This window comes from Oryctolagus cuniculus, chromosome 6, assembly GCF_051225735.1.
Source record: "Oryctolagus cuniculus isolate XC-2025 breed Fujian yellow rabbit chromosome 6, ASM5122573v1, whole genome shotgun sequence".
NCBI lineage: Eukaryota > Metazoa > Chordata > Mammalia > Lagomorpha > Leporidae > Oryctolagus > Oryctolagus cuniculus.
In genome coordinates, this window is record NC_142872.1 from 104,538,627 (window position 1) to 104,610,715 (window position 72,089).

Sequence of the window (72,089 nt, forward strand, 5' to 3'; positions counted from 1 at the left end):
ATTGAACTAGTAAGAGAATTAACTTATATGAAACTAATGCATGTGATTAAAGTATTAAATTCATTCCAATTGAAATGAGTTGAAATTGTCATACCACAGTGCATTAATGCAGCCATTCCAAGAAACACTAACTGGGAATGCTACAATGGCTCATGGACACTAACTCAGACTGTAGGTTCAGAACTTCTGTTTTGAACAAAGATCAGAAAAAGGTGCTGTTGGGCTGCCATATCATAATGAAGCAAGTTAAGCCATTATTTGTAACACTTGCATCCCGAACTGGAGTGCCAATTCCAATCCTGGCTACTCGGCTTCCAACCCAACTTCCTGCTAACGGACCTTGGAAGGCAAGTATTTAGGTCCCTGTCACCCATATGAGAGACCAGATAGATTTCCCAGCTCCTAGCTTTGGCCCAGGCCAGCCCTGGTTGTTGAAAACATTTGTACAATGAGCCAACAGATGTAAAAAAAAATTTCTTGGTCTCCTCTCGCCCTCTTTCTCTCTCATTATGCCTTTCAAATAAACTTAATAAATAAATCTTTCTTTTATAAAAAGCTATTGAATTCAATAAAATACTGTCATTTTAACTCCAACTTGGTAAATATTTTAATACATAGCATAAACCAGAACTCCAAAGTTCTTCTATTATTTTCCCAAAGGCACTAAGTGTCAGATAATATTTATGACATTCTTTATAATAAAATAAAAGTAAATATATTTAAATGTATCTGTAGGCTATTAAATTAGTAGGCAGATTTTTTTTATATTGCTGGTCACATATCAATTAATTACAAATAAATAATAATAAAACTGTGCAAGGAAGTTCTAACATAGTATCTATATTAGTCATCAGTTAATTTTGAAAGCACACAGCTATGAAATACAAAAATTCTTTGGAAAACAAGAGTATATATATATATATGTGTGTGTGTGTATATATATATATACACACACATATATATTTGTATATTAGCCAAGCATCCTCTGCCTTAGTAGAAAGACACTTTTAGCTACTGATAACTAATACGTACACAGGCACTCATTCTATATATATATATTTGGATTCTGACAGTAAAAATGTGTTACCAAAAAAATAGAACTCAGTCCAGATGATGGATAATTGTCCTGAATAAACTGGACAAAATATAGATATAAGTATTGTGCTTCTATTATTGCATTTGTGCTTTATTTATTTTTAGACAATAAACATCAATAAAGACACATGTGTCCAGACTCCCATGAGGCTGTTACCAAGTTACTAGAGAGTAGTTTTTCTGCCTTTCAGTTCCCATAATAACATTATTCAAAAGATGAACCAATTTTACTAACTGTGGACTAATTTAATGTAGACCGTTTGAATAATTCTTTCTCAAAATTATATCTTTTGTGGCAAATTTGTTACTTGGAATTTTAGGATCTGATAAATGACAATCTGAAGAGTTATTGCTCATTGCAAAATGGTCAAAGACAAGGTCTAGCTGATTCAAGCTGAAACCTTTCTTACTTCCAATAATTCTTCCATTAAAGGCCCAGATATAATCATGCCAATTCCAGAAGCAGAATAAATGAGCAAACCAATCTGTTTAAAATGGCATTCCTGCTGTGAAAACAGAAGAAAATAAGACAAAAAGTCGCAACTGAAAGGAACAGGTAAATAGCAAAAATAATGAACATTAAAAATAAAATGCAACCCCCTTCAAAACTACAGGCAACTACTTAAATAGAACATTGATGGAATATAAGTTAAGGGAAAAAAATCAAGACATCTCATCCTCGTTAGAATTGCTGTCAGTGAAAAAGAAAAGTCTTAGTTCAAACTAAAATTTTGTTTGGTCACATGTGTGGCACTTTGGTTTGCTGACTTTTCATTATTATAAATGTTATTAAATTAACAATAATCAGAGCAAATGCACACTGAAATAGATGAGGCGGCTGCCAAGCCACTATCATTATGAGGGATCAAGGATGTGGTGTTTTTCCATGTCACCAGTTCATGGTCCAGGCTGATTCTGTCAATCAGACTGACTTTCTTCTCAAAGATTCAAAATCCTAAAATTTAGCACATTCCAAGACAAATGAGGTCATGTGCAGAAAAATTACTGCTTTCACCAATGCTATTTTTCTTCTCCTGCTTTCCATATCCAACTTGAGTACAAGCCTTTTGAGGGCAGGAAAAAAACTATCGTGTGTTACATCCCAATTGCTTAGTACAATGATTACCAAATTCCTGGTAAACAGAAGTTTTTGAATAAAGGTTTATTGAGCAAAATAACAATAATAATAATAATATTGAAGAGTATTGCAAATAGGTAATATCTATTCCTTTTAAATACTTACAATGTTTTTCAATACAATAGTAATAGTAATAGTAAAATAGTAAAGACAAAAATTTTAAATATCCTTTAAAAATCTGTATTACAATCTTCTAAGGTGCTATTCTAAGTCCTGCACATATAGTAGAAGTTTTAATACCATAGATAATGATAGTTTTCTTTTTACTCCTCAGAAAATGAGGCTTATAGAGATTAAGATACATGTGAATGTCCCAGTTAGTAAGTGGTAAAGTCAAGCTTCTAAGCGATATTGGAAAAGTTCACCCATGAAGTAAATTAAGCCTCCTAGGAGGAATAGGAAATCTCATATCAGGTACCTTAATTCTCAGGTTGGTATGGCAGCCATACTTAGAATAAAGATATCAGAAACACAGGCTCCATCCTGTGCTAACATACTTATATTGTGACCTTTATCCTCAAGCAATTTCTCTTTCAGGGAACAACAATGGAGGGAGGACCAAGGAAGAGGAGTGAGGAACACATGACAACTGTCTCTTAGGGACTGCTTAGACAGCTTATATCTCATTGACCAGAATGTAGCCAATGTTACGGATTAAACTGTGTTCCCTTTCTCTCCCTGTACCTCAGAATGTAAACTTATTTAGAAATGGGATATTGCAGATATAATGTATTAAGATGAGATTATACTAGAGTAGGGGGCAGGCCCTTAATGCAGTAAGACTGTTGTCCTCATTTTTTAAAAATGCCATGGCAAGAGACAGATGTGCATACAGAAAGAACAGTGTTGAAAATTTGGAAACATTCTGCCAGAAGCCAAGAACCCATCAGAAGATGAAAAAGAGACCTGTGAAGATCTTTGCCTACTACCTGCCCAGGGAGTGTGGCCCTGCTGCCATGTGATCTCAGGTCTCTAGCCTCCAAAACTGTAAGACAATGCATGTTCTTGTTTAAAGCTCAATTTGAGGTACTTTGTAAGGGAATCTCCAGCAAAAAAAAAAAAAAAAAAAAAAATGCAGTTGCCTTCAGAATATTTGGGGGGAAAATAGCTTTTTGAATATATTTCTAATTGTTTTAAAGATTTCTATATTCATTTGAATGTCAGTGTTAGAGAAAAAGAGAGAGAGAAAAAGAGAGAGTACAATCTTCCATCTACTGATTCACTCCCCAGATGGCACAACAGCCAGGGCTAAGAAGTCAGTAGCTAGTAGCTTCAACTGAGTCTCCCACATGGATGACAGGGATCCAGGCACTTGAGCCACCTTCAGCTATTTTCCCCAGTCCATTAGCAGGAAGCTGGATTGGAAGTGGAGAAACTGGGACACGAACCTGTGCTTATATGTGAATGCCGGTATTGCAAGCAGTGGCATTACCTGCTATGCCAAAACACTAACCGCAAATTTTAAAAGAAAAAAAAAAAAACTACTACAAAACAAAATTGAGTCTCTGCAAACTATATTAAACTTGAAGAGGTAGTGGTTTTTGGCCATTGTTTCATGGATTCTGGACTATCAATTGCAAAAGGATTTTGATCCACATAGAAGCAAAAGCACTAGCAACTTAATTTGTACTATAAGATGCATCCTTATTTCAGAGACAGTAAATATAAAGGGAGAAATTGTCTTCTTAGAATCACTGAAATGCAATAAATTATTTATAAATTTAGTTCTAATGGTGAGGCAGGGATTGTTTATATGGGATATGAGCCAATCTTTTATACTCTAGTTTAGGTAAGAGTATGACTTGTCCTGCTACCAGATTACAAGTTATATTGAAGGCAATCACATACAAAACACATAATCTGTCAATGGTTATATTGATATAGATATAAACATACAAAAAAGTCACATATGTGATTAACATTGTTCAAAATGCATCCAGTATATTCATGTAATATAGTGTCAATGTTATTACATATCCCTTTTAAAACAAAATAGTATTTGGTGTCAAATATGCTTATTCTAGAACAGAAGGGTGATTTTTGTGTGCTGCTTCCATGAAAGAAACTTAATGTCTTTTACCTACCCAGCAAAAAATTATAATACTTCTCAAATTGTGGATATGATATACATGATATAATAAGGGAGGACTATAAAACTTAAATCATCAAATGCAGCAATAATTAATTTATTTGTTAAAAATTGTTTTATTTTCCTTTTCTTTGTAAATCTCAGTCCCATTTATTTGAATTATTCTTCTTGTTCTATATTTGGAAACAACTGATTCAGGAGTGTCAAAGGAAAGTATAATGATGTGTTGCCTGACAAGTTGAATTACTAAGGCCTGTATTAGTATATTATTCTATAACTTTCTAATTTTAAAGAGTCTTATCAAGAAAGTCAATCTGTTTTTATGTAGCTGTGAACTAAAAACAAAAACATAATGTCTATTTTACAATTAACAAAAGCAATGCAATGATCAGTTAATTTGTTCAGGCAGGACCAAAGAAAGGGAGCCAGAATCCTGCACCATGAAAATTGGGATGATTTTACACTTGTGAGTCCCTAACTGTTGCTTGATTCAGCACCGACCAGTGCAATGGTACAAATTATTAATATTAACACTAACAGTTTTATAAACATAATAAAACAATTTGAAATTCAATTACATCAATAAATAGCTAAAATATTAGTAATGATTCTAACTAATACAAGCAAGAAAATGCAGTCTCTAAAAAGGGCATTTTTCAAGCAAAGAGGTGGACTTCTGTAAGCTTGTAAGATGCTGCAGCTTTAAGCAAACCCGCCTCTTGGAATGCATTTGAGGGGTTGGGTAGGGGAAGGGGTGCAGTACAGTGTGATAGAAATTTCAACACTGGTAGGGGAAAAGAGAACAATGGTAATGTAATTAAAGAAATTAAAGGTGATAAACTACATCATTCTCATAATTTAATTCAAATCATTCTAAAACAAAAGTGAAGATGGAACAAAACCAAGACAATTGAAAGTACACAACTAGCCTAAAAAACTCTAGATATCAAGAAATCCAACTTACACAGAAATTGATTGTATGAGGAAAATTCCTAATTAATAAAATTATTAGTTTTTATTCCTAAGATTTCAAATACTCAAGAATAGTAAAAAATTCCTCTAGCTTCTTTACAACTGAATTAAGTTTTTAAAATATCTAACAAGTAGAAAATTTTTAAAAAAGATTTATTTGAAAGGCAGAGTTACAGAGAGGTAGAGGCAGAGGCAGAGAGCGAGAGAGAGAGAGAGGGAGAGAGAGAGGTCTTCCATCCGCTGGTTCATTCCCCAAGTGGCCGCAATGGCTGGAGCTGCACCAGTCCAAAGCCAGGAGCCAGGAAATTCCTTAAGGTCTCCCACATGGGTGCAAGGGCTTAAGGACTTGGGCCATCCTCCACTGCTTTCCCAGGCCACAGCAGAGAGCTGGATCAGAAGAAAAGTCGCTAGGTCTCGAACCAGCGCCCATATGGAATGCCGACACTGTAGGCAGCGGCTTTACCCACTACACCACAGCCCTGGCTCCAACAAGTAGCAAATTTAACAAAAATCCTGTTGCATATAGTTATCAGGGAATCTTTGTCTCCTGTCTAAAATGTGCAACCCAGGGTCTGGCACTGTGGCACAGCAGGTTAACTTGCCACCTGGGATGCCACCACCCCTATTAGCATTGGTTTCAAATCCCTGCTGTTCAACTTCTCAATCAGCTCCCTACTAATACACCTGGGAAAGCAATATGTGATGACCCAAGTGCCCGGGCCCCTGAACTCACATGGAGACTTGCATGAAGCTCCTGGCTTCTTCCTGGGACAGCCCCGGCTGTTGTGGCCATTTGGAGAGTAAACCAGCACATGAAATCTCTCTCTCTCTCTCTCTCTCTCCCTCCCTCTCTCTCTCTCTGTAACTCTGCCTTTCAATTAAATAAAATAAATCTTTAAGAAATAATAAAATAAAATGTTTAACCCTTACTCCATTTCCTTTAAAGATCATTTCAAGTGTCAGTTTTTTCATGTGTCCTTTTCCAGTCTTCATAAGCAAATACCTCTCTCTATATGGTACTTAATTCAGTTGTACAAATTCTAATGACACATGCCTCATGTATCTACATTGTGGAATAGAGTTTGACATCCTTTAATCTATGAAAGGCTAGACTGTAAATACTTTAGATTTTACAGGTAATTCAGTCTCTTTCACACCTACTCAATTCTGCCACTTTAAGATGCAAGTAATCATAGAAAACACACAGATAAATGGCCCTGGCAATCTTCTATAAACTTTATTTATGGACAAAGAGGTTGGAGCCTCCTGGAATTTTCACAGCCCACACAATGTTATTCTTCCTTTCATTTTGTTTTAAACTATCTAAAAATATGAAAATCCTTAGCTTGCAAGTCTTGTAAAAACATATGACAGACCAGGTTCAACCCAGACTGCAACTTTCCAATCTGAATTATTTCACACGGTGAGGCATCTCCTAAACTCATCTATACATCTCTGCAGGATCTAATGCCTCCACTACATTTTTTTTTTTTTTTTGACAGGCAGAGTGGACAGTGAGAGAGAGACAGAGAGAAAGGTCTTCCTTTTGCCGTTGGTTCACCCTCCAATGGCCGCCGCGGCTGGCGCACTGCGGCCGGAGCACCGCGCTGATCCTAAGCCAGGAGCCAGGTACTTCTCCTGGTCTCCCATGCGGATGCAGGGCCCTTGCCTCCACTACATTTAGTGCATGTCTTATAACTATTCCTGAAGATGAGTAGTCAGATTACAGGGAGATGCTTCAAAAAATTAAAAGAAAATATGAAGGAAGTCCATCCTCTATATTCCTGCGGTTCTTCACATAGGTCCGACTGTAGTTCTCTTTCATAGTATCTTGTTGTTTTCTACTAAGTAGCTACTATGCTGTATTCATTAGTGGGTTTTCATATTTATTATCATATTCATTTTTATTATTGGTATAATGATTTACCATAAACTTCGTGGCTTAAATGGACACAAAATTATTATCTCACAGTTTCTGTAGGTCAGCAGACAGACAAGCGGGGTTGGGCCTCTGTTCAGAATAGCACAAGGCAAGACCAAAATGAAGATTTTGGCAAGACTATGCTATTTTTTAAAAGCTCCAAGAGAAATCTGCTTCCAGTTTCATGAAATTGTTGGCAGAATTCAGTTCCGTGGATATATATGACTGAGGCCCCCATTTTCTTGATGTTTGTTGGCAGGAAAAATTCTCAACTTCTAAATGCTACCCCATTGCTTGAATCATGGTCCCTTTTGCCTTCAAAGCTGGTAAGTGCTAATAAAGTCCTTCTCAGGCCTTGATATCTGTCTTGTCTTCTATAGGTCATCTTTCTCTGACTTCATTCAGATATGATGCTCTGCTTTTAAGGGTTGAGATGATTAAATTGGCCCTATCTTAACAATTCAGGTAATTTCCTCATGTCAAGATTGGTAATGCAAACCACAATTTCAAAGTCCCTTTTGCCATATAGCATAACACGTTCAGAGGTTTCCAGGTTTAGAGCATGGATATTTTAGGAGGGAGTGGCATTATTCAATATGCCACAATTACCATCCATCCTATCAGACTGTGAGTGCCTTGAGCAAAGCCCTCTCTTTGTGTATACACAATGCGTGACACATTAGCTGATACATTGCATTTTTTTCTTTTTGATTTTCTGGTAATCATTTACATTTAAACCTTTTATTCATTTTACTTGAAAGCATAGAAACAGAGAAAGAGATAGAAAGATATCTTCCACTTTTTGGTTCACTCCCCAAATGTCCAAAACAGGTAGGGCTGTGCCAGGCCAAAGTCAGGAGACTGAAACTCAATAGGGGTCTTCCAGGTGGATGTCAGGAACTTATGTACATAGACTATCACCAGCTGTCTTTCAGGGTGCACATTAGAAGAAAGCAGGAATCAGAAACTAAGCCAAGACTAAAACCCAGTCACTCAAATATGGTATGTAGGCATCCCAAGTGACATTCTAACTTTAACTGCTGCACCAAATACTCATCATGGTATTCCTTTGATGAAAGAATGCATAAAATAAATGAATTAATGGATGGATGTAGGGTTAAGCAGGAAGTATGAATCTTAAACATTTCTGAATCTTCAGTTTATCTTTGAGATGTTGTTTATAAAAAAGCACAGATGAGTGCCACTGTTGTGGATTAACAGGTAAAGCCGCCACCTGCAGTGCTGGCATCCCATATGGACACCAATTCAAGTCCCAGCTGTTCTACTTCCGATCCAGCTCACTGCTATGGCTTGGGAAAGCAGTAGAAGATGGCTCAAGTCCTTGGGCCCCTGCACCCATGTGGGAGATCCAGAAGCAGCTCCTGGCTCCTGGCTTCGGATCAGTGCAGCTTTAGCCATTGAGGCCAATCGAGAGTGAACCAGCTGATGGAAGACCTCTATCTCCTTCTCTCTCTGTGTAACTCTGACTTTCGAAGAAATAAATAAATCTTAAAAAAAAAAAAAAAGCAAATGTTCATGTCAGATAGACATAAACTCATATTGGTCACTTTAGTATTGTCGCTCCCCCTCTTCGTGGAGGAACGACACTAAACCCTGCCTAGGCTTCATATCCGAGTCACGGCACCATTATGTCGCTCCCCCTCTTTGCGGAGGAACGACACAGGACCCTGCACTGTTCTTTTGTCTGCTCGGCCCTCCCCGGGTTTGCTGCTGGTTCTTCCCGGGTTGGCTACCGTCCCTTCCACCTCCGTGGAAGGGCAGTTCCCCCTGCCACTTTCCTCACTTCCGCGGGGGAGCGGCACACCACCGGCCGGCTCTCTCGGGGGCTGCACAGGTGTTCTTTCAGATAGATGTTCCCTTTAGATGTTCCTGGTGCATGTTGTCTCTCTCCTCCTTTATAGTCTCTGCTACCCACACGCCGAGTACGCTGCTCTCCTCCAATCAGGAGCAGCTCCTGCTGTTTATTGGTTGAACTGGAGGCAGCTGTGTAGAAGCTGTTTCCTCCCTTCTCAGCGCCATATTGTGGGAAAGCAGATGCATAGAATAAGTCTTAATTCCAGTAACTTAGTCTAGTCTGAGTTGCTCCCCACAAGTATCACTTATTAACTTAATATCATTGAGGCACTCCTATTTTGACTCTCCATGCCATAGTTTCCACAAAAGAAATACAAGAAATAAACTGCTTCCTAAGAGGTATACTGAAAACTAGAATTTAGAATATGAAAAACCTAGGTTAAGAATGATTTCCTCTGGAAATGTTTCACATAAGCTTCTGCTACAGACAAGTCATCCCAACAGACCTGGGCTACTGTAATGTAATCTCTCAGCTCCCAGTTCCCCGACCACCCAGGTAGACTACATTAATCCCATAGGCTGGTGGGCGGCAAGCAAGCCTGTGCACACTTTCTGCAGAGCTGCTTTTATCCCCTGTTGCTGTTGCCAACAACAGGTTTTTCAAGCCTGTTGTCTTTTTTGCCTGGTGGGAATTGCCAACTTCCTCTTTTATTTAGGGTATTGTCCATTGGAGATGTAAGATTCCTATAGAAATTTTCAGATCTAATTTCTTCCACTTTCATAGGTTCAAAATCCAATATCCAAATCCCCATTAAGCTATTTCTTAAAACTTCAGGTTCCTGCATCCTCATATTTCCCCTGACCCTGCTGAGAAAGCCATAGATAACACATTTATTCTAAAATTTAGGTTTTAGCTTTTAACGACTTCTATGGTGTTAAGGATTGATACCTTGGGCCGGCACTGCAGCTCAATAGGCTAATCTTCTGCCTGTGGCCCCAGGACACCGGGGTTCTAGTCCCCGGTCAGGGCGCCAGATTCTTTCCCAGTTGCCCCTCTTCCAGTCCAGCTCTCTGCTGTGGCCCGGGAGTGCAGTGGAGGATGGCCCAAGTGCTTGGGCTTTACACCTGCATGGGAGACCAGGAGGAAGCACCTGGCTCCTGGCTTCAGATCAGTGTGCTGCGCCAGTGGCCGGAGTGCGCCAGCCGCGGCGGCCATTGCAGAGGTGAACCAGCGGAAAAGGAAGACCTTTCTCTCTGTCTCTCTCTCTCACTGTCCACTCTACCTGTCAAAAAAAAAAGGATAGATACCTGAAGATTTCTTTACTGTCTCTACTTTAAACACAGCTATGAATTTAAAAATCTGTTTTTCAGCTTAGCTCAGGTCCACATTTTGCAAAGGAAGAGACTGAAAGAAATAAACTAGGTACATTTTTATACATGGTTATTCACCACCACTTAATATTGTATTAAGACAAAAATATTTACTTTTAATAAATGTTATAGAACCATTTAGATAGAAGAGAAAGCCAACAACAAACTAAATACTTCAAACTAAAAATTTCTCAATACTTCTAACATAAGGAAAAACACAGAGAATAACATAAACATCCAAGTTCTTTTTTTTTTTTTTTTTTTTTTTTGACAGGCAGAGTTAGACAGTGAGAGAGAGAGACAGAGAGCAAGGTCTTCCTTCTGTTGGTTCACCCCCCAAATGGCTGCTACGGCCCACAGATCCAAAGCCAGGAGCCAGGTGCCTCCTGCTGGTCTCCCATGTGGGTGCAGTGCCCAAGCACTTGAGCCATCCTCCACTGCCTTCCAGGGCCACAGCAGAGAGCTGAACTGGAAGAGGAGCAACGGGGACAGAATCCAGCGCCCCAACCGGGACTAGAACCCGGAGTACCGGCACCGCAGGCAGAGGTTTAGCCTAGTGAGCCGTGGCGCCAGCCTACACGATGTCTTTTTTTAAGCTGTTTTATCAGCCACTGCTCAACTATGTCAGACATACATTCAAGTTCTAGCCAACCATTTATTATAAATATTGACATTCTTCTACATGTATTTCAATCTCCTTTTAGGGTAATACATTGTTACAAAGCAAATAACTTCCAATTCCATCTAATTTTAGAGTAGATAATTTATCCATGTACTTTTTCAATTAACATGTTGACTTAAAATTAAATATCATATACTATGTTTAGCACTGGAGATTCAAAGATAAATTGTATGATTTAAATCTGTTATGTTTTCAGTCAATACTGGAACTATGCCTTTCAAAATAATATTTTACTATGATTGTGTTATTGATAATACAATGTAGTTCTGTAAACATTTATTGAGCACCTAAGGAAAATCTAACAATGAAAATAAAGGGGGAAAATGCTATAATTATGAGGAACCTTCTTTATTACTTATGGACACTATCTATCTGAAATGAATGGACTCATCTGTGTATGTTATCCCTTGCCTTCCAATCTTTATTCATACTATTTATTAGTCCTTGACAAAAGATTCCATATAATGTGAATTCTTTTATACACACTCATAAAATATAATTACGAAAGTACTGTTACATAAAGAAGCATCAGATATAACTATTATAGATGCTTAGAGATGAGCTATGCCTTTCTCATTTCCTGTACTTTACTGTACAAGTAGATATAATACTATTTCTTCCATTATGAATTGAAATATTCTTAAATTTGTTGAAGAATTTTAATAAAGCCAATGAAAAGAATTATTAATCCCTGTGGATAATAGTGGGAAATGCACTACAATTGGTAGAGTTCTTGGAATGTCTCCAACCACATTAGCAATTGGTCATCTTAATTATGTGGTCCATTAACTGAAATCTGCATCACAAAACTACCATGCACAATTTTTGCCAGCTTCAATTCATTCATTGAAAGGTCAAAGTTTACATGCTCATTGCAAAACAAAGCTAGATATATTAAGTTAAAGTATTTCAAGCTCATTAAATATTCTACCACGGGTTAGTCACCATATTACATATAGAAAATAACCACATTTCTTGAGACAATGCCTGTATTAATACTTTTATAATGTAAGATAGTTCTGCAAAAGATCTGGACACATTCAAAATATGTGTTTTAGAATAGCAATTACTGCTTAAGGTGCAAGGCTAGAGGCTGATGGAATTTTATGTAAAAAAAGAAAAAAAAAAGAATAGCAATTACTAAGCTTCTACTCTATGTGATGTAATTACCTACAATGTTGTCACATAAATGTCTCAGCATAAAAAAGAATATCCAGTGCCAGTGCTGTGGCACAGCAGGTAAAGCTGAAACCTGCAGTGCTGCCATCCCATACTGGGGCCAGTTCCAGTCCTAGCTACTCCACTCCTATCCAGCTCTCTGCTTTGGCCTGGAAAAGTAGTGGAAGATGGCCCAAGTCCTTTGGCCCCTGCACCATCATGGGAAACTCAGAAGAAACCCCAGGCTCCTGGATTTGGATCAGCCCAGCTACAGCAGTTGTGGCCATTTGAGGAGTGAACCAGCAGATGGAAGACATCTCTTACTCTCTCTTTCTCTTTCTCTCTGCACCTCTGTTACTCTGCCTTTCAAATAAATAAATGAATCTTTTAAAAAGTGAAAAAGATAAAAATAACCATTAGTGTATTTGTATATAAGTAGATTCAAAGTCAAATTTGCCATTGCCAGCAAGCATTTAGGCCAGTATGATCCCTGGAACCTTAATCAAAGTCACTTTACAGTGTTTTTTGAGCAGTCCTTGCCCAAAAGCTTTTAGATAACCATTTAACATTAATGGTTCTATTCAATATTCATTCCTTTGTTCAGTCATTTATGAACATTTTTGAGTATTTACTATGAACAACATGCTTGTGCAACAAGGTAAACAAAAGATACTCCATGTCTTCAAGATTTCTGTAACCCACTCCATTCCATGAAAATTTTCTACCTGATTGTAACAAATGTTGCTGTCTATCATAGAAGATTCATTTCTCCATTTTGTTTCCAAGTGTATAATGGAAAATTTATTCAACCTCCTCAAACTGAAATCTATAGACGGTGCATATACATTTCTTGAACCTTATCTATTAACTTATCAAAATATTGGTGTTAACCTAATATATATAAAAATATATATATTAGATGTATCATACATATCATCATATATATGATTAACTCAGCCTACCATTGTTCTGAACATTAGATATTCCTGCAAATTATTCACAGTATGACATTCCAGAATTATTTGCAGTACTGAAGACATGATTATTGATTTATAAACTATTGCTTTCAGTTTCCATTGAAGATGCTGACAATGGGTGCCTGTTTCCCATAGTTCCATGTTTTTTCAGTTCTCCTGAATCCTTAGAAATCACTAAAAAAATTTCAAATGCATACGCAACTTCTTACAACTTCTTATGCAACAACTTACAATTCTTGTGAGTTGAAAGAGTTAAGTATTTTTACAGTCTTTTCATTAAACAATGATTTCATATCAATGTTTAAACTTCCTCATCTGAAAAGTCTCCTTTTTAATAAGATAAATCATGGAAATAGTTGAGCAGATGCACTTTGCTCAACTACACATTACATTGTTGACTTCAGGGAGTAGTCATGCCTTAATGTTCTTCATGCCTTGTACAGGATATTTAAAAGGAAAAAATATTTTTAAAAGCCTTTCTGTTGAGCATCCATTTTTATTGTGGTAGATCTAAGCAGCCATGATACATCTTACACTGTTTTTTGTTACCCTAATGTACATCCTTAGTTAAATATCATCCAGATCATCTTGTCTACCAAATCTTTTACAATTATGTCATACTGGGTTGCTCTAATGTCTCACCAGATTGCTGTGCATGCAGCTATCTCTAGCTCTATATATTATCTTCCCTGTTCTCTTTCTTATTAGGATCAATTGCAATTGTAGAATCTGATATTCATTTCAGCCTTTCTAACTCATCTTCCCTTACACTGGGTCAAGCAGTGGGATCAAATATGCTGTGGTGGTAGTTTTAGAGATGATATGACTTAAGTCAAATCATCTGATATAACACTGGCTGGAAATAGGAATAAAGCAGTTTCCTGGAAGAAACTGCATGGACAGGATGAGCTCTATGGAGACCAATCTATTTTCTAATCCTATTAGTCCCAAGGGAAATAGATAAAGCGGCCATTAAAGTGATACAGATGTGATTGTACCCCAATCTCTGATAATGTCTCCTTCCTTGTGATCAGCAAAGAGGCTCCTGGTGCTGAGTTCCAACAAAGATAATCTTTATTGGTGATGCCTAAGAGGAAGGGAACAAAACTGTACATTGCACATTTCTTCAACTGTAGCTACAGAGTAGCATAGTATTATGGAAATAAGTCAGAAGGAACTGGAACTAATTTCTACCACTCAGGGAACTAAGAGACAAGTAAGAAAATGGGAGAGTTTCTGATCTTAAACCAGCAGTAGAATTATGACCATACCTCTAGGCTTGTCTTGCTGGGAACTCCTGACCTTTAGAAAATACGATTTTTAAATATCTTTGGTACACATACGATTATGATGAGCATTTCATTCACTATTAACTGGTAGTGGAAGTCTAAGACGACACAATCCTTCTTACAAGGTCCCTTTATTGTTTCATGAATTTTTTTCCTGTTTTAAAAAATAGGATAATGGGCCAGCTTTGTGGCATAATGGGTTAAGCTGCCACCTGCTACACCAGCATCCGTATAGGTACCAGTTAGAGTCCTGGCTGCTCCAATTCTGATCAGCTTTCTGCTAATGCACCTGGGAAAGCAGCAGAAGATGGTCCAAGTTCTTGAGCCCCTGTACCTACCCACCTGGGAGGCCCAAAAGAAGCTCCTGGCTCCTGGCTTTAGCCTGTCCCAGCCCAAGCCATTGCAGCCATTTGGGAGTGAACCAGTGCATGGAAGATCTCTGTGTATGTATCTCTCCCTCTCTAACTCTGCCTTTCAAATAAATTAAATAAATATTTAAAAATAAATAATAGTTTAAGAATAGGTCTCATCATTTCCTGTATCTTTTCATTGTTTGAACTTGAAAAAAACATTTATCTTCTAGCTGAATAGTTGAAGATTCAGTTAAAGAAATAAGCATTATTTAAGTGTCTCCAATGTTCTAAGTGCCTATATTTTTAATGTCACATGTTATCAGATTTAATATTTTAATATTTTAAATTTATATTTTGAGTACACTGATACTCGGAGAGTTTAAAGCAGAGTAGCAACAGAGTTCTGTGGCTCTCAACTGTACTACTGCAACTCATGTCCCTCTGGCCGGCTCAGTAATGGTTTGGGGTTGACAGCTTCTATTGTTTCTACTGTCTGAGTATACTAGTATACTACTGCTAGAGACAGCTACCTAAGATGCGACCTTCGGTAGATAGCCCGGGACACAAGACCCAGGCAGTTCAAGAGGGAGATGCAAGACCAACATACCCAAGGACACTGCCTGTAACAAAATGGCTCACTACCCAAAACCTGATAGAGAAACTGAAGACAAAACAGGATGCAATTGCACCTACACCCATCCGGTTCTAGATACTGACTCCACAGCAATGTGAGGGTCATCCCAGACTGACATGTTTACAAAACCCTGTACAAAATTCCCCTAGCTTAAAGGGTATAAACCCCTAGGTAACTTCCCCCTAACAGATTCCTGCTCAGAAACCCCTCCTATTGTGGGAGCTTTCCTTTGCTTCAATAAAACTTTGCTTTCTCTTTTTGCTCAATAAACTGCTTCCTGCTCACCCTTCCCTGTCTGTGCTCTCATTCACCTTAGTGATGGGACATGAAGCCAAGCAATTAGAACCACAGACTCCTGAAACACTACCAGCGTTAGGAAATTCCTTTCCTTTTATTTATTTTTGTTTTTTGTGTTCACATACATGGTAGATACATTTAAAAGCAAAGAGTAGCCGTTCTGAAATACTTAGCCTTCCTCCCCAGCAGATTGAGTTCTATCCTCTGCATCTGCCTATATAACAATATTGAGGAGTAATTATCTCATAGGAAACTTCCTTTCCCTCTCCTTGACCAGAACATGGCCCTTTTACTCATTCCAAACCATACGAAAAAAACATCCTGATGGGTTCCTTCCGAGGAAAAGATTTTTTGTTAAAAATTAATAAAGGAGTTCATAGAAATGCTTTCTACAACTCAGGACACAAGCCTTTCTATCAAAATTTCAATGCTTTCCATCCAAGTTGAGTCCATGCATCCAGCCTCTCTCCCTTTTAAACTCTGTCTTTGCAACTTCTCACCTCCCTTGGGACAACATTCCCACATCTACCTTCGCCCTTTTATGGCTTTCATTCTTTTCATATGTGGATTAATTTACCTCCCTTAATATACTGTATACCACAGTCATCATTTATACTGTCTTCAAGTTGTCAAAATGACAGCAAATAAAAGATCCTGCCATTTGTTATCTGGATTCATCCTCCATAGAAAGTGACTATAAAATTATTATCTAACATAAATTTTTCTGCTACATATTTTTTGTGTGTTAAACTCCATATGAAGTGTTAGGTAGAAAGAACTAATAGGTAATCACTAAAAAATGCATAAAGTCGATTACAGGTAAATATGTAATAAAATGAATACGATGTAAATGTATAGATAACCAGATGATACAGACAGGAAATTAAGAGTTAAGGGATGAAGCCCAAAGAAAGATGAGTAACCTACCAAATGTTTGGATATTAATTTGATGTTTCCAAGGGCTCATGAATAAAAAGTTTATTGCTCACAAAATCTTGTTCTAATGGCAATAAAGGGATATAAACTTGATCCAGTGTTTAGAGGTGAGGTCTTTGGGGGAATGATTAGGTTTGAGTAGGTTGCTAGAGTGGAGTCTCATGATCTACTCATGGTAGTTTTCTACGGAGAAACAGATACACGTTCCCTCTTGTCATGTGATGCTTTGCACTACCCGAGGACTCTGCCAGCAAAAGCATCATCACCTGTTGCCAAACCAATGTGACAGCTTGATCTTGGACTATGTACCACCGAAGCTTTAAGCTGAAATAAACCTCTCCCTTCACCTTAGTGTTGAAAAGCTAATACACCAAATAAATACAGAAATCTAACTGAAACTTTGATGGTCAATGATGTCCCACATTTAGGTAGGATGATTTCCAAAGCCTCAAGCTCAGAGAAACATGAATAAAGAAAGGACATAATGTTTAGTTTTGCATGAAAAACTCACAAGGGATGTAGCCATATGTGCCGCCATAGTGTCTAACACGATTTCTCCTGACTTATTGATAATTTGCATTCCCATACTGTGTCTGGAACGCTGTTCTAGGATTCATTTGTGACAATCTTGTCCTAGTTACTACTTCTACTTCCATCCCCTTTTCGTGCTCTTCCCAAAGCCCTCCATAAAAATATTTTATTGATTTATGCAAGCCTTCCTCACCCCCAAAAGGAAACTGAATTTTCATATTAAAGTGTTCTTCCATTATAAGATTTATCAGGTCATGACAAGTTCTTGCAATGTTCTGATCCACGGGCCAAAAAGGCAAATTCTACATCTCAGCACAATATTTGTGACTAGTCATTTTCCCCTGTGTTTTCTCTTCTCTACCTAACTCCTATGTTTCATGAGAAAGAATAAAAAAATCCTTCTCTATTTCTAATTTTTTTTCCCTAGGGTAGCAGGTATCACATAAATTTTAATCTAGCCCCTACTCTTCCCTGCTACTTATATGTGCCATTGTACTTATTCAACAAATATTTTCATATAAACCTCTGATTCTGATAGCTGTTGGTCAATGGAGATATTGACATAAAAAAAGATTTTAGGAGCCTGAGTCAAATGGAAAAAGAAAACACACTCCAGGATGACAGTTTGGATTTTTGTGTCCTCAGGGTATTATAAAAATTCAGGGTCCAGATCGCTACTTCTCACCTCTCATCTCGATGGTGGAGGTTGGTATCGAAGCATCAGGTTCAGGTAAGGCCACCACTATTGTGATCAACAGAACTATCACCTATCAAAATGTTGAAACTGGAAACCAATAACTCAGCTAGTCTTAATTCCCGTAAGCATTTCCCTCAATGAGTTCTGTTGAGACCACCTCTTGGTTCCTTAAAAATAACTTAAAAACTTCCAGTTTTGTCCACTGTTCTGCCACTATCCTATTTAAATCTTTCACTAAAATAGTCTCCTAAATGTTCCTCCTTATTGCAGAATCATTAACCTTTATTCACCTTAACTCAATATGACTAATGCCCATATAAAAAGAGAAGAATTTACAGATAGGGATTGAAAGAATTTACACATAGGAGTTCTGCTGCCACAAGCCAGAGAATTATCAGAAGCTGGAGAAAGGCACAGAATAGATCCTTCTCTAGGGAATTCACAGGGAGCATGGCTTTGCTGCCAACTTCATCTCAGACTTCTGGCCTCCAGAACCTTGAAGCAATAAATGACCATTGTGTAAAACACTCAGTACGTCGTTATATTTTTTTTTTATGGAAGCTCTGGAAAACTAATACATACATGGTGTGAAAAGGATACAGTTTTGTTTTTTTTTCATGTGGTTATCCAGTTTTCTCAACATCACTATAAAAAATTGTCTTTTCTTCATTGCATATTCTTGCATCTTTGTTGAAAATCGATTGACTATAAAATTATAAATTTATTTCTAGGCTTGTTAATCTATTTTTTCATTTTTTAAAAATTTTATCTATATAAAGAGAACAGACAGCATGGATTCCACAAGTAAAACTCAAAAAAATAACCATAATGCCTTCCCTCTCTCCATCTTCCAATCCTCCCTTCCTTGTCTTTCTCTTTTTCAACTTTTACGAATATGCAATTCCAGTCCACTCCATAATCATAGGCTTGCTGGACCACTAACCATAATATTCAACAAGTAAAATGTTTAAATATACTCACATCTATGTCTGGTTTTACGCTGGCAACATGCTGTTTTTTATTATTATAGCTTTGTATCATATTTTTACATCACGTAGTAAATTTCCATCTTCGTTGTTTTCACTCAAGATTGCCTTGGTTATTGGGTATCTTCTGGTTCCATAGGAACTTGAGGATTTTTTTGTTCCTGTGAATAATGTCAATGGAATTTTGATAAGGAAGGTATTAAACTTGTAAATTACATTAAGTAGTATGGACATTTTAATGACATTAATTCATCCAACTAAGAAGCATAGCATCTTCCATTTATTTGTGTATTTTTAAATGTATTTAAGTAACATTTTATAACTTCAGTGTAGATACCTTTTGTCTCCCTAAGTAAATTCATTCTTAAGTATATTATTCATTAATATAAATAAATTATAAATATGATATTATTATAAATAAGATTGCTTTTTATTCATGGTTAGTGTACAGCATCTATTGATTTGTGTATGTTGATTTTACAGCCTACAACTTTATTTTATTTATTTATTAGTCCTAATAGTTTTGGGAGTTTTTTGTTTGTTCATGTTTTGCTTTTGTTTTTGTTTTTGTTTTTGCTGGAGGCTTTAGAGTTTCCTATGCATAGGATGATGTCATTGGAAAACAGAGAGATATTTTTAATTTTCTTGTCCAATTTTATTTATTTTGCTTGCCTAATTTTCTGGTTAGGACATCAAGTACTATATTAAATGAAAGTGGTACTCGCCCTTATCTTGTTCCTAATTATGAAGATAGAACTTTCAAATTTTCAGCATTGGGTATCATGTTAGTTAAGTGCTTGTCATATACAGCATTTATTATGTCAAGATACCTATTATTATTTATTATATCTTTATCATTTTATATATCTTATTTACCAAATATTTTGATGATGAAAAGATGTAGAATTTTGTCAAATGCTTTTTCTGGTTCCATTGAAATGATCATATATTTTTTATCCTGTATTCTATTAATGTTGTGTATCATGTTTACTGATTTCCATAGACTGAAGCACCCAGCTATACCTATCTGACCCTGGTGCATGATCTTTTTAATGTGCTGCCGAATTCAGTTTAGTAGTATTGTTAAGTCTATATCCAACAGAGATATTAGCCTATAATTTTCTTTTAGTAAGGTGCTTGTCTAGCTTTATCATCAGAGTAATTGTGACCTCATACAATGATTTTGGAATTATTCCTTTGCTTAACTTTTTGACAAATTTGGTAAGAATTAGCATTAATTCTTCTCTAAATGTTTAATGGAATTATCAAGTAATCGATCAGCTCTTGAACATTGCTTTATTGCAAAATTTTAGATTACTGATTAATCTCCTTTTTGTTTGCAGTCCTATTCATAGTTTCTATTTCTTCATGAGTCAGTATTAGCATATTGCATGTTCCCAAAAAATAATACATTTTTCAATGCTACCCAATTTATTCGTGTCTAATTGTTGTCATCTCAGATTATTTCTGTTTCCATGGTATCTGCTGTAATTTCTCTTTCATTATTGATTTTATTTTCTGAATGTCTTCTCTATTTTTTTCTTAGACTAGCTAATTTCTTTGTATTTTCAAAATACCAAACCTTGGCTTCATTTTTCATTTCTATTATTTTTCTAGTATCTATTTTTATCTTTTCTATTTTTCTATCTGATCTCTATTTGCTTCTTTCTGATAATTTTGGCCATTGTACTTTTTCTAGTTTTTTTTCTGAGGTATAAAATTTTTGGTATTATTATTATTAACATAGGTGTTCATCATTTTCAACCTCTCTCCTACAACTGCTTCTACTGCATTCAGTAAGTTTTACTATGTTACATTCTCATTGTCATTTGTCTCAAGATATATTTGCATTTCTCTTTAGATTTTTTTCCCTGATTCATTGTTTGTTTATGAGTGTGTCTTTAATTTCTACATATTTGTGAATTTCCAATTCTCCTCCTGGATTTGATTTCTAGATTCATAACTTTACCATCATAAAATATATTAGATATGATTTTAATCATCTTGCATTTGTTAAGAATTTTTGTAGCCTAAAATGATCTATTCTGGAGAACATTCTTTGCATGTAAGAAAAGAATAAATGTACTGGTACTATAGGGTGAAATGTTCTGTGTATGCCTGTTAATATCCCTTTGGGTCTCTAGTATGGTAGAAGTCTGCTGTTTCCTTCTTGAGGTTTTATATGAATGTTCCATCCATTTTTGAAAGTGGGCTATTAAAGTCTTCTGCTATTATTACATTGCTGCCTATTTCTTCCTTCAGTTTTGCTATTGTTTGAATTCATATGGGATTACTTCAACATGTTTGTGGAAAGTGGAATTTAAATAAAAGCTCATTTAAGTGAAATTTTCTGAAATTTATGCATTTTTCATAATTTGTATTTTCCATTAAATTTTTAATTACCCTCACATACTTATATGCTGTGATGTTTTTATGCACACACATGCACACGTTAGCTATATATTCTATTGATAAATTGACTTTTTCATCATTATAAAATGATCCTTTTTTGCCCCTCCTGACAATTTTTACTTAAAGTCCGTTTTGTCTGATGCAACTGTAGCTATCTGTATTCTTATATGTGTCTTTAAAAAAAAAAAGATTTATTTTTTTATTTGGAAGTCAGAGTTACAGAGAGAGAGAAAGAGAGGGAGTGACGGGGGGAAGAAAGAGAGAGAGAGGGAGAGAGAGAGAGAGAGAGAGAGAGTCTTCCACCCACTGTTTCACTCCTCAGATGGCTCCAATAACCAGGGCTGAGCCAAGGCAAAGCCAGAAGCCAAGAGCTTGGGTGGTAGGGGACCAAACACTTGGGCCATCTTCCACTGCTTTTCCCAAGCCATTATCTGTGAGCCTGCTCAGAAATGGAGCTGCTAGGACTCCAGCCAGCACCCACTGGAGAAGCCGGAGTCACAGGCAATGACTGACACACTTTGCCACACTGGCCCCTATGTATGTGTATCTTCAAAATAAGTCTCAATTGGACACTATAGACTTGTGTATATTTTTTTCTTTAATTCATTGTCACTCTTTTTTGATTTGAGACTTTAAGTCATTTATGTTTAAAGTGATTATTGACCAACAACTTATTGTCATCATTTTCTTCAGTTTTCTGACTTTTTGCAATTCTTTTTTCTTCCTTCCTAGCTTTCTTTGATAAGTCTTCCTTTGATAAGTGATTTGATAAGTTTTGTAGTGATATGCTTTGATCATTTCTATTTATCTATTTGATATCTAGCACAATTTTATATGTACTTACCATAGGGCTTACATAAAATATTTTAGAGTTGTAAAAGTTTATTTTGAGCTGATAACAACTTAACTTTACCCACATATAAAAACTCTAATTCCCCCAACACATTTTATGTCATGATGTCAACATGTAGAACTTTTATTCTGCATTTGTATTAATAAACTATTCCAATTATGGTAATTTTAATTCTTTTATCTTAATATTGTTTTCTATGGAATAAACTAATTTTCAATTACATATACAAAATAAAAGAAATTTTAATCCTATTAAGAGGCCTATTATTACTACATGCCATAGAAAAACCAAGTGTTATGCAGTGGACTTTATAAAAGATGTTTTGAGGCTGGTGTTGTGGCACAGTAGGCTAAGCCTCCGCCTGCGATGCCAGCATCCCATATGGGAAGTGGTTCTTGTCCCGGCTGCTCCACTTGTGATTCAGCTCTCTACTACGGCCTGAGAAAGTAGTAAAAGATTGCCCAGGTGCTTGTGCCCCTGCACCTATGTGGGAGACCCAAAAGAAGTTCCTGGTTCCTGGCTCCGAATGAGCCCTGCTCTGGCCATTGCAGCCACTTGGGGAGTGAACCAGTGGATAGAAGACCTTTCAGTCTGTCTCTCCCTCTGTCTGTAACTCTACCTCTCACATAAATAAATAAATAACCTTTAAAAAGAAATCTAAAAAAATGTATTTCTTTATGCCAAAGTCTGCCTCGCTTGCTTTTATATCCATCCCTCATCACGAACAACTAGCAAAGTGCCTTCTATAGAATACGTATTCAAGGATGCTAGTTGAGCACAAATTAAAAGGAAAACTTAAAACTATACAATTCTAAGATTCTTTCTATGTGAATTGAGCATGGAAAGTAAATTTGGGACCCAATTTATTTTTCTCCAAATGAATACCTTTGGGTTTATGTCTTTAATCCTGATGGTTCATATTATTTTAGCGTGAGCAATAAAACAAAAAAGAAACATAATGGACACCGCATTATTCATAGAGAAATTTGAAGGAAAAAATCTGAGGATTAATGTCTTTAATATTCATTTCTGACAGCCTGTGTTCGAGTTTGGGTTGTCTGGTCAACATTTGGGTCTGATTCGTAGTTTCCAAATCATGGTGCGTAGTGTTCTAAATCAATTCCCTAGGAGAGATTTAAGGATAACTTTTCCACAGGTTTTCTCAATTAAAGATGCATCTAGCTCTTTGCCCACATCACCCACATCTGCTCATAAAAAATGAATAATGGAACACACATGTGTTGACTTGCGACTCATTTCAGCCTTTTGCAGGTGCAAATGCAAGTTTTAAGGTGCAAAGTGGAGCCACAAACATCGTGGGCCAGCCCAACTGAAATTCTAGGCTTTAATCACATCTAAATAACCCTTCATGTGATGCAGTCATAGGATTTTGCTCACAAAGAAGGTGTAATAAATATTCTATATTGAACTGGCATACAGTAATAGATGAGAGTACATTATTTAGAGAATGTGAAGTCTAGCTAATTTTCACTGTATCTAGTATTTTCTGAAGCACGTTTTTCCTATTTTAACCCAAAATTCACCTTAATATCTTCTAAGGAAATTTTTACCAAGTAAAGTAGGAAATAAATACTTTTATTTGTGTACAAAACAGATTCAGAGATTTACATTGAAAGTTAACTCAAATCTATCATAATTAATACATATCCTTGCAGCTGGGATAGACTTCCAGAGATAAACTAAGCAAACACTCAGTCATAAGCAGTATTAGAGGAGCTCACTGGTGCAGATAATCTTAAACAGCAGAAAATCCCTAAATCATTTATTTTCAGCTTGGATATGCATGTGTGAGAGCCTCCTTGTATAACAGACATCCACTCTTAATTTCATTTTTCTGAGTTAAGGTTCTTTGAATTATATGTATTACTAATGATTTAATTGCCACCTAACTGATTAGGGTAAGAATTTGATCCTTGCCAGTTAAGATGATATAGGTAACAGCTGTTTGAAGATGGGGCACATAACTTTGTTTTCAAGGAGACAGATATCACCACCTCTTATGAACAATTTCCCCAAAGTCTATTAAACAAGGAATGCTGTATATATTCTGTTGCCCAGCTGTAAACAATAATTTTCTTGATTGTAGAAAATACATTTCTCACTATGCCAATGGGAAAAAGAAGTACAGCTGCCTGTTTTTTTTTTATGAACACAGGAACCCAGATTATATATAATATACACATACAACATAGCACACACTTACTGGCTTGCATTTATATTGCAAATATGAAAGAGTAACATAAATATAGAAATATACTATTTTGCAAGCTGCAAATATGAATATATGTATATCCAAGGGAGCACAATAGAAAGTACAGTTGTCTAGGTAAACTTATTTTGAAAAATATAGTGGTAGTGGGAGAAAGTTCAAGTCAATGAAAGAGACAAAGCAAGAGATTTCCCTCTGCCTTTATGCTTAAATGCATCTATCTCCTCTCACCAAACTCGAGGTCAAGAAAAATGAAAATTAATCTCTGCTCTTACATCTTACTTTTCCATTTTACATTTTATCTTTAATAACACCTCTCGACCCAGCCCTTTTGCTCTGTTTATCCTAATCCTGCCCATTTTTCAAAGTGCAGCTCAAATCCTGACTCTCTTCTAAAGCGTTCTCTGACCATTTCATCTGGAAGCAATCTTTCCTTCTAAACTTCCACAAGACTTACTTTTCATGCCCCTCATTTAGTGCTTATTATTTACTGACTGGTAGAGAGGTAATGTTTTCCGATATGTTGAAGCCACAGTAGAAACTTTTTTTATTCTTTTATATAGAAAACAAATCTTATGTTTAAATTAAAATAAGCATATGTGTTTTTATAGTTCTTTGTGAATCTAAAATCTAGTTTATTAGATTACAGCCTATATCTTCATAACAAAAAAGAAACACTTATGTAATGCTTACTGTACCCCAGATATTGTTTAGAGGGCCTTAGGAATATGAAGAGTATTAAGTATTTTACAAATGTTAGATTGCCATAATAGAGGTTATTTATGAGATCTTCAAAAAGCCCATAGAAATGTTTATTATGAAAAAATTCTGCAGAGATTTCAAGATATTTGCACTAAGTAAACATATATTTTAGTTAATTTTTCCCACAACTTTTTGAAGCGGCCTGATACCCATGTTCTCATTTCTTCATGGAATCAAATAATTGAACTCATGGAAACCAGGTAGAATGACGGAACCACAGGCTCGAAAGTGAGGGAAGTTGGGAAATGATCATCTGAGATCACAACGCTTTATAGAAGAGGAATAAAGATCTTTTTTTGTCTTTGCATGGTTTGAAGAACATAGTTAATAGCTGAGTACAGAACAATCCACTGTCACTTGGAGAGTGGATTTTAAATGTCTTCATCATAGGAGATGTCAAATATCTGACATGGTTAAAATATTTTTATGAAATAATTAGATGGTGTTCATGTGACTCCATGCCTATACCAAAAGTCAGCAGGAAAATCCCACTGCAAAGAAAGTTTCAAACTCCTATTTTAAAAATATATATAATTTCCATTTAGAGTAACAGTGATATTAGAAGAATGTTTTTACTTGTTTATTTGTAAGCTATTCTCTGTTGTTAGTTTCCTAACCATCTGAAACTGCAGATTATTTTCAAAGAATGAGAGTGAGGATCTAAACTAGACAAGTACTCTAAGAATCTATGTATCTGTCTGCCTGTCTGAATATCTGTGCATATTTGGTTGTCTGGCATCCTGATCCCATTAAGAATTAATTTAAAGAGGATGCCAATAAGTCTCTGGTTTGTAGGGATTTAGAGGGTAAGAACTAACTGGCTATCACTGCCCCAAAATAAGATATTCAAACTATTAGGGACAAAGTCCATCTCTGAGACACCCAGGAACTGTACCCAATAGAGGAGGAACTTTCTCCTTTTTTAAGATTTATTTACTTATTTGAAAATCAGGGCCGGCGCCACGGCTCACTAGGCTAATCCTCCGCCTAGAGGCGCCAGCACACCGGGTTCTAGTCCCGGTCGGGGCGCCAGATTCTGTCCCGGTTGTCCCTCTTCCAGGCCAGCTCTCTGCTGTGGCCAGGGAGTGCAGTGGAAGATGGCCCAAGTGCTTGGGCCGTGTACCCCATGGGAGACCAGGATAAGTACCTGGCTCCTGCCATCAGATCAGCGTGGTGTGCCGGCCGCGGCAGCCATTGGAGGGTGAACCAACGGCAAAAGGTAGACCTTTCTCTCCGTCTCTCTCTCTCACTGTCCACTCTGCCTGTCAAAAAATTAAAAAAAAAAAAAGGAAAAAATAGAAAATCAGAGTCACAGAGAGAGAAAGAGAGACAGAAAGAGAAATCTTCCATCTGCTACTTCACTCCCTAGATGGCTGAAATGGCCAGGGCTGGGCCAGGTTGAAGCCAGGAGCCAGGAGCTTCTTACAGGACTTCTATATGGGTGGCAGTGGCCCAAGCAGTTGGGCCATCTGCTGCTGCTTTCCCAAGGCCATTAGCAGGAAGCTGGATCAGAAATGGATCAGCCAGGACAGGAACAAATACCTGTATGGGATGTGGCATTGTAGAAGGCAGCTTTATTCACTGTGCCAAAACTTTGGGCCCAGAAGGAACTGTCTTTGAGAGAAAAATGTAGTTGAAGGACAAATTTGATCCATAACAATGACTCCACTAAAGGTAAAACAAACAAACAAAAAGTTGTGCTTCTCAGATTGCCCCCCAGATAACTGTAGGTATTAAAGGACTGTGTAAGCCTCACAATACTAAAATTCAAGACATATTACAGGAGAGTTATAATCAAAACAGCCTGGTACTAGTACAGAAATAGACATGTAGACCAATGGAACAGAAGATAAACCACATACACCTATAACCAAATGATCTTTGACACATGAGCTAATATCAACACCTGAGAAAGGACAGTTTCTTCAACAAATGGTATTGGGAAAACTGATCTCTGCAACCCTTAAGGTTTCATGGTTGGACTGAAAGGCCAGCGAAAGGATCTCAGGCATGGAAAGCCAAGATCTGTGACAAAAAAATATCCTACATGGAGGATCTCTGTGAGACCTTAGAGGAAAGAAAAGGTCATCAGAGAAGGATACATTCTTCTTTTTTTTTTTTTCAATTTATTTTACGGTAGAGTTATAGACAGTGAGAGAGAGACAGAGAGAAAGGTCTTCCTTCCATTGGTTTATTCCCCAGATGGCCACTACGGCCGGCGCTGCGCCCATCTGAAGCCAGGAGCCAGGTGCCTCCTCCTGGTCTCCCATGCGGGTGCAGGTGCTCAAACACTTGGGCCATCCTCCACTGCCTTCCAAGCAGAGAGCTGGAATGGAAGAGGAGCAACCGGGACTAGAACCCGGTGCCCATATGGGATGCTAGAGCCACAGACGGAGGATTAACCAAGTAAGAAATGGCACCAGCCCCAGGATACTTACTTTTTTTTTTTTTTTTTTTTTTTGACAGGCAGAGTTAGACAGTGAGAGAGAGAGAGACACAGAGAGAAAGGTCTTCCTTCTGTTGCTTCACTCCCCAAATGGCCGCTACGGCTGGCACACTGCGCCGATCCGAAGCTAGGAGCCAGGTGCTTCTTCCTGGTCTCCCATGCGGGTGCAAGGCCCAAGCACTTGGGCCATCCTCCACTGCCTTCCCAGGCTACAGCAGAGAGCTGGACTGGAAGAGGGGCAACCAGGACAGAACTAGCTCCCCAACCAGGACTAGAACCTGGGGTGCCGGCGCCGCAGGCAGAGGATTAGCCTAGTGAGCCGTGGCACCGGCCTACATTCTTCTTGAAGGGAAGAATCCACTTTGCTTATGGCTGTGTCCAAATACCGATGGAGTCTACGGTCACAAAAGGCTTCCATAGCCTTGGCAGCCCATGGCAAGAGCCTCAGATGATCACTGACATCATCAAAAAAGAGTGTTAATTATTAAAGGAACAACAGTAGTCACTGTGCACTTGCTCCCCATGTAGCACCTCAGTCCCTATTGATTTAATACGAGAATTGACTGCAAATTTTCTCCCCCAACTGTATTCTATATGTTGTGTGTGTGCATGGGTGCAAATTGTTGAAGTCTATGCTTAGCATGGAGTTGGTCCTCTGTATATAAAGTCATACCAAATATGAACCATAATGAAGAAGATGGGAGAGGGAGAGGGAAGTGGGATGGGAGCTGGGGGTAGGAGGTATGGGGGAAAGAACCACTATATTCCTAAAGTTGTATCTTTGAAAAAATACATTCATTAATTAAAACTAAAAAAAATTGATCTCTGAGTGCAGAAGTATAAAACAAGACCCCTAAATTATAGCTTATACAAAAATCAACGCAAAATGGATCAAAGAGCTAAATCAATTACCTGGTATCAGCAAATTACTAGAAGAGAACATTGGGGAAATTCTACAAAACATTGGCATAGGCAAAGAATTCTTAGAAAAGACCCTAGAAGCAGAGGCAATCAAAGAAAAAATAGACAAGTGAGATTATATCAAATTAAGAAACTTCTGCACTAAATAGGAAATAGTAAAATGAGGAAGCAACCAACAGAATGGGAGAAAATATTTGCAAACTATGCAGCTCAAAAAGGATTAGTATCCTGGATCTATAAAGAACTCAAGAAAACAACAACAAAACAAACAATCCAGTTACGAGATTTGCAAAGGAACTGAATAGGCATTTTTCAAGAAGATATTCAAATGGCCAACAGACACGTGAAAAATGCTCAGAATCACTAGTCATCAGGGAAATACAAATCAAAACCACAATGAGGTTTCATTTCACCCCAATTAGAATGTCTCTCGTACAGCAATCAACAAACGATAAATGCTGATGATGATGTGGGGAAAAAGTTACCCTAATCCACTGTTGGTGGGAATATAAACTGGTGCAGTCATTGTAGAAGACAGTATGGAAATAGCTCACAAATTTGAAAATAGATCTAATGCCATCCTACTCCCGGGAATTGATCCAAATGAAACGAAATCAGCATATGAAAGAGTTAGCTGTACAGCCATGTTCATTGCAGCTCAATTTACTACAGATAAGATATGAAGTCCACCCAAACTCTCATCAACCAATGAATGGATAAAGAAAATGTGAGATATATATATATATATATATATATACACACACACACACAATGGAATAAAACTCAGCTATAAAAAAGAATGAAATTCTGTTTTTCACAACAAAATGGATACAACTAGAAACCATTATATTTAGTGAAAATATTCAGTCCCAAAAATAAAAGCATCATATGTGTTCCCTCATCTATGACAGATAATAGAGTACAAAAAACATACTGTATATGAGTGAAGCTGACTTATTTTTAAGATTTATTTATTTACTTGAAAGTCAGAGTTACACAGAGAAAGAGAGGCAGAGAGAGAGAGAAAGTCTTCCACCCGTTGGTTCACTCCTCAGTTGGCCACAATGGCCAGAGCTGTGCCGATCCAAAGCCAGGAGTCAGAAGCTTCTTCCTGGTCTCCCACGTAGGTGCAGGGGCCCAAGGACTTGGACCATCTTCCACTGCTTTCCCAGGACACAGCAGAGAGCTGGATCAGAAGTGGAGCAGTCGGGACTCAAACTGGAGCAACCAGGTCTCAAACAGGCATGCATATGTTTGGCCAGCACTGCAGGCAGCAGCTTTACCTGCTATGCCATAGCGCCTACCCCAAAGCTGACATTTCGAGATTTGATTATTATTCATTGTCTTTTCTCTACTACTGAGGAGTACTATTTTGTCTCTATTACTCTTCTTCCTTTTTGTTGAATTCTTTAGTTAGTGGAGGGTTAATCTTATGAGTATAAAATAAACTGAAAACATGTCATTGTAAAAAATAAAATAAAAAAAAACTAAGAAAGTAAGGAGGATAGGGGGTAGGTTGGGAAGTATCACTGTAATCCTTATTTGTATATATGAAATTTGTTCACCTTATATAAATTTAAAAATAGATTTGAAGGAATTCTAGGAGAGAGACAATTCATAAATTGATCAACCTAAGATTTGATAGGAAATCAAGAGGAAAGAACCATTTTATTTCTCACAAATTTCAGTGATGAAAGTGTTCTTTTCTGTAGTGACTGCAGAAATAATAAAAGAGAGATGCCTGCCATATAAAGTCAGAGTGGATGACTTGCACAAGCTCACCCACCGTTGGGGAAACAGGAAAGGATCTCATCTTACCAGGCAAGAGAGAGACTCTGTGTATGGCAGGTAGAAGGGGACCACAGACCACAGTAATGACTATACAAGCATTGTGAGACGGTGCCAAACTCCAAAGGACTAGAAAGGAAAGATTATGCACTGTGTTAGGAATTATTTTTGTGATTTTTATATGAACTCAAAGGATCGAAAACTGAATAAGTGGGGTTAAACACATAAAAATGTTTATTTTCCACAGATTGAAGTCAAATGCAAGTTGAAAGGCTATGAAGCATAATTTACTCACCTTACATATGTCCCTTAGCTTTACACTTGGTGGGGCAAAAGGGTCTTCATACAGCATTTCTTTGTCAAGACATTTCATACTATTTTTATTTCTTAATATTTAAGGTCTTCAAATTGTTACTGTTATAGTTAGTTATTTTTAGATATAATCATGTTTTCTCACTTAAGCCAGGTTATAAGCATCTCTGAAAAGGAACACATCTTGCATTTATTTGATTCCCTCTCAATGAGAAAGAGAAACCCAGTGCAGAGGTTTGATATATGGAGGTTCACACATAGGACGACATTCATTTGAACTCTCATATTAACTATGTCTGGTCTACCGGTCAGAAATACAAGACAACAGCTGAGATTGCTGCCATTAATCTTTAGCAAGATTTATTATGGTGTCAAATTAGTTTCTAAATTTCTATTCTGCAACAAATTAGAAGATGCATGAAATATAACCACAAAGAACTTCTCAAAACTGTTTTATGATACATATTTCCTTTCACATTATTCTTCTGGTTGACCATCTGTTAATCCTGTGTCTTTCAGTTATTCAGACACAAGTTCACTGTTATGGTTAGGTCAAGCAAATCTTTTCTCTTTTTTATCATCACCTTTTCCTTACTATAACATAAGATAGGTTGAGAGAACGAATATTGGGAAGGTGACACAATAATCTTAAGGGAGACAGAAAGCATCTTTCATAGACAAAAGTAGGAGACAATTGTAACTGTCCATACCAAAAGGGGCATACCCAAAACTGTACCAATCACCCACCTTCCTAATATACAAGAATTACAAACTCAGCTATCTTTTGCTAATTATGCTGGGATTTTATAAAAATTCGGGAAGTAACTGGAAATTCAGGGATGATTATTTCCTACCCTTTGGTGCCATCATGAGGCCAGAATAATAAAATACTAACAAGAGTAAATCTCCAAGGTAACTCAAGGTTTTGGTCTTTTCTTTTCATTCAGAATGCAATTATCCACAGAATAAGAGTGCATTTCAGAAATATAATTACCTATACCATAATTGAAATCCTCCAACCAACAAGTCATAGCTCAGATATCCACACAGGTAGTTCATTGAGTAGAATAAAATGTACCTTAAAATTTTAGGCAACTGTGAAATTAGCTTTTTGAATTTGTAACCAATAAATAATTAATTTTGAAGTTACAGAGCCAGGTATGTAAAGCTTTTAGATCCAAGGCATTTACAGTTTTCTACCTCTATCAAAGCGATATGTTGGCTCTGTGTATGTACTTAGTTATATATTCATCCTATGGCATCATAAGAAAAAGCAAATAAAATAATACATCAGAGCTCCCAAAACCCAGTGTTATGATATCACAGTGAAAGAATATGCTATTTGGGAAATAGGACAAATGACAAATGATAAAGCAATGCTTTAGAAAGAATGGCCAATGAGTAGCTAAGGACTTTATACTCATTTTAAAAGCAAAGAATGCGAATAAATCAAGGTATTCCGTATTTGAAGTTGTCACAACAAGGTACACATAAAAACACAAAATACGTCTTATTAAACTCCACCAAATATATTTTGTTTTGCTATCTGGGTGTTGTATCTGTATTATTATTCCTAGGTTCATACAGTATCTATTCTTAGTCTTGGTTTACAAAATCTTTCATTACTCATCTACTTTCTCAGTCGATTTATTTTTCTTTTGTCTGCACAGTTAGAGTTTCCCCATGTGATGAAAAGGTGATTCCTAAATGATGCTTGACAATGCCTGAAAGTGATTTCTTCCCACTGGTTCTTAAAATGCTCTTCACTTGTCTTTCATTTTGCCTTCATGGCATTTAGAAAGTCAAAAGCCCACAAATTTCATGTGTAAAATATGGACTCGAAGAGATGGAAAGTTTCACTGTGTGTTGCTTGCCTCAGCTTTTCTTATTTGCCAGAAAAGCCACAGAGAAAAACAATAAAATCACTGAATCTGTCTTTTATCTGCCTTTGCTTTTTGAATGTTCTCTTCTCACTGTGTTTACATACCTAGCACCTCTCTCCAGTATACTCATACTTTCAAAATTATCAAAATTACAAATACTGTCATCAACTTCAGCTATAATAAGGGCAGCGGAAATTGCTTTCTTTCCTTTCTCTTATCTCAGAGAAGATCTTACACACAGAACGAATAAGGATTTGTTCCCATTTAATGTCAGTGGTGATCTCCTTTTGTGGATTGGCCTCCAGCATTCTTTCAATAGAATCACAATGTTCTTCCTGGCTTGGCTTTAGGCGTCTCATTTGACCCTTTAACACTGCTAAGATAAATCATTATCTTTAATATTTATCTCAAGACAATAGAAGTTAAGCCTCCTTCAACTGCAGTTAGTATCAAAGACCCCTTTCACCAATGAAAGTCACCAAAAAAAGAGATGGTTTTTGCTGTGCTAAATTGCTCATGGGCCCCTGGACTGAGAACAGCACTTATCACAGAAGCTTGGGTAGCCCTTCCCACTGAAGATGAAATGCAGCTCTCTGGTTACCTATAATCTCCTCCTGGCAAGACAAGAATATTCCTATGCTGGATGCTTTGCAATGTTAAGATATTTAAATGCCATCTCATCAAAATTTTAGTCATCTTGCATAGTTATATGTTCTTTTCATTCTAAGACCATATCTTCCTTTATTTCATTGTATTAATCAGGTTTATCCAGTCAGATAGATCCAGCGGAGGGATACACACACACACACACACACACACACACACACACACAAAGAGAGAGAGAGAAAATAGAGAGTTATAGAAATTGGCTCATGCAATTAAAGCTGCCCAGAAATCCCTGATTTGCTGTTGGCCAACTGTAAAATCTAGAAAGCCAGTGTTGTGATTCCATTTGAGTCTGAGTCTTGAGAACCAGAGGAATTAATGGTGTGAGTCCCAGTGTCAGTCCCAGTATGGGTCTAAAGTCTTGAGAACTGGTTATGCCAATGTTCAAAGGCAGGAAAAGATAGAGGTCCCAAATCATGAAGACAGTGTGAATGTGCCCTTCCTCTGCATTTTGGCTATAGTTGAGCCTCACTGGATTGGATGAGGGTAACCTTCTTTAAATATAAGTCTACCAATTCAAATGTTAATCTCTTCCAGAAACACTCTGATCATATACTCGAAAACAATATTTAAATGCATATCAGCCATCCCTTAGCCCAGTCAAATTGACACATAAAATTCACTGTAATATTCATTATGTAATTTTGGATAAGAAATTCATGAGACAACTGAAGTTTGAGTATCTGATGTAGTTGATATATAAGAAAGGAGTTCCATTTATAATAGAAAATAATGTGTTACATGGGCTATGGGAGAGAACAGCGAAGAGACTCAGAAGTTGGCAACACCAGGGAGCCACTACTAAGCCCTGGATGGAAGAGATAAGTAGGTGAAGAAATGTGGGAAAAATCCCGGGATTGGTGTAATTTGGTAGCTGATGGAAACATGTCACTTCTGTCCAGGAGGAACTGGAGACATGCAGGCTCCAGACAAAAGTTGCGTAGCTGAGAACTCTCCTCCCTTCTTCTCCCTTCCTGTTAACTTCCAAAATTTGGCCAATGACTGTGACTGTGAAAACCTACCAAAACCCCTCAATATGGAAACTTGAAGTCTGAAGCCTGCAATAAGAAATCTCCTAGACAGAGCAATGGGAAGGGAAGAAATAAATCTGGGGTTAAATTGTCCCAAGCCTGGTAAAAACCTATATAACTAACAGAGAGTAGTTATTGAGTATATAGTGGAAGGAGAACAGCAAAATAAGAAAAGCTATAGCGGCTGGTGCTGTACAGCTGCTGCCTGAAGTGCCATATGGGCGCCGGTTCAAGTCCCGGCTGCTCCACTTCCAATCCAGCTCTCTGCTATGGTCTGGAAAAGCTGTGGAAAATGGCCCAAGTCCTTGGGCCCCTACACCCATGTAGGATACCCAAAGGAAGCTCCTGGCTCTTCCTGGCTTGGGTTCGGTGCAGCTCCGTCTGTTGCAGCCATCTGGGGAGTGAACCAGCGGATGAAAGTCCTCTCTCTGTGTCTCTCTGCCTCTCCTTCTCTGTGTAACTCTTTCAAATAAATAAATAAATATTTTTTTAAAAAAATAAAAGTTATAAATGACTAGTTTATAATGCTTGGTTCACATATTTCCCTTTGGTGTTGGCACATTATTACTTTAAAACAATCCATGGTTGATTCTTCAAAACAAAATCCTTACTCTATTATAAAAATTCACACATAAATATTTTTATTTCGTTGGTATGTTGCAATTAAAAATCATTTGTAATTTATTAACATTAACTTTGCTTTATAAAAGATAAAGTACTCTTTCTCTTCGCTTAGTTACCAAGAAAATAATTTTCAACTAAATTAGTTTTCCACTTTATTCCCTTCTGCTAGAACTGAAAACATGTCTCCCAGCAGTGATGAAAGCATAATTTCTAATGCTACACAGAAAAAAGAGAGATTTCACTTTTGGTAAACTGGCTTCAATCAAAATCATAATCACAACTTTGAGGCTATTTTATTGCAACCAAATGCATCTTTAAATCATACTATCGAAGAAGTTTTTATCCCACTAATTATAACATAATTTTTATTTTTTCTTGCTTTTTTTATCTGATACCTAAAAAACTGTACATGTGATGTTTCAATACATGCACACAGTTGCAATGTTCAAATTAGGGAAATCATATTTAGCTTGCAAAATAGTAATCATGTCTTTATGGTGAAAACATTTAAAGCCTTTGCTTTTAACATTGAACATATATATATATACATTACCAATTTTACAAAACATTCTGCTGTACAACTTATTATAGACTTTTTTCCTATCTAAGTAGTACCACCCTTTCACATCCTTCTCTCTGAATTAAAAATTCAACAAAACTTTAGCCTAAGAAAGTACCCATCCCACTTAGTATATCATAAAAATAATCTATTGGCATATTTTATATTCTGTTTTGCTTCTGCCCCAAAATAATCATTATATTTGAATATGAATATTATATTATATGAATATTATATTTGAATATGAATATGAATATTATATTTTAATGGATTGATACATCAAGGAATACATGTAAAATACTTGCAAATAGATGCAAACATACATACTAAATATAAGCAACTCTAACTTCCTATAACAATTTTCAGGACCTTTTGAATAATACCAATACATTTTTAACAATCTAAAACTTCTATGATTTTGGTGGTCATTTGTCAAAAAATTTTTAAAAAAATAGTGAACAGACTCTCCTGTGGACTATCAATTCATTAAATACAAGTCATAATACAACGTACTTTCCCTTTCTATACTAAACTGTATCTAACCTAAACTGAAAATATGAAAAGTGCATTGTGTGCTGTTCTGATTCTAGCTAGAGCTGTCAACATTTTAGTTATAACAGGCAAATTATATTCTCTGCCTCAATTCATAGGAATTAATAACCAATCTCACCCCTCTTGAAATCACTTGTTCTGAACAGTCTTTCACAGAGCACCTAAATTGTTGCCTGAGTAGCCAAACTCCTTGTTTCTGGTTGTTACAACCTCAGTAATAATGTAAGTCTGAATAACTCATTAGTTCTCCATTGACTTTTCATTCTTTTTTTAAGATTTATTTATTAATTTGAAAGTCAGAGTTACACAGAGGGAGAAGGAGAGGCAGAGAAAGAGAGAAGTCTTCCATCTCCTGGTTCACTCCCCAGATGGGCACAATGGCTGGAACTGCGCCAATTTGAAGCCACGAGCCAGGAGCTTCTTTTGGGTCTCCCACGTGGGTGCAAGGGCCTAAGGACTTGGGCCATCTTCCACTGCTTTCCCAGGCCATAGCAGAGAGCTGGACCGGAAGTGAAGCAGACGGGACTCAAACCAGCGCTCATATGGGATGTTGGCACTGCAGGCAGCAGCTTTACCCACTATACCACAGGGTCGGCCCCGACTTCTCATTCTTTAACTCTTGTAAACTGTCATTGTCTCTGTGATGCCCTCTGTATGCAGTAGATCCATGCCCCCTTACTTCACCAAGCAGCATTATGGTTACTTACTAAAAGGTAATGATCTTCAGATCATTTGCTTGTAGTTACCCTTGTTCTTTACAGCCGCTCAGCAGATATTCTGAGTATTTAGATATGAAATTTGTATTACAGGCTCCTAAAAGAAGATTTATTTATAAAATACATAGTATACATATTTTATGATAGGCCCATGAAAATTTACAAAAAGGATCCAAGATGGCTGAATAGGGAAAAGAGCACTGATTTTGACCACAGAAAGATACCAGAAGTACAAGGGAGGAATTGCATTCCCAGGGACAGTTGGAGAGAGGTTTTCAGTGGAAAGTCTACAGAAAGAAGAGGGACTCCATAGAGTAGCAAAGACAGTACAAACACACAGCAGCTGGCAACATGCCACCAGCGACTCTGGTACCCTGTGGCTGGCGGGGACACCATCTTCTCAGAGCAAAGTGAGGGGATCATTCAGCAGCCCATGCACCATGGTGATCTGTTCTAAGGGAGAACTTCAGGTCTCTGTTGATTTTGAGTCTGGCCTGAGAGCTGGCTGGTGGCAGGGTGCCCACTTAACTCCATGAAGGGAAGGTATATTGTCTTCCTCCTCCCAATCAAGGCACACAGCAACCATCTGGCAGGGTGGGGAGAACACTGTCTTCCCAGAATAAGGAGACTGCGTGGGCTGCAGCTGCATGCCACTGGCAGATTTTATCTCGGGGGAAATCCATGATCCCCTCTGACTTTGACTCTGGTCTGATTTTGGTGGGGGGTAGGGTGCTAACTAAGTGCTGTAAAGGGGGGGTGAACACTATTCCCCTTCCCTACTCTCCTCCCGTCAAAGCACCAGACTCAGCTTACTGTCAGGCAGGCAGCTGACTCTGGGGATGAGGTGGCTTTGTCCCTGGATGGAAGGCTCACAGGCCGGAACATGGGTCTTCTGCACCCTGTGCCTGTGGAAATCTTGTGACTGTACAATAGGCCAGGAAACTGAGAAGGGTGTGGGGTGTGGCTGGGGCTCTGAGTAATCACTAGATCTCACTCTAAAAGCTCAGATATATCTGAATGCTAAGGAGAGTCATTGCACTCACACTGCAGAGCACATAGATCATTTGTGTGGTTTGTGTGCCTCAATGGGTGGTATATGCAAGCACTGTGGGCTCACCCTGGGCAGTTGATTCACCTTGCCACAGAGAAGGGCTGAGACTGTGAACACTCCAGCCAGTACAATACTCCATCCCTCACTACTGACAATAGAGGAGATCTAAAAGGCTGGACTCTTTTAAAAAAAAAAAAAGATTCATTTTATTTATTTGAAAGAGTTACAAAGAGAGAGAGAGAAGTCTTCCATCTGCTGGTTTACTCCTCAAATGGCTGCAATGGCCAGAGCTGGGCTGGTCCAAAGCCAGGAGCCAGTAGATTCTTCTGGGTCTCCCACATGGGTACAGGGGACCAAGCACTTGAACCATCCTCTACTGCATTCCCAGGAACATTAACAGGGAGAAGGATTGGAAGCAGAGAAGCCATTAGAAGAGGTGCCCATTTGGGATGCAGACACTGTAGGCAGCAGCTTAAACTGCTATGCCCCATGCTGGACTCTTGACCCGCCTACAAATGCTGGCCAGAGCTCCCTGGCCCCATCCAGCACCAACCTCTGGATATCCACTAAAGGTACATGCATTCCAATAACCTATACAGGAGTCACATTTCCAAAAACAAAACCTTTAGAGAAGATACCACAAAGTATTTTCCTAGATATGTAAAAACAAACATAGAAATACAGGAAGCATGAACAAGGAATAAATTATGACTTCCCAAAAAGAACAGGATAATACTTCAATATTAGACTGTGAAGAAGAATAGATTGACAAAATGCCTGAAAATGAATTTAAAAGAATCACTATAGATTACCCAAAAGCCCAGAGAAGCAATTATGTAAGTTGAAGAAATTGGTGCATGACATGGTTGAAAATTCTACCAGGAGATACAGATATTAAAGAAAAATCATTCTGATATATTAGAAATGAAGAATTCAATATGTCAAATAAAAAATCCAGTGGAGAGGTAGCAACAGATTTGGCAAGGTAGAAGAAAGAATATCTGGGCTAGAAGACAAATCTTTGGAAATATCTCAGACAAAGAAAAAAAATCAGGAAAACAGAAAATAGTGTTCGAGATCTCTGGGATACCATCAAACAATTATATATATATATATATATATATATATACACACACACACACACATACACATAAGATATATATGTATATATCTTAGGAGTTTCTGAAGGAATACAAAAACAAAATGGCTTAGAAAACTTATTCAGTGAATAATAGAAAATTTCCCCTATTTGGAGGAAGATATGGATATCCAAGCACAGGAAGCATATAGAACTCCAAATAGACATGATCAGAAAATCTCTTCACCACAACATATTGTATTCAAACTTTCAAAAGAAAAGATCCTAAAAAGTTCAAAAGAGAAATGTTAGATTAACTTTAAAGGAATTCCAATTATATTGACGGCAGATTTCTCATCAGAAACCCCATAGACTAGAAGAGAATACAGAAATACAGTCCAAGTCCTCAAAGAAAAAAATCCTGTCAATCCAGAACACTGTATCCAGTGAAATTTTCATTTAAAATAAAGGAAAAATAAACACTTTTCAAAGCAAATTGAAATTTAAATAATTTATCAGCCACCCAACCAGCTTTAAAAGTGATACAAATTATACTCCTGTGCTACACACTGAAACAGAAAACATAATTAGCATTATGAAAAAATGTGAAGGCAGAAATTCTCCTAGTAAAAATGCAAAGGAGATCTAAAACAACAATAGGAATATTTACCCAAAAAGTGGGAGGACCAGGTCATCACTATCAATAATAACTTTTAATGTAAATAGAATTAATTCTGTCATTAAAAGATACAGATTGGCTGAATGGATTAAAAAACAAAATCCATCTACTGCTGTCTACAAGAAACACATTTCTCCAACAAAGATTGCTGAAAAAGTAAAACTACAGAAAAATATACTCCATACAAACAGAAATCAAAAACAAGCAGGAGCATCCATCTTAATAACAGACAAAGCAGACTGTAGGAAAAAATTTTTAAAAGAAACAAGAATGGCATTATGTAATGATTAATGGATCAATTCAATGGGAAGATGTGACTATAGTAAATATATATGCACCTATGCACCAATCCTAGGGCACCTGTCTGTATAAATCAATGTTAATGGAAATAAAAGGAGACATACACTCCAATACAGTAATAATGGGCAATCTCAACACTCAACTCAACTCAGTATATGGAAATTAATATAAATATGTGGAAACTAAACAGAATCTCCTGAATGAACAGTGAATCATAGAAGAAATAAAAAAATCCAAAAAAATTATTTTAAATAAATAAAGACGCCAATACAACATATCATATGGGATATAGCCAAAGCAATACTGAGGACAGTTTATTGCAATTAGTACTTAGATATAAAAATCAGAAAAGCATCAAATAAATTATCTAATATTGCATCTTAAAGAACCAGAAAAACAAGAAAAAAAAATTAGTAGCAGGAAATAAACAATAAAAATTAGAGGAGAAATAAACAAAATTGAAGTAGAAAAAATTATATAAAAGATCAGTGAAATGAAGAGAAGGATCTTTCGAAAAAATAAAGAAAATTGGTAAGCAATTGGTACAATTAACCAACAAAGGAGAAGGAGAGAAGACCCAAATTAATAAAATCAGAGATGAAAAAGGATATATTATGACAGATACCACAGAAATAAAAAAGAATCATCAGAAATTACTATAAACTGTTGCATCTCAACAAACTAGAAAATCTAGAAGTGGATAGAATCCTGGGCACATAAAATTTACCAAAAGTGAGGTATGAAATAAAAAACTGAAATAGACAAATGACCATGGTGAAGACTGAATCAGTAATAAAGAATTGCCCAAAAAAGCAAAGCCAAAGACTGGTGACTTCACTGCTGAATTCTACCACATTTTTAAAGAAGAACATATCCCAATTCTTTCTAACCTATTACAACCAACTGCAAGGGAGGGAATCCACCAAAACTCCTTCTTCGAGCCCAGTACCACCTTAAGTCCAAATCAGAAAAAGGTACAACAAAGAAAGGGACCAATATCCCTGATGAACACAGATGCAAAATTCATTAACATAAAAAATCCAGCAACATAAAAAGATCATCCACCTGATCAAGTGGGATTCACCCCGGGTGTGGTTCAGCATACACAAATCAATAAATGTGATATGTCACATTAACCAATTGAAGAATAAAAACCACATGATTGTTTTAATAGATGCAGGGGAAGCATTTGACAAAATACTACATCTTCTCATGATAAAAAAAAAAAAAACTGAAGCAAATTGGGTATAGAAGGAACACTCTAAACACAATCAGGACAATAAATGACAAACCCACAGCCAGCATCATATTGAATGGGGAAAAGCTGGAAGCCTTTTCACTAAGATCTAGAACCTGACAAGAATGCCAACACTCATCATTACTATTCAATATAATTCTTATGTTTTAGCCAGAGCCATCAGGCAAGAAAAAGAAATCAAAGGGATACGAATTGAAAAAGAGGAAGTCAAATTGTCTCTGTTTGCAGATGACATGATCCTATTTAGAGAGGAATCAAAAGACTCCCCTAAGACACTACTCTAATTCATAAATGAATTTGGTGAAGTTACAGGATATGAAATCAGCACACAAAAATCAATAGCATTTGTTTACACAAAGAATGTCATGGCTAAGAAAGAATTAGTAAAACCAGTCCCATTCACAACAGCTACAAAAAAAATTTAAATACATTGAAATAAATTTAACCAAAGACACGAAAGATCACTACAATGAAAATTACAAAACATGAAGGAAAGAAATAGAGGCCAGCACCATGACTCACTTGGTTAATCCTCTGCCTGCAGCGCCGGCATCCCATATGGGTGCCGGGTTCTCGTTCCAGCTGCTCCTCTTCCAGTCCAGCTCTCTGCAGTGGCCCGGGAGGGCGGTGGAGGATGGCCCAAGTGCTTGGGCCCCTGCACCTGCATGGGAGACCAGGAGGAAGCACCTGGCTCCTAGCCTCAGATCGGCTCAGCACCAGCCATAGATGCCATTTGTGGGGTGAACCAACGGAAGGAAGACTTTTCTGTCTCTCTTTCTCTCACTATATTTTTACCTGTCAAATAAAAAAGACAGAGCCCAGGCTCTATTTATTAAAAAAAAAAAAGAAAAGAAAAGAAAAGAAAGAAATAGAAGACAAAAAATTTTTTAAATTCCATGTTCCTGGATTTCAATAATTAATATCATCAAAATGTACATACTCCCCTATGCAATTTACATATTCAATGCAATCCCAGTCAAAATACAGAGGACATTCTTCTCAGGTCTAGAAAAAATGATCATAAAATTCATATGAAAACACAAGAGTCACCAAATAGTTAAAGCAATCTTAAGCAACAAAAACCCTATCTGGTGCCATCACAATGCAAGATTTCAGGATCACTAGACATCAGGAAAATGCAAAAGAAAAAAAAAAAAAAAACACAATGAGGTTTCACCTCACCCCAGTTAGAATACTATCATCCAAAAACAAAAGATTCTCTCTCTATCTCCCTCTGCTTTTCAAACACATAATTAATTTTAAAAAGAAAGAAGCCATTCTTATTTTGTATTTTTCAAATTTCTGATGCATTGAATCCATAAACAAAGTAAAATGACTGCTGCTTATTCTGCTGAAGTTTAGGCAGTTATTCAACAATAGCTGGAATTGGCCCACTGCTAGAGAAAAAGAGGAATGAAATTTGCAGACATCTTAATAAAGTGGGATTTGACAAAGGTGAACAATAGACACTAAGATATTCTTTGTGCAATTATCTATAGACTAGTCTCTGCTTTCTAAATATCTGATAGTAAATATACACAAAAGATTGCAAATCTTAGAAACTGTTGCCAATATATACTTACATTTAAATTATGACACGTAGGGGCCAGTGCTGTAGCACAGTAGGTTAATCCTCTCCCTGTGGCTCTGGCATCCCATATGGGCACCGGTTCTAGTCCCGGCTGCTCCTCTTCCAATCCGGCTCTCTGCTGTGGCCTGGGAAAGCAGTAGAAGATGCCCAAGTCCTTGAGTCCCTGCACACATGTGGGGAGACCTGTAAGATTCTCCTGGCTCCTAGCTTCGGATAGGTGCAGCTCTGGCCATTGCAGTCATTTGGGAAGTGAATCAACGGAAGGAAGACCTTTCTCTCTGTCTCTCCTTCTCACTGTCTGTAACGCTACCTCTCAAATAAACAAATAAAATCTTTAAAAAAATTATGACAAGTAGTCATCATGAATTAATAGGAGTAAAAAATGATATGCAACATGTCTGGGGAAAAACAAAAGCAAATGTGTACTGAGTAAATCAAATCAATTCTCTCTTCATTCCATATACTAAAATAAACTAGCAATGGAATTAAAGCATCAAATATAAAATCCTGATGAAATTTCTAAAACAAGATAGGGGAATGGTTAAAACATATTTACTGGGAAGAGAATATTAAAATAATATTAAAATCAATAAAATTCATATAAGAATAAATCATTTTTTTAATTTATTTGACAGGTAGAGTTATAGACAGTGAGAGAGAGAGAGAGAGAAAGGTCTCCCTTCCATTGGTTCACTCCCCAAATGGCTGCTACTGCCGGTGCTGCGCCAATCCAAAGCCAGGAGCCAGGTGCTTCTTCCTGGTCTCCCATATGGGTGCAAGACCCAAGCACTTAGGCCATCTTCCACTGCCCTCCCAGGCCACAGCAGAGAGCTGGACTGGAAGAGGAGCAACTGGGACTAGAACCTGGAGCCCATATGGGATGCCGGCGCTGCAGGCAGAGGATTAACCATGTGAGCCACGGCGCCGGCCCCTAAATCAATAATCGGGGCGCCGGATTCTGTCCCGGTTGCTCCTCTTCCAGGCCAGCTCTCTGCTGTGGCCAGGGAGTGCAGTGGAGGATGGCCCAAGTCCTTGGGCCCTGCACCCGCATGGGAGACCAGGATAAGCACCTGGCTCCTGCCATCGGATCAGTGAGGTGCGCCGGCGGCAGCGCGCCAGCCGTGGCGGCCATTGGAGGGTGAACCAATGGCAAAGGAAGACCTTTCTCTCTGTCTCTCTCTCTCACTGTCCACTCTGCCTGTCAAAAAAAAAAAAAATTTTTTTTTAAATCTAATCCCATGCTATTTACCTTAAAATACTCTGATTTGCTCATTCCCTTATTCACTTGTTCAATCTTCTTAGTACCCTATGACAAGCACTAACTTGCTATACACTTATAAAACAACAGAGGTTGAAGCAACATTGCCCTCACCTCGTGGAGACTTCAAGATGGTTAAGGAGACATATTAATAATTAATCAAATGTATAAAAATATTAATTTTTTCCAAAAATTTATATCATCAACCCAGATCTTCCTTCAGAGTAGCTGCCCGATGAATCTCTCCAATTAACTGCATAATATAGTGGCATATGGACACAGATCAACTGACATCTTCCCTCAGTCTGCTCTTCCTTCAGTTTTCCCCATCTCATATGACAATCATCTTTCTTGACACTCAACCCCCAAACTTCATAGTAACCTTGTCCCCTCTCTATTTTACATGCCTTACCCGATCCTTTAGGAAATTCAGAAGCCAATTATTTCTTCCCATTACCAAGACACGTTGAGTTCCTATCATCTCTTTCTTGGGTTACAGCAGCATAATTTTACCAGTCTTCTTGTTTTTATTCTAATGCCTACTTCCTGTTGTCTTTTCTCAACCCAAAGCCTTTCCTCAACCCAGCATCTGGAGAGATCTTCTTAAAGCATAAGTAAAATAATGAGACGCTAGTGTTGCAAATAGTATAATGACTTTCCATTTTATTTGCAATAGCAAAGCTGATGAAGTCTTACCTGGCTCCTGATCACCTCTCTGACTTGCACTCCATTTACCCATTTTCCTTTCCCACAATGGTATGTTTCCCATACCTCAAGCAAGCCAGACACAATTCTGGTTTAGAAACAGTATACCAACTCTTCCCTGTGCTTGCACCACTCCTCCCCAGAAACAGCCTGACAAACTCCCTTCTTTTACATCTTTATCCAAATACCATTTTTATTTAAAAAAAAAAAAAAGTCTACCATGGCCATCTTATTTAAATTTTGGACCTTCTCAGTATCCCATATTCAATATCATCATCCCTATTGTCTATCTTTACTTTTTCCATAATACTTCTCCACCTTCTCATGTACCACATAGTTTACTTATTATACGATATGTGAGAATATAAGGTAAGATAAGATGGATATGTATGATAATTCATGGACAAATGGTGAGTTAGACAATGTTTTATTTGAATGAAAAAAAGTTAATCTGTATAGAATTCAAATAGTGCTGTAACTAGAAAGAATTGGATAGCACTGGACACATGTTTAAAAAAGACAAGATCTCAAATAAATAACCTCAACTTTTACCTTAAGACATCAGAAAAAATGAATAGAAAATTAATCCCAAAGCAATGGAAACAAAAATGATCAGAGTGAAATAGATGAACTAGAAAATGGACCAACAATAGAGCAAATTGATGAAACCAAAAACTATGTGAGATGAGCAATAAAAATAGATGAAACTCTAACTGGCCATTTAGGAAATATTTAATATTTATCATATTTAATAGTAAAAGATAATATTTCCTGCTAAATACAGGAACAGGTAATGATGTCTTTTGAATTATAGACCTGGAGGAAAATAATCATGATAGTCATTTATAATATTAAATACCTACACTAAAACTTGTTTCTAGCTCACTTGCTTATCCAAATTTCCTGTTAAAAATGATACATAGGGGGCTGGCGCTGTGGCGCAGCTGGTTAAAGCTCCAGCCTGCAGCACAGGCATCCCATATGGGCGCCAGTTCATGTCTCAGCTGCTCCTCTTCCAATCCAGCTCTCTGCTATGGCCTGGGAAAGCAGTGGAAGATGGCCCAAGTCCTTGGGCCACTGCACCTACGTAGGAGACCTGTAAGATGCTCCTGGCTCCTGGCTTTGGATTGGCGCAGCTCTGACCATTGCAGTCATTTGGGGAGTGAACCAATGGAATGGAAGACCTCTCTCTCTCTCTGATTCTACCTCTCTCTGTAACTCAGCCTTTCAAATAAATTAATCTTTTGAAAAATGATACATAGATGATACATGACAGAAAATAAATAGATGACAGATACATTAACTCATCTGTGCTCTTTCATAGATGACCACAAATAATACTGTTTTTTAAAACTTCATGACTTGGGGGCTGGCACTGTGGCATAACAGGTAAAGCCACCACCTGGCTCAGTAGGTTAAAGCAGCCCAGCCTGCAGCTCCAACATCCCATATGATGCTGGTTCGAATCCCAGCTGCTCCACTTCCCATCCAGCTCCCTGCTAATGGCCTGGGAAAGTAGTGGAAGATGGCCCAAGTCCCTGGGCCCCTGCATCCACTTGGGAGACCTGGAGGAAGCTCCAGGTTCCTGGCTTTGGATTAGCTCATCTCTGGCCATTGCAGCCATCTGGGGAGTGAACCAACAGATGGAAGACTTCTCTTTCTCTCTCTCTCCTTCTCTCACTCTTGCTCTTGCTCTTGCTCTCTCTCTGCCTCTGCCTCTCTCTGTAACTCTTTCAAATAAATTTAATAAATCTTAAAAAAAAAACTTCATGACTTGAAAAGTGCTAGCTAAAATCCTATCAACTTACCTAAAATCCAATTGCAAAACAGAAAGTTATTTCCCAGTTCATTTTCCATCTCTAAAACACATTGGCTCAAAAGAATTAATATCTGGATTCCACACAAGGCTTCACCATTAACACTGTGACACCTAACAGTATAGCTTTATTTCACTGATTTCCATTTCTAACCTGAAGTATAAAGGAGCTAGAGTAAGTAATATTTCTAAAATGAGAGTCCGAGACCTTTTAGCAATCAGTGGATATATTCTCCACAACCTGCAATTTCTACCTCAGAGATCTAATCTTGGAAGCATTAATAACAAAAATTTTGCAGATTATCTGTAAAATGCATCATAACCCAAATAAATATGGATTTGAAGTCTCAAGTTATATTTGCATTTATGTCAACCAAAACTTCATTAACTGAAACATTCTTGCAAAAAAACTTCATGAGATTATGAAATGTAAACAATGTCTTTCAACCAACTGAAGACCAAAGGCTATCAAGACATGCTGCAGACATAAGATTTCCTGGGAGCAACGCAGGTAAAACTGTGGGGCTGTTAGGTCATCCCATGTTATATTTTAGTATGGGCAAATGGAATTTATAAAGCAATACTTATGCACATGAGAATAAGGAACACTGTTAAGTTTGAACCGATGTTTAATTTTAACAAAGGAGTTACATCTTTCATATTAATGCTGCCTATCATCCATCACATAAATATTATTAATATAAAGCTGTTGGGGCCAGCAGGGTGGTGCAGCTGGTTAAGCCACTGCCTGCAACGGCAGCATCTCATATCGCTACTGGTTTGTGTCCCAGAGGCTCCACTTAAGATTTAGCTCCCAGCTAATGCTCCTGGGAAGGCAGCAAAAGGTGGCCCAAATACTTAGGTCCTTGCTCCCTTGTGGGAAACCAGGAAGAAGCTCCTGGCTCCTGTCATTGCAGCCATCTGGGAAGTGACCCAACAGATGAAAGACCTCCCTCTCTATGTAACTCTATTATTTAAATAAACAAATAAAATCTTTTAAAACATGGATATATAAAGTCTTCAATATAATTTTATTTCCTTTACTAATTTGTATTTGTTGTAAAATTTTATAGATGCTTATAAGTTTTATGTTCAATCATATTTAGGAAACAAGATAAAATCATTTAAGACAACAAATAAAATTAATTTTGTTTTATGTTTTTTAAACTTTAGTAAACCATACAAAGGGAGAAATATTCACTTAAATGTTCTCAGCCAGCACCGCGGCTCACTAGGCTAATCCTCCACCTGCAGCACCGGCACCCCGGGTTCTAGTCCCAGTCGGGGTGCCGGATTCTGTCCCGGTTGCTCCTCTTCCAGTCCAGCTCTCTGCTGTGGCCCAGGAGGGCAGTGGAGGATGGCCCAAGTGCTTGGGCCCTGCATCCGCATGGGAGACCAGGAGGAAGTACCTGGCTCCTGGCTTCGGATCAGCGCAGTGCACCGGCCGTAGCTGCCATTTGGGGAGTGAACCAGCGGAAGGAAGACCTTTATAAATAAAATAAATAAATAAAAATAAATAAATTAATTAATTAAAAAAGAAATATTCATTTAAATGTTCTCATACTTTTCTAAATTACTAGGCTATTCTTCTCTCTATGCATATTTACCATTTGTAACCACTAGAGGTCAGCAAGTCACTTAGACTTAATGCGATTTTTTTTCTCCTGTTCTCCATGAAAATTTAGCATTAAAAAGGTATGAGGGAGAAGTATTTGGTATAAAGCTTAGGATGTCTGCCTCCCATATCAAGTCCTGGTTCTCCACCCAGTTCCTGCTTCCTGCTAATGCACATTCTGGGAGGTAGCAGGTAATGGCCCAAGTAGTTGGAACCCTGCCACTATCATGAAAGACTTGAATTGTGTTCCTGGCTCCTGGCCTGGCCAAATCCCAGCAGCATGCAAGCATTTGAAAGAATCAACAGATGGAAGCATTTTCTCTCTCACTCTTGCTCTCTCTCTCTCCTTTCAAATAAATTTTTTAAAAGAGATAAAGAAATCTGCTATATCCAAGCAGTATAAGGAAACTACCAGGTTTTTATTCAAATTCCTTAAGAAATTATTTGTAAATCTCCTTAGTCTCAGCTTCATTGAATCCTTTCCTACTGTAATGTAATCCTATTTTTTTGCCTCGTTTGAGTTATGCAACACACAGAGACAAATATCCCATTACCTATTTTTAATATTGTTGAGATAAATGTTTAGGATATAAGATGAATGCAATAAAGATAAATGGGCTGGCACTGTGGTGCAGTGGGTTAACACCCTGGTCTGAAGCGCCGGCATCCCATATGGGTGCCAGTTTGAGACCTGGCTGCTCCACTTCCTGTCCAGCTCTCTGCTGTGGCCTGGGAGAGCAGTAGAAGATGGCCCAGATCCTTGGGCCCCTGCACCTATGTGGGAGACCCGGAAGAAGCTCCTGGCTCCTGGCTCCTGGCTTCGGATCAGCCCAGCTCCAACAGTTGCAGCCAACTGGGGAGTGAATCATTGGATGGAAGACTTCTTTCTCTCTCTCTCTCTGCCTCACCTTTCTCTGTGTAACTCTGACTTTCAAATAAATAAATCTTTAAAAAAAAAGATGAAGAAAAAGCATTCTACTGATAATCTGGAAAAATACTAATATTAATGCTTAAAAGATTAAATGTCTGAGGTAGAAATTTCAGATCCCTGAGAATAAGTTACTGATTTCCAATGGGTCTAGTTTTAGAAACAGTCCAATATTCCAGAAGCCTTTTCAGCAAACAATCAAAATCAACTCCACAGTTTCCTATCAAAATATTGAAGTTATGAATGAGAAATCCCACATCAATGAATTCTCCCTGTCCAGTCTTATATTTTGTCTTTTTCTCGGTCTCAAGAGACCCTCAAGATTCATTGCTACTCCTGTTCTCTTGTTCTCTGTTCCTAGGTTTTTTAATTCCATCAGTATATCCTCAAAACAGAATTTCTTGACTCTAACATTCTAAGAGGTGATAAAGGCTGCAGGAGGTGGGGTTGGAGAAAAACAGCATCATCTAGTAGTGTGATATCACTCATTATCTTATAAGTCTCTTGCTTCAAGTAACAATTTTTTTTCCAAGTTCTCCAAAGGAAAGCTGTTGTCCTCTGACAGAGTAAAACAGGTTGCTTCACGGATGCCACAGAAGTTCCAGATGAACATTCTTATCAGCACCCAGTTTTGACACAGAAGACTTGGAGAAGCCATGCACGTAATCTTCTTGGAAGTGGTATCAGTTTCTTAGTAAGACCCTGAGCCTATTTTCAGTGCAGTGAAATGTTATGGCTGGAGGAAGTGAGTCACATTTAGTGCTTTCTGGAGTGCCCTCTGGCTATTCGAGCTATTGAATTTAGCAGTTAGTGTAATTTTATTTGTTTGTTTATTTGTTTGTTTGTTTTTTGAGAGGTAGAGTTACAGACAGTGAGAGGCAGAGGCAGAGAGAGGTCTTCCATCCGCTGGTTCACTCCCCAAATGGCCACAACGACTGGAGCTGCACTGAACCAAAGCCAGGAGTCAGAAGTTTCTTCCGGGTTGCTCACAGGGGTGCAGGGCAAGCACTTGGGCCGTCTTCTACTGCTTTTCCAGGCCATAGCAAAGAGCTGGATTGGAAGAGGAGCAGCCGGGACTCAAACCAGTGCCCATAGGGGATGCTGGAACTGCTCCTGTCTCCAACACTACCAGTGTGGTCAGTTCCTCTGACGTAGCTGTACACCCCAGAACTTATTAAAAAGCCAAGGTCTTGGGTCCCACCCACATACACTGACTCAGAATGTGTATAGGCAAGCCCTGATATGGGTGTTTGAAAAAGCTCTTCAGGGAATTCTTTTTTTAATTTTAATTTTAATTGGTTTTTAACAGATTCAGTGTGATTTGTAGGTACAATTCTAAGAACATAATGATATTTCCTTCCTTCCTCCCTCCCTCCCACCCTTTTTCCTTCTCCCTTTCCTTTTTTTTTTTTTTGTTGTTGTTTTTGAGATAACATACGTTAAAATTACATTGCCATAAAAGACTTAATACTTCATCAAATAAGAAGTTTAACAAATAAAAAGCAAAAAGACCCTAGTCAGGATACAAACAACAGCTATAGACAATAATTGAATGGAAAAATGACAGTCGCTGCAGCGGCCATTGGGGGGTGAACCAACGGCAAAAGGAAGACTTTTCTCTCTGTCTCTCTCGCTCTCTCACACTGTCCACTCTGCCTGTCAAAAAAAAAAAAAAAAGTGAAGTGACCACAGATCATTAAAACTAGAGTAGTAAAACATTCTTAACCATTGGTTTGACAAAGTTATAAAACAAAGTTTTGGGGCCAGTGCCATGCCGCAGTATGTTAATCCTTCACCTGCAGCGCTGGCATCCCATAGGGGCGCCAATTCTAATCCCGGCTGCTCCACTTCTAATCCAACTCTCTGCTGTGGTCTGGGAAAGCAGTGGAAGATGGCTCACATCCTTGGGCTCCTGAACTCCTGTGGGAGACCCAGAGGAAGCTCCTGGCTCCTGGCTTTGGATTGGCCCAGCTCCGACCGATGCGACCAATTGGGAAGTGAACCTACAGAAGGAAGATCTCTCCCTGTCTCTCTATCTCACTTTCTGTAACTCTACCTGTCAAATAAAATAAATAAAATCTTTAAATAAAAAAAATTTTAAAAATTTTGCAAAACTATATTTACCTCAATACTGATACACAGATACATTTCTTTTTTCTTTTTTTATTGTTTGCTTTTTTAAAAGTCTTTTTTTAAAGATTTATTTATTTATTTGAAAGTTAGAGTTACACAGAGAGAGAGAAGGAGAGGCAGAGAGAGAGAGAGCAGTCTTTCATCCTCTTGTTCACTCCTCAATTGGCCACAATGGCTGGAGCTGTGCCGATCCAAAGCCAGGAGCCAGGAGCTTCTTCCGGGTCTCCCACATGGGTGCAGGGGCCCAAGGACTTGGGCCGTCTTCTACTGCTTTCCCAGGCCACAGCAGAGAGCTGGATTGGAAGTGGAGCAGCCGGGACTAGAATCCGTGCCCCTATGGGATACCAACACTGCAGGCAGCGGCTTTACCCGCTACGCCACAGTGCCAGCCCCTATTGCTTGCTTTTTTATATTTTACCTCCCACATATAAAGGATAATATGCAGAATTTGTCTTTCAGGGTCCGGCTTATTTCACTGAACATGATGTACTCCAGTTGCATCCACTTTGCTGAAAATGGTAGAACTTCATTCTTTTTATAGCTGGATAATATTCCATTGTGTAAATACACCACATTTTCTTTATCCATTCATTAGATGATGGACACATTGGTTAGTTCAAAATTTTGGCTAATGTCAATAGTGCTGCTATAAATATGCTGGTCTAGGTATCTCTTTGATATTGTGTTCAAGTCTTTGGGGTATATTCCCAGTAGTGGGATTGCTGGATCATATGGCAAGTCTATTTCTAAGCTTGTTGAGAAATCTCCACACTGTTTTCCAAAGTAGCTGCTAATTTACTAATTAGCTAATTCCCACCAACAACAAATATGTGTTCTTCTTTCTCTACATCCTTGACAGCATTTGTTACTTTCTGTTATTTAGATTTTAGCCATTCTGACAGGGGTGAAGTGAAACCTCATTGTGGTTTTGATTTGCATTTCCTTGATGGCTAGTGATGTTGAGCATTTCTTCATATATTTGTTGGTCATTTGTATTTCTTCTTTTGAGAACTGTCTATTAAAGTCGTTTGCCCATTTCTCAACTAGATTGGTTGTTTTTTGGTTGCTGAATTTTTTAAGTTGCTGATATATTTTGGATAATAATCCCTTGTCAGATAGGTTTTTTGCAAATATTTTTCCCATTCTGTTGGATGTCTCTTCCCTCTATTTATCATTTCTTTTGCTATGCAAAACTTCTGAATTTGATATAGTCTCATTAGTTTAGTTTTGCTTTTGCTGCTTATGCTTTGGGAGTCTTGCCCAAGAAGTCATTCATTCCCTACAAGAATGTTTTGGAGTGTTTCCCCTACATTTTCTCCCAGTAACTTCATATTAAGGTTTTAAATTTAGGTCCTTGATCCATCAATGCATTGATTCTTATATATGGTGAGAAATATGTGTCTACATACATACGTCCAGTTTTGCCAGTACCATGTATTAAACAGAGTATCCTTTCTCCAATGTGTTGTCCTTTCAGGGGATTCTTAAGTTCACTAAAATCTGAGGAATAGTGTCTTATCAGATGATTCCATTTTAGAATATTGAAATTGAGGGAAGACTGAGGCAGGTATGGGGAAGGGTGCAGTTACAAAGCTTCACAAAAAGAACAGCCAGTTGGTTGGTCTGCAAGACACAGCTCCAGATAAGCTTCCAGAAACCCCAATCCACTGGAAGGAAGAAAATCTCTCTCCTGACTCATTTGTCTCCCTGGTCAAAGTGGACGCCACAATTCTTTACCTCTCCTGTACACTTGATCCTTTCAGGTGGCCACTGAGTAAAGCAGATCCCATGATGCCCTGTGCTATATTTCACTAGAATGAGAAAAAAGTAAAAGGGGCAAAGCAAATGTCTGCAATTTTTCAGAGTATAACTGTTAGGTAGCAAAATAGAAAAATAGCCTATGTACATGAGAAGCACCTAAAGAAAACAAAGGACTCATGGAAAGGAATACAGCAATCTTGGAAGCAAAACTTGGACGCAACCCAGTATTTTATACTACAAAGTCCCTCCCAGTAACTTTATAGGTGTTCCCCGACTTCATCCAAAGAAGGCACCCTAAGAGTTCCTGTCTGCCTAGTAGCAAGTAGGGTACTCAATCTGGTAACATTGTGTAATGAAACCTTCAATCATTCTCCCAAGGAAGGCGCCCTAGGAGAATCCTCTCTGCTGGCTGCCAAGTGGGCTACCCAGTGTTTTGATATTGGGTAATAAAACCTTGAGAGGAATTTTACCCATTTGGCACCCAGCAAATCCTTTGTCCAGAAGAGGGAAAGGGGAAGGGAAGATGATGGGAATAAATACATCCCAAACCCTTATACCCCAGTCTGAAAGGAAATGTTGTTCTCAGTCCTTTGTGAGTGGGCACACCTGGTCTATCAAGTGTATTTCTTGAAACATCTGATTGGTCTGCCATGTGTATTTCAGCTCCATCAGTTCTTTGCTGAGATGTCAGATGGATTCTCTTCATTAAACCATGTAACCTTTCTTACCACAGTCTAAATGGCTGGGCACACTCAGATTCCTTCTGGAGAGGTGTCCATCATTCTGATGGATGCCCTACCCCATTAAACCTTAATAACTTGTTGACCACTACTCTCTGGATGATGCCTAATTTTATAAATTTTATAATTTTATAAAATGATTTTTATAAAATAATTTTTATAAAATGAAATAGAAAAGCATTTTAGGTAAATAATGAGCTTGACTCTCCTTGCTTAAAAACAAGTATCAGTAATTGGCTCATGTTACTTCCTCCTTGGACACACACATATTCCAGTGAATTTCAAATTGGGAATTCCAGTTCTTGGCTCCTATTTGCATATTTCATTTGGGATTGGAAGGAAAATGATTGTCTCTTAAGTTTCAACTTTTATTTTAAGTTTCTTTGTTGCCTTCAAAAGGCCTCAATGAAGTTGTGTATAAGCGCTCAGCAACACTTTTCCAAGCTTTGTGTATTTTCTATAAGGGTGTAAGAAGCTGGGGACAGTGCAAAGGCACAGTAGGTTAAAGCTCCAGCCCAGTGTGGCTGCTCCACTTCTGATCCAGCGCTCTGCTACAGTCTGGGAAAGCAGTAGAAGACAGCCCAAATCTTTGGGCCCCTGCACCTGTATGGGAGACCCGGAAGAAGCTCCTGGCTCCTGGCTTCAGATCAGCTCAGCTCCGGCTGTTGCAGCCATTTGGGGAGTGAGCCAGCAGATAGAAGACTTCTCTCTATATATATGCCTCTCTCTGTAACTCTTTCAAATAAATAAAAAATCAATCTTAAAAAAAAGAAGAAGAAGTAGCTAAGAGGCCACATGGCAGTACAGCCCTCTCATTCTGTGTTTTGAATTCTTGTTTCAAAGGAGCTCTTATGTGCACCTCCCTTCCTGTTCCACAATCACCAGCTAAACAGACATCTGCTCATATCCCACTTGGCTTCACGCAAAGGCCTTTCTACTTGGAGCTCCACCCCCGAATTCTCCACCCCATCATCTAACTATTCTCTCCCACTTTCTTACTGAGAAAAAATTTTGAAGAATTGTTCTTTCTTTAACTGAAAAAAGAAATTAGCCTTAGCTTGTCCCCACTGTACTTCTTCCGACCCATTTTGCAATCATTCTGCTCTAGTCAGTAAACCAGCATACTCCTACTCCACTGTTTCCTCTCACACACATTACTCATTCTCTCCCAGCACGATTTCAGAGCACGAGCACGAGCACAAGTAGGCTATCTGGACATACAGCACTTTAGTTGAGAAGCTAGAATTGTAAAAGACATGGAATAAAAGATAAAATCTAAAGAAAGCTACATTACTGAGAGACAAATTCAGTGCGTTGTAGCTGGAGCCAAGCAATCAGTTAACAGTGAGTCCTGTTGGGATTCCACAGTTGTTTGTGAACCTGGGGGGAGAATACTCATTATTTTAAATGTGCTCATTTCCACTGAAAAAGATATTTTTTCCTTTGAAAATGACAAGAAAAATACCAATGCAGGCCATCTGGTCTCTGGACAGAATCAATTTCAAATACTAATCAAGCTCAGTTCAGCCTGGACCATTAATACAGATGGGCTTAGTTCCCAAGAATTACAGCTTCAAGAGTCAAATGAAAATGGAAGTTTTTCAGTGTTGCAAGTTGACTGAGTTTTCAAAAATATGCTACTAAAAGTTATTCAAGTAAAATGTTTTACTAGTGAACATATGGTTTTATTTACTATTACTCTTTCATCCCTAAATAATTATATTCAATATTCATTTCGAAATTGGTATGAAGCCATGACAAAAGGCCTAAGTATTTGGCAGCACAGTGCTGCACAATTTATCAATATTTGGTAAGGCAGAGACAGCATTTATAAAGACCAGATGGTCTTTGCATATGAAATTTTAAGTAATGGATATCATTTATATGTGAATTATAGGGTGAGAAATTGGAGTACAAACAATTCCTAAGAATACCTCAGGGCAGTGACTTTCTATCCACTCTCCTGTTCCTGATTCATTAGATTCTGAGTAATCTTCAATTACCTTCATGTAAATATCCACCTAGAGTATATTAAAGAAGTTACTGCAAAAGTATACCTGATAGGACAATGATGGACATCAAAGATTATCTGGGCGTGAGTGTTGTGGGACATCGTGTTAGGCCATCACTTGGGACACTTTCATCTCATAGCAGAGTACCTGGTTTGAGTCCTGGCTACTCTGCTTCTAATGTCGCTTCCTCCTGATGCACTGCAAGAGGCAGTGGAGGATGGGTCAAGGGTTTGGGCCCTGGGATGCCGGGATGGAATTCCAGGTTCCTGGCTTTGACTCGGTCCAATGATGACTGTTGTGGGCATTTGAGGAGTAAATCAGTGAATGGAAGATTCTCTCTCTCTCTCTTTCTCTCTCTGATTCTTTGTCTTTTAAGGTCAAAATAAATGAACATTTTTAAACAAAATAGATTTTCTGATCTGATTACACTGGTTATGAAGTTGAGACTTCAACTTCAACACCAGTTGAGATCTAACTGATTGAATTGCCCAATTATATAATTACAGACCTGTACTGACTGAAAATGTACAGATTAGTTTACAGATTTAGTGTAATTACTCTTTTCACCACCTATCAGCATTGTGCTTCCTCTTCAGATAGATGGCAGAGTTAATCCTATAGCATTCCTGTTAGCATATTATTAATGTTCACTAAGTATTCACAATGGATTAGGTGTGAGAACAGACACACACCTGAAGAACATGTATACCATCTGCTTGGGGAAGAGAGCAAACAAGAAAGACACAGATAAGACAAAAGAAAGACCATCATTTTAGTGAAAGGAAAGACTTGAAATGTGGAGACAAGATAGTACTGTTTAAATCAGCTACACTCTAGCTAACGCTCTGAAAGTCAGGCAAAGCTCTAGGTAGATTAATAGATGACCAGTTTAGAAATCATGACTGGGTTTTTCATTGTTTTTTTTTATTATTATTATTTTTTGTCCTTAAGTGTTTATTTAAAAACTAGAGGGAGAAAGAGAAAGATTCTGTCCACTGGTTCACTCTACATGTGTATAATGTCCCCCATCCTACTCCAGGGAAGATCAATAATTGGAATCAGGAACTCAATCCAGATATCACACATAGATGGCAGGGAACCAACTAATTGAAGCATCACCAGGGCCTCCCAGGGTGTGCATTAACACAAAGCTGGATTCAGGAGACAGATCCAAGATTAGAATCCAAGTATTTCTATGTGGGACGTAGACATCTCAGCAGCCAGGCCAAATGCCCTCCCTCAAGGCTGAGTTTAATGTTGACAATGATCTAATGTTTCATACACAAACATGAAAAAATTACATGTGTTTTGCCAGTTGGAATACCAATAACTATATTTATCTGAAATTACAATATTCTTTCTGTCTAGGATTCGGAACACCTAGCAACTCACACAATTGTTGGAAGAATAAAAAAATCAGCACAAGTCACCCTACAAGTATTCACAGAATGATTTCTGATATAATAAAAATAATCCAGGTAAGCAAAATAACTCTGATTTGAAGTCTTAGTGAAAGAATTTGAACTTTATTAAATATGTTTAAAACTTTGAATGAATGTTTCAATAAGACAACACTCTCACTGATAGCAATATGTTTATAGAGCTACTGATTCATTTTCAAATTCAAAACCTAACGAATGTAACCCAAATTAATTCTGAAGCTGAAGCATCGCATCTATTAAAAGAGAGGGGAAATTATAGATTAGTAAGGAAGTCAAATAATAAATCTAAATAAAAGAATAATATACTCTGACTTCAAATACATACATAAAATACATCATGTGTCTGTTCCTTTATCAATAAAATGATTATTGGAAATTTCCACACAAAGACATCTGAAAAAAAGTTCTTTATTATCTTAGTTTATGCCAAATCAATATAGTAAAAAAGAAAAGTAGACATGAAAACTCTTTTTAATGAAACTAGATGGCAGATTTAATCCTATAGCATTCCTATTCATAAAGGCCAAATAATGTGAAGTAATTCAAAATCAATAGAGGATGCCAAGAATATGTGCAAATCTCCACAAAATTCAAAGGACAGATGTCAGAAACCGGAAGGCACTAACCTGGAATCCACTACTTTTATCCCCATGTGAGCAGAAGAATATATGTGCAAGATGGGAACCATGTGAGGTGTCAGCCCACTCACTGCATAAGACAGCTGTGTACCCCAGACAGAACAGCTCTGGATATTACTGAAAACCGTGACTTGGATTTACTTTGAGCAGTGAGATCTAGTGAAAAGGACAATCCATGCAAATATGTCTGAAACAACATGTTCCCCATGACAGACTAGATGTCAATGTGTCTATACTCTTTTAACATAAAAATGTGTCAAGTTTTGTATAATTCTGCAGTCATTAGAACATTACCATAATCAAGATGTGGAATGTATCAGTCACGCCTGAAGTTTCTCCATGGCCCTTGGGAATCCCTTCCTTATCCTATTCCCTGTCATTCCTTACCTTTGGGCAATGATCTCTTTCTGTCAGGATAGATTAGGTTTTTTCTTCATTTTCTAAACTTTTATTGGTCTTCATGTCTAGATTTTTCCAACAGTCATAATTATTTTGAGTTATATTAACATTATTTTTGAATCAGAAATTTCCTCTAATATGCTTTATTTTTTAAAGATTTATCCATTTGAATTTTGAGTGACACAGAAAGAGAGAGATCTCCCGTCTGCTGATTCACTCTCCAAATGTTATGGCAAGCTGAAGCCAGGGCCAAGAACTCCATTCATGTCTCCTATTGTGGGTGGCAGGGCCCAAGCACTTGGGCCATCATCTGCTGCTTTTCCAGGTGCATTAGCTGGAATCTGCATTGGATGTGGACCTTCTGAGAGCATTCTAATATGGGACGCAGATAGTCACAAGTAGCAGCCTAACCCACTTACAATGCCAGCCTCCAAAATGTTTTCTTATTTACTTGAGAGGAAGACATAGAGAAAGAGAGACAGAGAGAAAAGGAACTAGAGAGAGAGTATGTGTGTGTGAGTTCCCATCCAGAGTTTCATTATTCAAACGTCCACAGTGATTCCTGGGTAACAGCAAAGCCAGGAATCAGAAATTCAATCCAGGTATCCCCTGTGGATGACAGGAACCCAATAACTTGTGCCATTACAACTACCTGCCAGGGTGCACATTAGCAGAACGCTGAAGTCAGAAGAGCCTCGCATCAAACCCAGGCTCTCAGATATGGGAAGCAGTCTTCCTAAGCATCATCTTTACCACTAGTTCAAATGCCCATCACAGTAGTTTCTTTTTATTTCTGAGTGATATTTCATGTTATGGATATACCAAAATCGGTTTTTATTTTGATTTGTTGATGGAAATTTGGATTGCTACCAAGTTTCGATCTACTACAAATAAAAATGCTATAAATACTTGTATATATTTGTATGGACTGGTTCATTTCTCCTGGGTAAATATCTGTGTATGATGGGTGCAACATATGGTCAATATATTTAACTTTTTTACAAACTGAAAAGCTGTTTTCCAAGGCAGGTGTGCCATTGTACATTTCTTCGAGCAGTATATGAGAGTTCTTGTTGCTCTACATCTTCACTAGCCCTTCCGTTAGTCGAACTTTTATCTTTTTGTGTGTGTTTGAAAGACACAATGATATATACAGAAAGAGAGGGAGAAACAGAGATAAAGAAATCTTCCCTTCCAATGGCAGGGGTTGGGCCAGGCCAAAGCCAGAAGTCAGAAACTCCATCTGAGTCTCCCATGTGGGTGGCAGAGACCCAAATGCTTGATATTCTTCTGCCTTCACAGGCACATTAGCAAGCAACTAGATCAAAAGCAGAGCAGCTGAGACTCAAACTGGCACCACCAGATGGGAAGTGGGTAGCTCTCTGTGTTACAATGACAGTCCAAATTTTCTAACTTTAAATATTCAAATAAATGAGCAGTATAATGCTATTTCATTATAGTTTCAATTTGCATTCCCTAATAACATGATATTGATTTGTCTTCTCATTCAGTGTTTAGCCATCTATATGTCTTCTTTGGTGATAAGTCTCTTTCAATATTTTGGTTATTTTTAATGAGTTTTTTCCTTAATATTGAGTTTTAAAAAAATCTATATTTACATACTTATATACAAATTTTAAATAATATAGTCAATCCTCATTAATCTCAGATTCTGTATTTGTGAACTTGCCTAATCATTAAAAGTGATTTATAACAAGATTATAACTCCACATGTTTTCAGTCATTTAATGAGATGTACAGAGTGGCAAAAATTTGATTTCCCTACTGTACATGTCTCCAGTTGACACAAAACAGGGCAAAGTTCTGCCTTCTTGTTTTAGCTCTCACACTATCAATGTCATTGTGTGTGTGTGTGCTCAGTGTCACATTTTTCACATTTTTCCTATTCCTTATGATTTTGTTTAATGATCTCCACAAAGATGACTTGCATGTTGCTTGTGTTCCTAAGAAATTTTTCTTATCCTAAAGTCACTTTCTCCTCTCTTTACTCCAGGGAGTTTTATAGGCTTAGGTTTTACATTTCAGTTTATGCTCTATTTAGAAATAACTTTCATATACTGCAAGGTATTTATCAAAGTTCATTGCATACATTTGCTGAAGTACCATTAACTGAAAAAAGGACTATCTTTTCTCCAGAGGATTGCCTTTGTAACTTTGTCAAATATTCTTTTTAACTCTATTCTGTTCCAGTTAGTTATTTGTCTAACTTGATCCAAAGACATCCCATCTTATTTATTGTAACTTCACAGGTCTTGACTGCTGGGATTTTAATTGGAATTGACTTGAATACATAGATCCATTTGGGTAAAATTGATTTATTAGTTATATCGTTTCTTCCTCTCCATTAACATACTAGATGTATCCATTTTTATATATATATATACACTCTTTCATTTATCTCAGTTTTAATTATAAAATAACTATTTATTTTGACAGATATATCCCTAAAAATTCCCTATTTATCATCCTACTTCAATATGCTACTTTAAAAAAAAGTTCAATACCCAGTTACTTGTTGTTTGAATTTTGATATTTTATCCCGAAACTGTGATAAAAAGAAAACACTTTTCAATTTTCAGTACAAATTAGTGTCAAACTAGAAAATCTGAACAATAAGAGTATGCAAAAATTCAGAGTGATTACAATGTGTGCATTGTAACAGTATGAATGCAGTGTCTTGGCAATACATCCATTGTTAGTTGGATGAGAAGTTTCCAAAACCAATTATTAGCAAAACATGAAGAGAAACAAATTTTCACAAGATGCCGAATAAATGATAGAGTGAATCATGTAAGTTCAAGATTAAGTGCAACAGCTGTATTTACAAAATGTGGTAGTTCATTAAGTTATTAACAAATTTAAATATCAATTTGTATATCAATTATATAGTATTAAGTCCTCATGTATAAATAAAAAACAATTAAGAGAACACCGTATATATAATATTCACCCTCAAATTCTGTTAGTTACAATCCAAGTAATGCAAACTTGGAAAATAAGAAAGTACAGAAAAGCAATAATAAAATCTTAGAAGATTTTAAGTAGTGGTAACAAGAGACCTAAACCCAGTTTTACCAAAAGAGACAGACAGTTCAACACTAAGTAATCTAATTTTTAGATTGGGGACAAACCTGGGATCACAGGTCCCAGTCTATTTAATCCAAAATAATGACCATCCAAGAGTGATATAAATAACGTTTTTACTGTCTCTTATTGTTTTGTTTCACAAGATGATTATCTGCTCATATAAGAAGAGAATAAAACTACTTTCCAATCCTTTCTGTGAGAGAAAAACACAAAGCACTCATACTGATCAGTCCTTAACTGTGCCTTTACTGTATGAAATCTCATTTGACAGAGACTTACTGGGGCATATGACAGTGAAGACAGGAATGGAATATAGTTCTAGGTCCCACCCAAGCAAAATAAATACAAATCAGATAAGAAATCATTTTTAACATAACTGTGTGATATATTGTACAAAGAATTGGAAAATGAGAGCTAGTAAGTTCCAAATAAGAAAGGAGGAGAGAGAGAGAGAGAGAGAAAGGAGAAAAAAAGGAAGGAAGGAAGGAAGGAAGGAAGGAAGGAAGGAAGGAAGGAAGGGAAGGAGGAAGAAAGGAGGGAGGGAGGGAGGGAGAGAAGAAAAGGAGGGAAATGAAAACGCTAATTGCCAGGTTTTATTGCTTCACATTAGGTATATGTGTTTAAAGTTTGCACTAGACCCAACAAAATGTATGAATATTACATGCTAATCAACAATGCTCTAAAATATAATTTTTAAAAAGCAAAAAGAAACAACACTTTTTGAAAACCCATAAGATGAATGAAAATTTTAAAAATTTAACCATGTCTTCTAACTCCTCTCTCCAAGGGAATAAGCAACAGAGTCTATTTAATATGCCTTCATAAAGACAGCTGAAATGGAACATCAGGCCTTTCTTTCATTAGTAAGTCTCCATGTTCTCCATTTACATTTTTTAAAATTTTTATTTATTTATGTTCATCTTATTTGAAATGCAGAGAAACAGAGAGAGACACAGACAGAAAGACAGGCAGATCACACATCTGCGAGTTCATTCACCAAATGCCTACAACAGCCTCAACTGGATCAGACCAAATGCAGAAGCCCTGAACTCAATCCAGGTATCTGACATGAGTGTCAGCGACCCAAGTACTTGATTTAGCATCTGCTGCCTCCCAGCATGAAAGTGATCTTGAAACTAGATCTGAAGTGGAACTGAGCCTCAGGCCCATGGACTCTGTGGATGTAGGTGTCCTAAGTGGCATCCTAACCACTCTGCCAATCATTTGGCCCCTCCAATTACTCTTAGTACAAGAAATCATTTCTAATTATTGTGGCCTTTTTTTTCCTTCTTCAGAAATTAGGAATCATCCACTTTAACCCTCGTACATAATTTTGTTTTATTAAGTCCTATTTCATTCATTCTGCATACTGTTATATAATCCAATTTATTAGAGAAAAGGAAGATTTTCAATTTTTCTACAACCCCTGTTGCAAACAGAAGTGTAGCACACATTTAAGAGAAACTAATTATTTATTAAATTAACATAAGTGAACCATTTTTATTGACAAAATCAAGCTATTTGAGTTCATGCAAGATGGAATAATTCACTCTGGTCTTTTCCACAGACATTTCCTTTGTTCTTTTTTTTTTTTTAATTAATTTATTTTTTTATTTTTTGACAGGCAGAGTGGACAGTGAGAGAGAGACAGAGAGAAAGGTCTTCCTTTTGCCGTTGGTTCACCCTCCAATGGCCACCGCGGTCGGCGCGCTGCAGCCAGCGCACTGCGCTGATCCGATGGCAGGAGCCAGGTGCTTCTCCTGGTCTCCCATGGGGTGCAGGGCCCAAGCACTTGGGCCATCCTCCACTGCACTCCCGGGCCACAGCAGAGAGCTGGCCTGGAAGAGGGGCAACCGGGACAGAATCCAGCGCCCCAACCGGGACTAGAACCCGGTGTGCCAGCGCCGCAAGGTGGAGGATTAGCCTAGTGAGCCACGGCGCCGGCCCATTTCCTTTGTTCTTATTTTGATTCTGCCCTGCACTTGCAAACCAAACTCTTTCCATTTGGCAAAGTTTTGTACATCTTTAAAGCTTCGCTACTGGGCCAGCGCTGTGACACAGTGGGTAAAGCCCTGGCCTGAAGCGCCAGCATCCCATATAGGCACTGGTTCTAGTCCTGGCTGCTCCTCTTCCAATCCAGCTCTCTGCTATGGCCTGGGAAAGCAGTGGAAGATGGCCCAAGTCCTTGGGCCCCTGCACCCACATGGGAGACCTGGAAGAAGCTCCTGGCTCCTGGCTTCACATTGGCGCAGCTCCGGCTATTGCAGCCATCTGGGGAGTCAATCAGCGGATAAAGACCTCTCTCTCTCTCTCTGTCTCTACCTCTCTCTGTAACTCTGTCTTTCAAATAAATAAAATAAATCTTAAAAAAAAAAAAGCTTCACTACATTACTTGGTAATCAGCTCAAGTGAAATGGAAGGGAAGACTAGAGTGTATTTAGTGTGTATTTTCAGTTTGGGTTGCACTAACAAAATGTAATAGCCTAGATGGCCTACACAAATAAATTTGTTTTCTCAGGGTCTTGAGGCAAAAGGTGCAAAGATTAGGATGCAGGTATGGTTAGATTCTTGAGAGGGCTCTCTTACTTGCTTGCAGACAGCCACCTCCTCCCTCTAGGCTTTTTTTTTGGTCTTTACTTGGTTACTTCATGTTCAGGGAGAAAGAACAAGCTCTCTTGGTGCCTCTTTTCATAAAGATACAAGTCCTACACACCACCTTCAAGACCTCATCTAACCCTAATAATTCCCAAAGAGCTAGTCTCTAAGAATTGTCTGACTGGGGGGTTAGGGCTTCAAGATGCTAACTTTGGAAGGACCAAAAGAGCCTATTTCATAAAACAGGAAAAAGCAAAGACCGGATTAGTAATACCTGGGCCCGAAACCTAACTCTACTCTTTTGGAGATATGTGGCTTTGAATGATTCAGAGCCAGATGAAAATATTTATTAAAGGAGGCTATGAATACTAACATCATCATCATGGCTATAATAATTTTTTACTATTTACTATACACTAATAATTCTTCTATTGCCTTTATATGTGTGAAATTCTTTAATTTTAAGAGTAATTCTATGAGGCAAATGGCAATATTGGACTAATTTTACATAATAGGAAACAGAAGCACAAAGAGCAAAAAATGCTTCCCAGATTTAAAACATATTAAACTGATATGTGAAATACCACATATATAGTAATATTCCTAGTTCTATCACCTGTACATTTGCAATATGTTGCCAAGGAAATCAAAATAGTAAGTATTTATGTTACCAAGAAAAGAACTGTAATGGTTGATACATATTGCCAATTCAAAATATTACCCCCTAAAAATATCAACTTGTCTTTACTTGAAGATTGCATAAAGTTTTTACATTATATTGTTAGTTTTTAAACAAACTGATAAAACAACAGTAAGAGGGACCTGAGTTTTTCTTCCATATCCCATGATCTTTAACTTCAAACTTTAACAGTGGCAATCCTTTTGAACTCACCAATGTTCTCTAACCTGTATAATTCCTCCTAATGGTAATTGCTTTTAGAAAAAAAAATTGATAACCACATTAGAAAAATAGTGCTTTAGGTTTAAATTCTTCCATGGTGATTCACAAGCAAAATATGAAGGTATCTCAAGAGTTCGTGGAAAAATGAAATTAAAAGATAAGTTTATTTGGGTGAAAAAATTGAAATACACACAGTTTTCAAAAATAATACACATGTTGTAGGAATTATTTGAAGCTTTTTTTGTATCTTTATGATTGTCAACAAAAAAAGAGATGAGAAAAGACATATGCTATAAAAATATTTTTCTAAAATATTCTTAACATCAAAGCAATCCTATATGTCTAAGCAATTGCATAACCCAATTTCATTCCTTTAAGTTCAGAGTATTTTCTTATATATTCAGGTGGGTTTGTTAAGCATGGTAGTAAGATACAATTTCATAAACTAAATTAAAATTCCTTAGTCTTGATTGTACATTAGATGCACTAAGTATATTTCAAAAATGCGCATCTCCAGGATTCACTCTCATTCAATGAATTTAAAATATCTAGGGGTAGGGTCTGAGCCCAGTATTTTATTTAAAAAAATTAGTTTTCATGTGCAATGACTAATGTAAATGTTCAAGGGCAACTACACCCACATGAAATTGATATGCATAACAAAGTACCTGTTGACCTTATCCACACCCCTAAATCTCAACCTAAACAGCAGATATAAAGCCTGTAGCCTAGGGACGTGCACTTGGCATAGTGTTTAAAACACTGCTTTGGATACTCACAACCCAGCTTCCTGCTAATGCGCATCCTGGAAAGAAGCAGGTCATGGCTCCAGTATTTGAGTACCTGCAATTCATGTGGGAGACCCAGATTGAGTTCCTGGCTCCTATTCCAGGCTCCTGTTTTCAGCCTGGCTCAGACCCAGATGTTGCAAGCATTTGGGGAGTGAACAAATGGATGGAAAATCTCTCTGTCATGAAAAACCTTCCCACTTGCTAGAGAAAGACATCCTTATTTCCTAACAGTATGCAATGCCTTACTGAATTGTGCTTATTCTTTCTTAATCCATGCTAGCTGCCTTCAGAGTTGCCAAGCATTACATTAGCCTCAGCAGGGAAATACTTTTCTCTACTATAGGGAAAAAGTAGTTTATTCAAGAAAGAGTTTCATAACTTCTACATTGGCAGAAGCTAGGGAGATAACATAAGAAGCTGAACAAGTGTAATGAGATTGTAAACTAAATAGTGGAGAGTTTATAAGCATTACCACACTCTTCCGTATCTCTGAATTTAACCTGGAGTTCTAACACAAAACAGGCATGGGTTCTTGAAGTTTGAACATGTCAACCGTATGTAGTAAATGACATGAGATGGTAGGACTACCTTGACATAGAATTGAGAAAGATGTCAAAAGATTTAAAATGTTGGATGAATTAAAATAAATGTATTCCTTGAGAACAGAAAATCTACCTCATGACCATGATCACCAGGAAGTTCCAAAGACTGTTACATTCACTAGAGCAAAAAAAAAGGCACAGTGAAAGGGACCCTAGGTCATGAAAGATCTCCTCAGTACAAGATATCTTTTAATAGCCAAGAAATGATTCTGCCATGTAACTAGTTCTTTAATGTAAATAAATATGAGAGGTGTTTTAGTTGGAAGTCCCAAGGTTGCATGTAGTCATTAGAGGCAATATGAATACAATTACCACTGGCCTGGTAGACTTCTTTGGGGTAAATAATAAATCATCATGGCTCTAAGATACATGAGAAACAGATTATACTATTTTATAATTTCATGTAACAAAGCAAATCAAGAATATTAAGCAAAAGGTTAATAGTCTCCAAATAAATATCAAATCAACTCATCCAGATTCCAGGTCTGATTTGATAGAATATGCCAGCTGACTTATCCTTTCCATCGGTTCTCACGTATATGGATTAAGAGATATATTGGAAATGGCCAACAGGAAGGCCCTAAAACTTTGCCACTTCCACGAAAAATAATAAGTCACAAACAATACAGTACCTATACAGAATTTCAGACATTTACTTAAGCTCTCAAGATTTAAAGGAGTGTGAGTTATTAATCCCCTTCCTATGAAAAATTGAGGTAGACTACACAGAGTTAATAATATACCATTATAAGCTTAATCATTGCTTACGCTAGTCACAGCTGTTAAGTAGATATGTCATTCTTATTGGAACAAAACAACACAGTGTCTGATATTTGATGTATGATCAATAATTCAATGAATGTATTCATTTCAATCTTCCAAAACAGAAGAGATCAAAATAGTGTTCATTCACCTTCACATGGCAAGGATAGCAATACACATTTACTGACTACCCTGGAGCCAGCTAGACTTTTATGTTCTTGCTTTCAATATACTAAAGATATTAATTGTCTTGGTATAGTCTATATATTATTACAACCCCAAGTCATCTAGTTACTTCATATAGAATAAAAAGTAATGATTTCTTAACCCAACTCTTGTCCTCTGAGAATTTACAACACAAATAATATGTATTTCTATAAAGACAAGTGAATAAGGCAGTGTAATTCTGTCTTCCAAATGTAACGCTACTCAACATTTTCTCATCATCTCACTCATTACCACAGTAGTCTCAACCACCCTCATCTCTTACCATGACTAAAGCAATATTTCCAATGATTCTTGTGATTTCCATCCTTGAATTCAAATCTTCAAACAGGAGCCAGAGTGATCTCTATAAAAGGAAAGTAAAATATATCACTCCTTTATTCAAACCTTTCAATGACTATCCATCAGTCTTAGAATAAAATCTGAAAAATTCACCATTGTCCTGGTGTCCAACTATACTGAATTCATCTGCTACCAATTCCTGGTTCTCTAAACTTATCTTCTACTGCTCTCTCGCTCCTGACTTAATCTTCTTTGTCCATCTCTTACTTCCCTCAAAAGCACATCAGACTTGTTCCAGCCTTAAGAGCATTTCACTTGCTGCTCTCCTTGCCTGGTAAACTTCTTGTCCTAGGTTTTGCATAGCTATGTCAATCATTTTATACAGGCCTCCTTAAAGTGGAAAAGTATTTCGTGTAGTACATTATTCAGAGGGTGGCTTGAATCTCTTTCCCTCTTGTTCCCGGATGACACTAACATCATCATCTAACCCTTGTTTGTTCTATATTTTCAATCATTCACTCTCTGCCAGATTCTTCCCAGATCCAGTATATTCTTTAATATGCTTTGGTCTATTTGATATTGAAAACAATTGAACTGCTTTTTCATTTGTTCCCTCTTTCAGACACCATCCCATTCTTCACCCTTCAAAAACATATAAATTGTTCATTTTTATTTCCTTCACCTTGAAACCAATTTGCTTATTAATATTTCTGAAATTAATAAGCTATGTGGGTTCTTGCCATGAATTCAGAGAAGAATTCTGAATACTGGCTCAAGTAGACCAGACAACATGGTAAGTTTTTCAAGTTTTTTATTCAATGAGAGAAATGCATAGGAGAGTGAAGGCTGTATCTGAGAAAGGGAAATCTAGATCCATACCAAGCAGAAAGTAGGCCAAGAGCCACGTGCAGCAAGCGTTTTGTTGTTATGAGAACCTACTAGCAGCTTATCACAGGCAGTGGGCAGCAAAGCCAAGGCAGGGAGTATGCCCAAAGGCCAGGCACCTCAAGGCATGGGGCAACAAAAATTTATGCCCAAAGAGGGTGGTTACATAGCCTGTTTGGCAGGTGGGCATATGGGTGGGATCAGGTAGGGGCATGAGATCACACAGAGGGCATGGTGAAGGCGTGGTCTTCCAGCTCACAAATCTAATCAATTTTATCCTACATCAATCTCACTACTCAAATTTGCAAATCTAGTTTAAATGTCTTTCATTCTATTAAAAGAAATCTTGCTAAAGTGAATGATCCCTATAGATTATTCTCAGTCAGTCTTCCATCACAGACACTCAGAAACCCACTAATTTTCACCTCCCTTATTCTTAAAAGCATCTTTTTCTTTTTTCAGTATTTCCAATTCTCTTATTTTCCTCCTATTTTTTCTATATCCCTTCTTCATCTTCTTTTCATTGTCATCTTTCTCTACCATATCAATAAATATTAGAGTTTGGCCAGTGTCAGTCCTAGGCCATCATTTTATCCTATAGTCTTTCTCCTACATGATCTCAGCCACCCTCATGATTTCAATAATTCTGTTTACACTGATAACCTGCAAACTCATACCTCTAGCACAGACTTGTTCTCTTAGCTCCATAAACCTATCAACTACTTTTCAATATCTTCACTCTAGTGAAACACTTTATTAAACAGATCTAAAATCAAATCCATAGTTTCTTTTATCTCTCCACCTGATCCATTTCTATAGTTTTCTATGTTAGTAATTTATGATAACAATTATTCCACAAGTCAAAAATCTGTGAATTTCCATAAATTCTCAGTCTGCTGAATTCTCCTATTAATTTTACCACTGAATTACTACCAAATCAATACTTATTTATTGATACTACTCTTACCCAAACTCAGATACTAAAGTTGACCTACTATAACTGAAGAAAACAAAAAACAAGCAAAACATTATCTTTTCCTGGAGGAGGCAAGAACAACAGCTAGCATTGCCTTTCTTCCTGCCTCATAGTGAGGAGTCCCTTTGAACACATTGACTCTATTTTGCTTGATGACTACTCAAACGTATTCTATGAGATGTGCAGCCAATAGTCACCCACAAGAACAACTTTTTTGGTAAGATTAGTATAATGGTGACATTTAGATGGCCCACACTTTAACATAGTTTTTCTTTTGAAAGCCAAGAACCATGGTCACAACTAGGACACAAAATGTATTTCTTTCCACCTAACTCGATTGCTTTTATTTCAAACTCTAATACTTGTCTCTCATGGCAATGTAAACGCTTCACAAAAAGCCACGAAATTTCTTTACTTTCAGTGTGTTTGCACATTTTTATATGACAACTTTGTTTTCCTATTCAGCTTTTTTTTTTCCTATTTCCTTGTTTTTCTACTGACTCTATTGCCCAACCTATCTTATCTTGTTCTCCTCATTTTCTTTCTGTTTGTTCCTCATTGTTTCTCCTTTTCCTTTCATGTATTTCATGCCGAAACACATGCAGAAACAGCCTGAATTCCAGCCATCAAGACAATAACAAAGTCTTAGAATGTACAAAAAGAAAATCTCTGCAATTGTGTTCTTGTTTGCTGAGTTGTTGGTTTGCACTGCTTCTGTAGGGTATTAACTCTATAAATGTATTGTTTATTACTAAAATTTAAGGACACTAAATAATATGATCAGCCACAGGTAAACTGAACCCAAGATAAAAATTTTCTTACCTTTTCAATCTATAGCTTTGTTCAATGCTGTTTCTCAGTAGTGGGTGATCCCGTGAGACTACCTGCCTAGTTCATGCAGTTAGCGTGACTGCTGGCAAGCGGCAGGTGCCCCGGCACATTTTTTCCGCCACTCCCACCTTCTGCCAATCAGGTAAACTGCTCCGGGGTCTGGCCCAGACCCATCAGGAAAGCTATTGTAGCTTATGTAGCCTTCAAGCTGACTGGAGAAGCATATAGCTGCGCCACTGTCGGCTCTATCCTGTAGAATTTGTGTTGCCTTGAATTAGCTACACCCCTTCTGCAAGACCTTTGCCCCTTCTGCCTGCCCTTTAAAAGGTGTGCATGGTCGTTAATAAAGAGGAAAAGTTTACCAAAACTGGTCTCCGGTGGTTCTTGTCAAAGAGCGCCGTCGTCCCACCCATGCCAACAGGGCGTGGGCCTCACAGGATGAGCCTGCACTCAGTACCACTTTAACCAACCATTGCCTTATGTCTGGGTATCTCATTTGCAAATAGCCCTCATCATAGCACTCCATTGAGCGTTTATTTCTAAGGTTTCTATATCTACCTATTGCCCGTAGGAGGGTTATGATGTATCAGTTGGTAATATACATGTAGCTTATCCTTACTAGTTGGCCTAATTTAATCTCTAATATCTGAACGAGATAAATTAAGGTTGACTATGGGTTTTGTGGTTTTCTCCACAAATATTCAGGTTTTAATAGCCCTTAGAAAACAACTCAGTGATCTATTTAGAAAGTATGTTTTATTATGGTTCATAAGGATTAGTGCAGATGGGTAAGAGAGCACAGTCTTGCACATTGAGGCAGGTCCTGGAAATTTACCTTAATTATATGGGTTCTCAAATGATGTAATTACAAATAACCTATAGGTTTGTAGTAAACATTGCATATCATATTATATAATAATAGGATGACATGGATTTGAAATCTATCAGAACACAAACGTAAGAAGAATCTAGGAAACAAATTCAAACTCCAGGAAAAGGAAATTAAGTTGAGATCTGCTAAGTGTGCCATTTTTAAAATAAATGAATAAGTTAAGGGTGTATTGGTAGATGTAAATTGATCCTTAGGACAAACTCATTGGCCAGAATAGTAGTTACTGTTCAAAGGAACATGGTATTTGGAAGAGAACATGACAGAAGTTTCTAGGACCCTGATAATACTCTGAAATTTCATTGAACTGTGCCTTATAATGTGTGTGTGCCAATATATATGTACACTTGTATGTAAATATGGATGCTTATTTTTAAAGTTTTTGTTTAAAGATTACAATGATTTTGAAGTAAGAACTTTTTAGTGAAGTTGTCTGTTTCCCATGTAGGTTATTAATTCTCAGTATACTAAGTTTCTATTTTCAGCGTGAGTTTTTTTAGTTTGTCCAGTTCTGAGTGGGTAATAATGTAGTTTAACAGGTTTCCTAAACTGAAAAAAAAAATCCATAAAATATTCAGTAGTAAATCTTTCCAGACAGGATAAATCCATAAGTCATTGTAGCCTCTCTAACCACATGAGGAGATCCCAGCATGGAGCAGTGACAAGAACAACTCATACCTGAATGCAGTAAAATGATTTTACTTGGCCTAAATAGCTCAAGGTCTTTTTGCTTCTTTCATTATAAGCAAAAGCCCAAAATCCAGCCAAATTCACAGGAGTTGAGTATGTCAAAATGTTTTAGAAACAATCCTAACCTTTTCATTTCATCAATTAGTAAACAGTAGCCAAGAAATTAAATGCTGTTTTTATGGACTCTCCCACCTTTTTAGTGACAGAAGTAGTCAGATCTCGAGTGTCCCAATTCCCAAGTCAGCACACTTCCTCTGAGCTTCCATCCTATAAAAAAAAAAATCCCTTTTACATGTATATGATTTTTCCAAAAGTTCATGGAAAGTACATATTATAAGGCAGCTCTGCATAAGTTTCAAAAATGTCTTTGACAAAACAAATATATTTGCCTGGGTCTATAGATACATTTTTCATGCTTTCACACCAGACTTTTATTTGGTAATGAAAGCTTC